The sequence below is a fragment of the Melanerpes formicivorus genome, unplaced genomic scaffold, assembly GCF_026170545.1.
Source record: "Melanerpes formicivorus ecotype bairdi unplaced genomic scaffold, bMelFor1.0.p_v2 SCAF_25, whole genome shotgun sequence".
NCBI classification, from domain to species: Eukaryota; Metazoa; Chordata; class Aves; order Piciformes; family Picidae; genus Melanerpes; species Melanerpes formicivorus.
In genome coordinates this window covers 12,955,883-13,025,088 of record NW_027142377.1, presented here as the reverse complement: position 1 = coordinate 13,025,088, position 69,206 = coordinate 12,955,883, and the positions used below count along the sequence as shown (strand labels likewise).

The window sequence follows — 69,206 nt, the reverse complement described above, 5'->3', positions numbered from 1 at the left end:
TATTTTATACAAAAAGGTTAATTTTTCTTATCAGGCTCAGCCAGCCTCTGTTCAGAGGGTTTTCCGTTCACATAAAAAACAATCGACAACAAAATCGATACGTTTTAAAAAGCCACTCTTTGCATATTATAGATACATACTGCACATTTATATATTTGAGAACCCCACGTACCCCATTTCAAAGCCTCCTTTCTTACAAATTAACACTGTAGTATAGATGTTTTACTTACTTTGAGCAGTGCTTTCTGGGCCAGATGTAAGCAGCTGAAGACATTTATTACATTATACGGCAAATTTATATAGTCTAATCAGAAGGCACATGTGGCACATCTCAATTGGGCATTTTCTGCTGGCATACGTGTAATTAAGGCATACAGTAGGTCGTAACAACAAAACTATTTTAACACGTCCAACCAAACTCTGCCCAGTTTCTCTCCTTCGGTTCCAACGTGTTTACATTACTCTCAGAGTCAAAGGCAAAACATAGCTTTCTCTGACTCGAGCAAAGGCAAATCTTCCCCATAGTCTTCCAAAGCTATCCCAAAACACCTTCCCACATCATACTATTCTTCTACATCCACTTAAACAGGAGAGCTTCTGGAATGTAAAAGCAAATTCTAGGGAGAGCAAAACAGGGTTTCAAAGCATAAATATAACATGTGTATCACATAAAAACAGTAGACCTTCCTTTTTGTCTGTCACGGGAGGGGGGGTTGCACTTCTTTGTTTCTTTGGGTTTTTTTTCTTTTTGTTTCTTAGTTTTCAATACAAATGGAAAAACCTTCAAAGAGGGCCGCACTCAGCTGCTCCCCACACACAGGGGCAAGAGAAGCCCCTAACTGGTCAGTGTTGCCACCCCTCTTAAGGGGATCGGTTGGCACCTAAGGTGCACCTGGGGGTATCAAAGGGGAATTTGGGGGCACATAGAGGGATCAGGCGGGCCTCTGGAGAGTCTCCCAAAGGATTAGTTGGATATTTAGGGTTATTTGGACCCCCGCCACAAAGGCCACTACTGCAAAGCTTTCCCCCCACCACCACAATTAACCCTAACCATCCGACTAAAATACCCACAGGAGACCTTCCATTGGTCCCCACATGCCTCTATATTCCCCTTGACTTCCCATTCAAATTAAGAAACTAAAAATAAAACCAGTGATGTTTCTTTTGTGTGTCTTGTGGGGTTTTTTAGTTTGCAAATAAGAGTCATTTCAAAGCCTTTTTGCATCCACATTACTACTGTTCTGCAATCTCTCGATTAAGAGCACAGCTTTTTCTCTGCTGGAATACCTCAGACTAACATTTTTTTCATGGGTTTTCATCCCCTCTGAGAGCATTCAGGCAGCTTTTTTGGGCAGCATCCCCCGCCCCTCACTCACCTGCTCCTCTCCTGCATCAGCACCCACCCCCATGTGGTATCATGGAAGGAAAGAGAGACAGCTGAGGGGCTGCCCCGCTTTTTATCACCCTAACCCACGGATGCCCTTCTCAGTGGGATTTGCACCTTCAGCACACAGCTGAGTTTTTGCTGCGCTTCTCTTCTCTGTGACAGCTGCTGCGCAGGTCTGCATCTCCAAGCATGTCACACCTTCTGGGATTTACTACCCCATAGTCACCTTGCAGTTAGTGCATTTCTTGCTGGCAATCAAGCAATCTCTTCCATCTGTTGCTCTCATTGTTTTGTTTCAGCTTTCTGAGCCTGTGTCGGTACAAGTCCTTCTCAGGGCACTGCAAACAGAGACAGACAAAGCTTCCTTTTCTCCAATAGTTCCAGGAAGATTTCTGGCACTTCTAGGCAAGCACCGACAGAGTGACGGCTGTGAGGGGACATCAGCCTGGCACTGGAGCTGGGCATTCTGAGCAGATGAGGAACCCTGGGCAACACCTACAGAGAAATCTTGGTTTCTCTGCAGAGAAGCACTGGCCATAGAGACAAAGCTGTCTTTGATCTGGGCACCAGCTGCAGCTCCCAGCGGTGCCTAGCTGCAGAGCAATGGCCTGCACCTTCATCCTGATCCAGGTGGAGAGAGAACTGCCAGGAGCACAACTTCTCTGCTACGGTTGCAGCATCCCCAAGGGCCGAGCGCAGCCTTGCTGTTAGTGAGGAACACAGCCCCTGTGAGAAGCTCCTGGGGTCAGGGGACAAACAAGAGGTTGTCCACACTGGAAACAAGGGAAGTCTCTTTGCCACTCCCATTATACCCATCAGAGGACTTCTGCTTGCTTACCTACCTGCTCGGTTGGAGTCTACACTGGAAGAAGTTTCAGCTCCTTGGTAAAAGCGTGGACTGAGCAGTTTCTTTTTCAGCCTTTCCTTCCTGACTGACAGATCAAACCCTACCTGGAGCCCACACAAGCCAAGCAGGAGATCCCCTGCTAGGCTGGCAGGGCGAGGCTGTACCGTCGCAGCAGCCGTAGCCCTTGTGCCAACCGTGTCGCTGCTGCACGTCTTGCTTGCTCGGTTAATGAAGTGGAAAGCAAAGAGTCAATCTGTAAAGAATAAAGCAAAAAGCAAAGAACAGATCTCAGTTACTCACATTGTAAAGCTGTGAGGAGGTTAGCATGCATTCAATAAAAATACCACAAAATCATTTGTTCTCCCTTCAGCGTTCATTTAACTCACAGAGCTGTGAACTGATGCTGTCCCAAAACACACAGTCAGCATCTGGTGGTACTTGGAGCACCAAGAAGAGAGTTTGGCATGCTGGGAGAACACTTCCCCACTGAGGGAAGATCTGGGGCCCCACTGGGAGACTTGGGAAGGCACTGGGAGCACTAGAAAAGGATTTTGGAGTTACTGGGAAGAAGAGGGAGAACACAGGGGCCATGCTGGGAGCAATCGGGAAAGCAGAATAGAATACAGACTTAACCAGGTTGGAAAAGACCTTCCAGAACACTGAGTCCAACCTATCACCCACCACCATCTAGTCAACCAAACCATGGTACTCAGTGCCTCATCCAGTCTTACTTTAAACACTTGCAGTGATGGTGACTCCATCACCTCCCAGGGCAGCTCATTCCTCATGAGTGCAACACAAAGCAGACTTACTTGTGGTCTTGTTCTCCAAAGCACAACGTATAGACTGCTCCTGATGTAGACATACACACACCCCCCACATGTGGAGAACAGCAAGAGTCCTGCAGACAAGACTCCTAACAGGAGTGGGGAAACACTGGGTGTACTAGAAAAGAAAAAGAGATAAAGGGCCAATTCTGTTATCACTTACAGCTCCACACTTCCGTCATTATTGCATGCACTAGAAGCACAGAGTTACAGGTATCTCTGGGTACAGTTGAGGCAGCAGCCGCCGCTCCCCCAAAGCCCCGCGCTGCCCCGCCGGCCGCCGCCACCGCAGCCAGCCCCCAAAGCCTCGTGCAGCCCCGCCGGCAGCCACCCCCCCAAGCCCCGCGCAGCTCCAGACCCTGACAGGCTGGACAGATGGGCAGAGTTTGGAAAGCATGCACGGACTCCCTGGTTGGTGAAGCAGGAATTGTTTAGTGGTACAGAACAAGCAGTGTATGTGGGAAAAATCAAGCAGGCTAAGCAATTCCTTGGCATTCTTGCACCACTGCTGCTAATTGAGTTTTCTCCTTTGATATGCAGCTCTCCATTATTATCTTCATCCCATAGCAGGTTGAGCTTCTCCAGCACGGAGGCGAGCGTCCTTCTGTCTCACACTTCAGGCTGTTTACTGCAGTCAGCTCTTCTTTATCATCAGACTGTTCTTCCGTCGTCAGCAGCCTGTTGTTCTTTCCTGTCCTGAAACCTTCCATACATACTTTCTGTTTTCCTTCAGGCAGAGTCCAAGGGCATGATATTGAACACATGCAAGTGCCAGGTTCTACACATTACCACAACAACCCCAGGCATTGCTACATGCTGGGGTCAGACTAGCTGGATAGGAACCAGGCTGGAAAGGGAGCGGTAAGGGAGTGGCAAAGGGCTGGGAGGGGCTCAGGACAGTACTGGGAGGTACTGGGAGGCTGTGGAAGGACTCTGGGGGGGAGGGTTACTGGGGGGGAGTGAGGAGGCACTGGGAAAATTCTAAGGGTTAACTGGGAGGTACAGGGAAGGGCTCTGAATGGCACTGGGAAGAACTCAGAGACTGTGGAAAGACTCTGGGGCAGTGTGGAGGGGCTGAGGGGGGCACTTGGGGTTATGAGGAGATACAGTGCTCCCACTGCTCTCCCAGTTGTCTCCCAGTTGCTCCCAGTTGGGTTCCTGCTGCTTCCAGTTGTCTCCCAGGGCTCCAGAACTGACTTCAGCTGCTGCAGGTATGGCTCCCAGTCCCTCCCAGTGCCTCTCAGCCCCTACCAGCTTCCTCCCAGACTGGGAAAGGACTGGGAAGCACTGGGAGGGGTTCAGGACAGTACTGGAAGGTACTGGGAGGCTGTGGAAGACCTCTGGTGGGGGGAAGGTTATGGGGGGGAGACTAAGGGGACACTGGGAAAATTCTAAGGGTTAACTGGGAGGTACTGGGAAGGGCTCTACATGGCACTGGGAAGAACTCAGAGACTGTGGAAAGACTTTGGGGCGGTCTGGAGGGGCTCAGGGGGGCACTGGGGGTCATGGGGAGATACTCCCAGTGCTCTCCCAGTTGTCTCCCAGTTCCTCCCAGGGACCCCTAGTGCTCCCAGTTGGGTTCCCGCTGCTTCCAGTTGTGTCCCAGGGCTCCAGCAATGCCTCCAGCTGGTCCAGGTATGTCTCCCAGTGCCTCCTGGTCCCTACTGGTCTCCTCCCATACTGGGATAGGACTAGAAGGGATTGGGAGGTACTGGGAGGGACAGGAATAAACAGGGAGGGACTGGGAGGGGACTGGGAAGGGAGTGGGACAGTGTGGGAGGGGACTTGGAGGGACAGGGAGGGGACATAGTGGGAATGGACTGGGAGGCTGTAAAGGGCTGTGGGAGGGAAATGGGGGGCTGAGGGGGGTACTGGGAATTCCTGGGTCATGCTCCCAGTGCTCCCAGTTGTCTCCCAGTGGGGATGCTACTGCTTCCAATTGTCCACCAGGGCTCTTGCCAGGTAGTGCAGGTATGACTGGGAGGGGACTGGAAAGGGATGGGGAAGGCACTGGTTGGGGACTGTGAAGGGACTGGGATGGACTGGGATGGACTAAGGGGGCACTGGGAAGAGACTGGGATGGGAGTGGGAAAGGACAGGGAGCAACTGGGTGTAGTGGAATGGGAATGGGAGGGAACTGGGAGAGACTGGGAAGGACTGGGAGTGCACTGCGACGGGACTGGGAGGGGAGTGGGGAGCCAGTGGGAGGGGATTGGGAGGGAACTAAGAAGGGAATGGGAAAGGAAAAGAGTTGGAAGGGACTGGGAAGGGACAGGGAGGGGATTGGTAAGGGACTGGGATAGAGTGGGATGGATCAGGGAGGGAATTGGAAAACGACTGGGAGGGTACTGGAAAGGGCTCAGGACAATAGTGGGAAGGACTGGGAGGCTGTTAACAGCTCTGGAGGGGAATTGGGGGGGCACTGGGAGGCTGTGGAAGGATCTGGGGTAGGGAGGGTTACGGGGGGAAGTGAGGGGGCACTGGGGAAGTCTAAGGGTTAACTGGGAGGTACTGGGAAGGGCTCTACATGGCACTGGGAAGAACTCAGAGACTGTGGAAAGACTTTGGGGCGGTCTGGAGGGGCTCAGGGGGGCACTGGGGGTCATGGGGAGATTCTCCCAGTTGTCTCCCAGTTCCTCCCAGGGACCCCTAGTGCTCCCAGTTGGGTTTCTGCTGCTTCCAGTTGTGTCCCAGGGCTCCAGCAATGCCTCCAGCTGGTCCAGGTATGTCTCCCAGTGCCTCCTGGTCCCTACTGGTCTCCTCCCATACTGGGATAGGACTAGAAGGGATTGGGAGGTACTGGGAGGGACAGGAATAAACAGGGAGGGACTGGGAGGGGACTGGGAAGGGAGTGGGACAGTGTGGGAGGGGACACAGTGGGAATGGACTGGGAGGCTGTAAAGGGCTGTGGAGGGAAATGGGGGGCTGAGGGGGGTACTGGGAATTCCTGGGTCATGCTCCCAGTGCTCCCAGTTGTTTCCCAGTTGTCTCCCAGTATTCCCAGTGGGGATGCTAGTGCTTCCAATTGTCCATCAGGGCTCTTGCCAGGTAGTGCATGTATGACTGGGAGGGAACTGGAAAGGGATGGGGAAGGGACTGGTTGGGGACTGTGAAGGGACTTGAAGAGGACTGGGAGGGGAGTGGGAGGGCCACTGGGCAGGACTGGGAGGGACTGGGGAGGAACTGGCAGGGACTGGCAAGGGACTGAGAAAGGATTGGGAGGAAATGGGTTGAATGGGAGGGGATTGGGAAGGACTGGGGAAAACTAGGAAGGGACTAGTAGGGGACATGGAAGGGACTGGGATGGAATGGGAGGAACTGGGATGGACTGGGAGGGGCTGGATTGGACTGGGAGGGGCACTGAGAAGAGACTAGGATGGGAGTGGGAAAGGACAGGGAGGAACTGGGTGTACTGGGATGGGACTGGGAGGGAACTGGGAGAGACTGGGAAGGACTGGGAATGCAGTGCGACGGGACTGGGAGGGGAGTGGCAAGTGACTGGGAGGGGAGTGGGGAGCCAGTGGGAGGGAAATGGGAGGGAACTAAAAAGGGAAAGGGAAGGGGAAAAAGTTGGAAGGGACTGGGAATGGAATGGGTAGGGAGTGTGAAGGGAGTGGGAAGGAACAGGGAGGGCACCGGGACAAACTGGGAGGGGACTGGCAATGGCACTGGGAGGACCTGAGTGAAATGGGAGGGGACTGAGAGGGAATGGGAGGAACTGGGAAGGATGGGGAGGGAACTATGAGGGGAATGGGAATGGACTGGGACAAACTGGGAGGGGACTGGTTGGGAACTGGATGAACTGTGAAGGGACTGGGAAGTGACAGTGAAGGGACAGGAAGGGACTGGGAAGGGACAGGAAGGGCACTGGGACAAACTGGGAAGGGACTGGGGGGGGGACTGGGAGGGGACTGCTTAGGCACTGGGATGGGAATGTAAAAGGGACAGGGAAAAGAGTTGGAAGGGACTGAGAAGGGACAGTGCGGGGAGTTTGAGGGACTGGGTGGACCAGGAGGGAATGGAAAGGACTGGGAGGGTACTGGGAAGGGTCTGGAAAAAGCCTGGGAGAAACTGGGAGGGGACTTGGAGGGAACTGGGAGTGGACTGGGAGGGAATGGGAGGGCACTGGGAAGGACTGGGCGGACTGGGAGGGGACCGGGAGGGAATGGGTGGAACTGGGATGGAGTGGGAGGGAACTGGGAGGGCCTGGGAAAGGACAAGGAAGGGGAGTGGGAAGAGATTGGCACAAACTGGGAGGGGACTGGGAGGGAACTGGGAAGGGAAAAGGAGGGCAGTGCAAAGGGACTGGGAAGGGACAGGAAGGGACTGGGACGGGACTGGGAAGGGCCTGGGACAAATTGGGAGGGGACTTGGAGGGAACTGGGAGGACCCAGGAAGGGACAGGGAGGGGAGTGGGAAGGGACAAGGATGGGAAAAGGAAGGGACAGGGAGGGGAGTGAGAGGGAGTGGGAGGGAACTGAGAAGGGAATGGGACGGGCCTGGAACTAAGTGGGAGGGGACTTGGAGGACCTGGGAGGGCACTTGGAAGGACTGGGAGGGCACCGGGAGGGAGTGGGAGGAAACTGGGAGTGCCTGGGAAGGGACTGGAAAGGGACTGGGACAAACTGGAGGGGACTGGGATGGAACTGGGAAGGGAAAAGGAAGGGACATGGAAGGGACAAGAAGGGTAGAAGGAGGGGACAAGGAGGGGACTGGGAGGGGAGTGGGAGGACAAGGAGGGTACTGAGAAGGGACAGGGACAAACTAGGAAGGGCCTGGAACGAAGTGGGAGGGGACTTGGAGGACCTGGGAGGGCACTTGGAAGGAATGGGAGGGGACCGGGAGGGAGTGGGAGGAAACTTGGAGGGCCTGGGAAGGGACTGGAAAGGGCCTGGGACAAACTGGGAGGGGACTGGGATGGAACTGGGAGGGGAAAAGGAAGGGACAAGGAGGGGACAAGGAGGGGACAAGGAGGGGACAAGGAGGGGACAAGGAGGGGACAAGGAGGGGACTGAGAAGGGGACTGAGAAGGGGACTGAGAAGGGGACTGAGAAGGGGACTGAGAAGGGGACTGAGAAGGGGACTGAGAAGGGACTGGGACAAACTGGGAAGGGCCTGGAACTAAGTGGGAGGGGACTTGGAGGACCTGGGAGGGCACTTGGAAGGACTGGGAGGGGACCAGGAGGGAGTGGGAGGAAACTTGGAGGGCCTGGGAAGGGACTGGAAAGGGACTGGGAGGAAATGGGTGAACTGGGAGGGGACTGGGACAAACTGGGAGGGGAGTGGGAAGGGAACTGGGAAGACCTGAGAGGGAATGGGAGGGAACGGGAGGGACTGGGAAGGGACGGGAAAGGGCCTGGGAGGAACTGGGTGGACTGGGAGGGGACTGGGAAAAACTGGGAGGGGACTGGAAGGGAACTGGGAAGTAACAAGGAATGGACAGGGATGAGAGTGGGAAGGGACTGGGAGGGGAGTGGGAAGGGACTGGGACACACTGGGAGCGGACTTGGAGGGAAGTGGGAGGACCCGAGTGAAATGGGAGGGCACTGGGAGGGCACTGGGAAAGACTGGGTGACCACTGGAAAGGGAATGGGAAGAGACTGGGAGGGGCCTGGGAGGAACTGGGTGGACTGGGAGGGGACCGGGAGGGAATGGGAGGGACTGGTAGGAAAATGGGAGGGCCAGGAAAGGGACTGGGACAAACTGGGAGGCGACTGGGAGGGCACTGGAAGGCTAATGGAAAGGGAGCGGGAGGGGAGTGAGAGGGTATTGGAAAGGGACTGGGAAGGGAGTGGGGGAGAATGGGAGGGAATGGGTGGACTGGGATGGACTGGGTCAAACTGGGAAGGGACTGGGAAGGGCCTGGAACTAAGGGGGAGGGGACTTGGAGGGAACTGGGAGGGAATGGGAGGGCCTGGGAAGGAACTGGAAAGGGCCTGGGAGGGACTGAGAAGGGACTGGGTAGGTCCTGGGACAAACTGGGAGGGAACTGGGAATGCACAAGGAAGGGCAGTGGGAAGGGACTGGGAGGGGATTGGGAGGGACCTGAGAAAGGACTGGGACAAACTGGGAAGGGACTGGGAAGGCCCTGGAACTAAGTGGGAGGGGACTTGGAGGGAACTGGGAGGGAATGGGAGGAGTCTGGGAGGGCCTGGGAATGGACTGGAGGAAGTGGGTGGGCTGGAGGGGAATGGGAGGGACTGGGATGGAGTGGGAGGACACTGGGAACGGCCTGGGAAGGGCCTGGAACTAAGGGGGAGGGGACTTGGAGGGAACTGGGAGGGAATGGGAGGGCCTGGGAAGGAACTGGAAAGGGCCTGGGAGGGACTGAGAAGGGACTGGGTAGGTCCTGGGACAAACTGGGAGGGAACTGGGAATGCACAAGGAAGGGCAGTGGGAAGGGACTGGGAGGGGATTGGGAGGGACCTGAGAAGGGACTGGGACAAACTGGGAAGGGACTGGGAAGGGCCTGGAACTAACTGGGAGGAGACTTGGAGGGAACTGGGAGGACCTGGGAGGGCACTGGGAAGGACCGGGAAGGAATGGGAGGGGGTGGGATGGAGTGGGAGGAAACTTGGAAGGCCTGGGAAGGGACTGGAAGAAACTGGGTGGACTGGGAGGGGACTGGAAGGGGACTGGGAAGGTCCTGGGACAAACTGGGAGGGGACTGGGATGGAACAAGGAAGGGACAAGGAAGCAACACGGAGGCGACAAGAAAGGGACAAGGAGGCGACAATAAAGGGACAAGGAGGCGACAATAAAGGGACAAGGAGTCGACAATAAAGGGACAAGGAGGCGACAATAAAGGGACAAGGAGGCGACAATAAAGGGACAAGGAGGCGACAATAAAGGGACAAGGAGGCGACAATAAAGGGACAAGGAGGCGACAATAAAGGGACAAGGAGGCGACAGGGAAGGGACAGGGAGGGGAGTGGGAAGGGACAGGGAGGGGAGTGGGAAGGGACAGGGAGGGGAGTGGGAAGGGACTGAGAAGGGACAGGGAAGGGCCTGGAACTAAGTGGGAGGGGACTTGGAGGACCTGGGAGGGCACTTGGAAGAACTGGGAGGGGACCGGGAGGGAGTGGGAGGAAACTGGGAGGGCCTGGGAAGGGACTGGAAAGGGCCTAGGACAAACTGAGAGGGGACTGGGATTTAACTGGGAAGGGAAAAGGAAGAGACATGGAAAGGACAAGGAGAGGAGAAGGAGGAGACAAGGAGAACAAGGAGAGTACAAGGAGGGGAGTGGGAAGGGACAGGGACAAACTGGGAAGGGCCTGGAACTAAGTGGGAGGGTACTTGGAGGACCTGGGAGGGCACTTGAAAGGACTGGGAGGGGACCGGGAGGGCCTGGGAAGGGACTGGAAAGGGACTGGGAGGAAATGGGTGGACTGGGAGGGGACTGGGAAGGGACAAGGAGGGGACAAGGAGGGAATTGGGGAGGGACGGAGGGGAGTGGGAAGGGACTGGGAAGGGACAGGGAGGGGATTGGGATGGGACTGGGACAAACTGGAAGGGGACTGGGAGGGAACTGGAAGGGTAATGCAAAGGGACTGGGAGGGGAGTGGGAGAGACTGGGTGGAGTGGGATGGACTGGGATGGAACTGAGAAGGCACTGGGATAAACTTTGAAGGGACTGGGAAGGGCCTGGAACTAACTAGGAGGGGACTTGGAGGGAACTGGGAAGACCTGGGAGGGAATGGGAGGGAACGGGAGGGACTGGGAAGGGACGGGAAAGGGCCTGGGAGGAACTGGGTGGACTGGAAGGGGACTGGGACAAACTGGGAGGGGACTGGAAGGGAACTGGGAAGTAACAAGGAATGGACAGGGAGGGGAGTGGGAAGGGACTGGGAGGGGATTGGGAAGGGACTGGGAGGGGATTGGGAAGGGACTGGGAGGGGATTGGGAAGGGACTGGGACACACTGGGAGCAGACTTGGAGGGAAGTGGGAGGACCCGAGTGAAATGGGAGGGCACTGGGAAAGACTGGGTGGCCACTGGAAAGGGAATGGGAAGAGACTGGGAGGGGCCTGGGAGGAACTGGGTGGACTGGGAGGGGACCAGGAGGAAATAGGAGGGACTGGTAGGAAACTGGGAGGGCCAGGAAAGGGACTGGGACAAACTGGGAGGCGACTGGGAGGGCACTGGAAGGCTAATGGAAAGGGAGCGGGAGGGGAGTGAGATGGTATTGGAAAGGGACTGGGAAGGGAGTGAGGGAGAGTGGGAGGGAATGGGTGGACTGGGATAGACTGGGTCAAACTGGGAAGGGACTGGGAAGGCCCTGGAACTAAGTGGGAGGGGACTTGGAGGGAACTGGGAGGGAATGGGAGGGCCTGGGAAGGAACTGGAAAGGGCCTGGGAGGGACTGAGAAGGTCCTGGGACAAACTGGGAGGGAACTGGGAATGCACAAGGAAGGGCAGTGGGAAGGGACTGGGAGGGGATTGGGATGGGACTGGGAGGGACCTGAGAAGGGACTGGGACAAACTGGGAAGGGACTGGGAAGGGCCTGGAATTCACTGGGAGGGGACTTGGAGGGCACTGTGAATGACCAGGAAGGAAGGGGAGGAGCTGGGATGGAGTGGGAGCAAACTTGGAGGGCCTGGAAGGGGACTGGAAAGGGCCTGGGAGGAACTGGGTGGACTGGGAGGGGACTGGGACAAACTGGGAGGGGACTGGAAGGGAACTGGGAAGTAACAAGGAATGGACAGGGAGGGGAGTGGGAAGGGACTGGGAGGGGATTGGGAAGGGACTGGGACACACTGGGAGCAGACTTGGAGGGAAGTGGGAGGACCCGAGTGAAATGGGAGGGCACTGGGAGGGCACTGGGAAAGACTGGGTGACCACTGGAAAGGGAATGGGAGGGGCCTGGGAGGAACTGGGTGGACTGGGAGGAGACCGGGAGGGAATGGGAGGGACTGGTAGGAAACTGGGAGGACCAGGAAAGGGACTGGGACAAACTGGGAGGCGACTGGGAGGGCACTGGAAGGCTAATGGGAAGGGAGTGGGAGGGGAGTGGGAGGGTAATGGAAAGGGACTGGAAAGGGAGTGGGGGGGAGTAGGGGGGAATGGGTGGACTGGGTCAAACTGGGAAGGGACTGGGAAGGGCCTGGAACTAAGTGGGAGGGGACTTGGAGGGAACTGGGAGGGAATGGGAGGAATCTGGGAGGGCCTGGGAAGGGACTGGAGGAAGTGGGTGGACTGGAGGGGAATGGGAGGGAATGGGATGGAGTGGGAGGACACTGGGAACGGCCTGGGAAGGCCCTGGAACTAAGGGGGAGGGGACTTGGAGGGAACTGGGAGGGAATGGGAGGGCCTGGGAAGGAACTGGAAAGGGCCTGGGAGGGACTGAGAAGGGACTGGGTAGGTCCTGGGACAAACTGGGAGGGAACTGGGAATGCACAAGGAAGGGCAGTGGGAAGGGACTGGGAGGGGATTGGGATGGGACTGGAGGGACCTGAGAAGGGACTGGGACAAACTGGGAAGGGACTGGGAAGGGCCTGGAACTAACTGGGAGGGGACTTGGAGGGAACTGGGAGGACCTAGGAGGGCACTGGGAAGGACCGGGAAGGAATGGGAGGGGCTGGGATGGAGTGGGAGGAAACTTGGAAGGCCTGGGAAGGGACTGGAAAGGGACTGGGAGAAACTGGGTGGACTGGGAGGGGACTGGAAGGGGACTGGGAAGGTCCTGGGACAAACTGGGAGGGGACTGGGATGGAACAAGGAAGGGACAAGGAAGCAACACGGAGGCAACAAGGAGGCGACAAGAAAGGGAAAAGGAAGCGACACGGAGGCAACAAGGAAGGGACAAGGAGGGGAGTGGGAAGGGACAGGGAGGGGAGTGGGAAGGGACAGGGAGGGGAGTGGGAAGGGACAGGGAGGGGAGTGGGAAGGGACAGGGAGGGGAGTGGGAAGGGACAGGGAGGGGAGTGGGAAGGGCCTGGAACTAAGTGGGAGGGGACTGGGATGGAACTGGGAAGGGAAAAGGAAGGGACATGGAAAGGACAAGGAGAGAAGAAGGAGGGAACAAGGAGAGGACAAGGAGGGGAGTGAGAAGGGACAGGGACAAACTGGGAAGAGCCAAGAACTAAGTGGGAGGGGACTTGGAGGACCTGGGAGGGCACTTGGAAGGACTGGGAGGGGACTGGGAGGGAGTGGGAGGAAACTTGGAGGGCCTGGGAAGGGACTGGGAGGAAATGGGTGGACTGGGAAGGGAACGGGAAGGGAACGGGAAGGGAGTGGGAGGGGACTGGGACAAACTGGAAGGGGACTGGGTGGGAAGTGGGAGGGAACTGGAAGGGTAATGCAAAGGGACTGAGAGGGGAGTGGGAGAGACTGGGTGGAGTGGGATGGACTGGGATGGAACTGAGTAGGCACTGGGATAAACTTTGAAGGGATTGGGAAGGGCCTGTGACAATCTGGGAGGGGACTTGGAGGGCACTGGCAGGGGACTGGGGGGGGACTGGAATGAGACAGAGAGAAACTGGGAGGTGACTGGGAGGGAACTCTGAAGGGACTGGGAACGGACAGTGAGGGCACTGGGACAAACTGGTAGGGGACCGGGAAGGCACTGGGAGGGGACTGGGATGGAACTAAGAAGGGACTGGGAAAGGCCTGGGACAGAGTGGGAGGAGACTGGGAGGGGATTGCGATGGGACTGGGAAGGAACTGGGAGGGGATGGCGTACTCTGCAAAGGGTATGGGAAGAGAGTGGGAGGGCCTGAGTAAAATGGGAGGGGATTGGGAAGGGACTGGGATGGATAGCGAGGGGCTTGTGGGGACTGGGAAGGACTGGGAAAGCACTGGGTGGGGAATGCAAAGGGACTGGCAGGGGACTGGGAAGGGCCTTGGAGGGCACTGGGAAGGGAATGGGAACAGACCAGGAGGGGACTGGGATGGACAGGGATGGGCTGGGATGGACAGGGAGGGGCTTGGAGGGACTGGAAGAGAATGGGAGGGGTCTGGAAGAGAATGGGAGGGGTCTGGAAGAGAATGGGAGGGGTCTGGGAGTGCACTGGGAAGGGACTGGGAGTGCACTGGGAAGGGACTGGGAGTGCACTGGGAAGGGACTGGGAGTGCACTGGGAAGGGACTGGGAAGGGACAGGGAGGAAAGTGAGAATGGACTGGTAAGGGCCTGGGACAAACTGGGAGGGAACTGGGAGGGGAGTGGGAGGGACTGGGTGGACTGGGAGGGAATTGGGAGGGACAGGGCAGGACTGGGAGCTTGCTGGGAGGGACTGGAAAGGGCCTGGGCGAAACTGGGAGGGAACTGTGAAGAGACTGGGAAGGTATGGGGAGGGCACTGGGACGGACTGGGAGGGAACTGAGAAGGGACAGTGAGGGGAGTGGGAGGGACTGGGTGGAACAGGAGGGAATGGGAGGGACTGGGATGGAGTGGGAGGGACTGGGAAGGGGCTGGGAAGGGACAGGGAGGGAAGTGGGACAAAGTGGGAGGGGACTGGGAGTGCACTGCGAGGACCAGAGTGAAATGGGAGGGGACGGGGAGGGAATGGGAGGGCACTGGGAATGGACCAGGAGGGGACTGAGAGGGAATGGGAGGAACTGGGAATGACTGGGAGGGCACTGGGCGGACTGGGAGGGGACGGGGAGGGAATGGGAGGGGCTGGGATGGACAGGAATGGGGGGGGAGAGACTGGGAAGGACTGGGACGGAATGGGAGGGAACTGGGAAGGGAATGGGAAGGGACTGGGAGGGCCCGGGATGGAGTGGGATGGACTGGGATAGGACAGAGAAGGGACTGGGTGGGAATGGGATGGACTGGAAAGGACCTGGAGGGGACTGGCAAGGGACTAAGAAGAATTGGGAGGTAGTGGGAGAAATTGGGAGGGACTGGAAGGGAACTGGGAAGGGACTTGGCTGGGAATGGGAGAGTACTGCGAAGGGACTGGGATGCAGTGGGAAAGGACTGGGAATGAAACTGGGAATGGACTGGGAAGGGACTGGGACAGTGAGGGAAGGGACTTGGTAGGGATAGCAAAGCGATTGTTACAGACTGGGACAAGCTGGGAGGGACAGGGACAAACAGGGAAGGGACTGGGAGAACACATTGCAGTACTGGGAGCCCTTGAGGGAGATCTTGGAGTTCCTGGGAGCACTGTTGTTGCTGCGAGGTCACCGAGAATGGGATCGGAGAGGTTTTACTAGCAGCACCGCGTGGGACAGGAGGTCACTCACTGCGTTCCTGGGAGGACTGGAGAGGGATTTTGCAGTTCCCGGGAGCACTGGCAGAGACTGGGAGGCGCTGGGTTCACCCTGGGATCGCTGGGCGAGTCTGGGGGCATTGGGGTCAGCCTGCAAGAGCTGGGAGAGACAGGAGAACAGCTCGTGAACTGGGAGCAGACTGCTCCCGACCGCGGCAAATCGACACCCACCCCCACCCCCCCCTCGCTGCTGCCCACCCCCTGACCCGTGGCAGAGTCCTGCAGCAGGGACAAAACAACTCCAGAGAGCAGCAGAGTCTACACTGAGATGATGCGGAGCGGAGAAAGCACAGGGGACGAGGGTTACGCTGGCTAGGTCAGAGCCGAGGGGGCGAGGGCGGCGCCATCTTGGGAAGGGCAGGCGCCATCTTGGGAAGGGCAGGCGCCGTCACGGGGAGGGCGGCGCCATCTTGGGAACGGCAGGCGCCGTCAAGGGGAGGGCGGCGCCATCTTGGGAAGGGCAGGCGCCGAAGGGAGCCGAGCCGAGCCGAGGAGCCGAAGGGAGCCGAGCCGAGGAGCCGAAGGGAGCCGAGCCGAGGAGCCGAAGGGAGCCGAGCCGAGGAGCCGAAGGGAGCCGAGCCGAGGAGCCGAAGGGAGCCGAGCCGAGGAGCCGAAGGGAGCCGAGCCGAGGAGCCGAAGGGAGCCGAGCCGAGGAGCCGAAGGGAGCCGAGCCGAGGAGCCGAAGGGAGCCGAGCCGAGGAGCCGAAGGGAGCCGAGCCGAGCCGAGGAGCCGAAGGGAGCCGAGCCGAGCCGAGGAGCCGAAGGGAGCCGAGCCGAGCCGAGGAGCCGAAGGGAGCCGAGCCGAGCCGAGGAGCCGAAGGGAGCCGAGCCGAGCCGAGGAGCCGAAGGGAGCCGAGCCGAGCCGAGGAGCCGAAGGGAGCCGAGCCGAGCCGAGGAGCCGAAGGGAGCCGAGCCGAGCCGAGGAGCCGAAGGGAGCCGAGCCGAGCCGAGGAGCCGAAGGGAGCCGAGCCGAGCCGAGGAGCCGAAGGGAGCCGAGCCGAGGAGCCGAAGGGAGCCGAGCCGAGCCGAGGAGCCGAAGGGAGCCGAGCCCAGCCGAGGAGCCGAAGGGAGCCGAGCCCAGCCGAGGAGCCGAAGGGAGCCGAGCCCAGCCGAGGAGCCGAAGGGAGCCGAGCCCAGCCGAGGAGCCGAAGGGAGCCGAGCCCAGCCGAGGAGCCGAAGGGAGCCGAGCCCAGCCGAGCCGCCGAAGGGAGCCGAGCCCAGCCGAGCCGCCGAAGGGAGCCGAGCCCAGCCGAGCCGCCGAAGGGAGCCGAGCCCAGCCGAGCCGCCGAAGGGAGCCGAGCCCAGCCGAGCCGCCGAAGGGAGCCGAGCCCAGCCGAGCCGCCGAAGGGAGCCGAGCCCAGCCGAGCCGCCGAAGGGAGCCGAGCCCAGCCGAGCCGCCGAAGGGAGCCGAGCCCAGCCGAGCCGCCGAAGGGAGCCGAGCCCAGCCGAGCCGCCGAAGGGAGCCGAGCCCAGCCGAGCCGCCGAAGGTTATATAAAAGGTTAATCTTTTCCCATGTTAATTCTTATTTTATACAGAACGGTTAATTTTTCCTATCAGGCTCAGCCAGCCTCTGTTCAGAGGGTTTTCCATTCACATAAAAAACAACCAATCGACAACAAAATCGATACGTTTTAAAAAGCCACTCTTTGCATATGATAGATACACACTGCACATACCCCATTTCAAAGCCTCCCTTCTTACCAATTAACACTGTAGTATAGAGGTTTTACTTCGAGCAGTGCTTTCTGGGCCAGATGTAAGCAGCTGAAGACATTTATTACATTATACAGCAAAGTCATATAGTCTAATCAGAAGGCACACGTGGCACATCTCAAATGGGCATTTTCTGCTGGCATACGTGTAATTAAGGCATACAATAGGTTGCAATAAAACTATTTTAACACATCCAACCTGTTATAAAATATGCATTTTTTTTTTTTTAATATATATAATGCTTCTCTTAAAACGATTTTGAATACAAAGAAACAAAAATCTCATTCTATAATATCCCTATATCAAACTCTTATCCTAACACCTTAGTACCTTAGTACAATCACTAATTACTTAATACTTATAAATACTAAATACTTACTATTCATTATGCTTACAGGTAAAACAACTATTAAAAACAAAAATAAATCTCTAAAACACATCACAATCAGAAATAATGAAATAATCATTGTTGCTTTAAATCAGAACACAACTTTCATAGACTAGAGAGGTTATCAGAACGGGGGGGAGAAAGGGGGGGGGGGGGGAGGCGGCCGGCTAGCAAAGGCACCATAAGGACAAAGAGGGGGGGGGCAAAAGGGGGGTGGGGAGGAAGCCACCGAATTCACACCAGCTGCCCTTCCAGGCAGCCTCCAGGTCAAATGTAGGATTCCCTGAAGGCATGGAGACTTCCATAGGAGGTAATAGCAGCAATTTTGAGCTACATTGATGTTTTTGAGCCTAAAACTCGAGGTGCTTGTAGCAGATGCCACTGTCTCTTCTCACTCCATATTGCTGGATGTCAGTGCATACAACTTACAGCAGCAGTTCCTAAAGTACACAAAAGTATCTGGCAATCAGTGTTTCTTACAGGCTTCTAGGACAGTCATCTTCTCCCAAGTCATGCTTTTTGCCTAAAGTGTCCCTTCTGTCCACAATTAAAACACATGGAAAAAACTTTTAAGAGTTAGTGGGGGGGGTGTCCAGCAGCAGGGGGGGAGTGGGCTGCTGTTGCTATTGGCCAGGTGCCAGTGACTGCAGCTTCAGGGGTGCAGGTGAGCTTAGTGGCCATGGTGGGGGAGAGGGGCTGGGGGGCGTAGATGTCAAAGAAGAGCTTTGTTCTGGTGAAATGGCATTACTATTGTAACAGCTTTATAATGCTCTGCTAATTGATCTAAAGAATCTTTAATTAGTCCCTGTGTTGTAAGGGAAGATGTAACAATTTTGTTTACTTTTGTTGCCGCCATCCCTCCCTGCTCCCATGTCTTTTCATTCTACTTTTTTTTTCCCTCCAAGATGTAAGTAAATGACTCTGAGTATCAAGTTATCTTCTTTTGTTCTTTGATTACCCATACGTGCTCATCAACAGGAGGCACCGACCCTCAGTTTCCCCAGTCACTTACCTCTGTCCGGGGTGACCATTTGTTGTAGTATTGATGTTTTAATTACTTCAAGCAGTGCTTTCTGGACCAGATGTAAGCAGCTGAAGACATTTATTACATTATACAGCAAAGTTATATAGTCTAATCAGAAGGCACACGTGGCACATCTCAGTTGTGCATTTTCTACTGGCATACGTGTAATTAAGGCATACAGTAGGTCGTAACAACAAAACTATTTTAACACGTCCAACCAAACTCTGCCCAGTTTCTCTCCTTCGGTTCCAAAGTGTTTACATTACTCTCAGAGTCAAAGGCAAAACATAGCTTTCTCTGACTCGAGCAAAGGCAAATCTTCCCCATAGTCTTCCAAAGCTATCCCAAAACACCTTCCCACATCATACTATTCTTCTACATCCACTTAAACAGGAGAGCTTCTGGAATGTAAAAGCAAATTCTAGGGAGAGCAAAACAGGGTTTCAAAGCATAAATACAACATGTATCACATAAAAACAGTAGACCTTCCTTTTTGTCTGTCACGGGAGGGGGGGTTGCACTTCTTTGTTTCTTTGGGTTTTTTTTCTTTTTGTTTCTTAGTTTTCAATACAAATGGAAAAACCTTCAAAGAGGGCCGCACTCAGCTGCTCCCCACACACAGGGGCAAGAGAAGCCCCTAACTGGTCAGTGTTGCCACCCCTCTTAAGGGGATCGGTTGGCACCTAAGGTGCACCTGGGGGTATCAAAGGGGAATTTGGGGGCACATAGAGGGATCAGGAGGGCCTCTGGAGAGTCTCCCAAATGATTAGTTGGATATTTAGGGTTATTTGGACCCCCGCCACAAAGGCCACTACTGCAAAGCTTTCCCCCCACCACCACAACTAACCCTAACCATCCGACTAAAATACCCACAGGAGACCTTCCATTGGTCCCCACATGCCTCTATATTCCCCTTGACTTCCCATTCAAATTAAGAAACTAAAAATAAAACCAGTGATGTTTCTTTTGTGTGTCTTGTGGGGTTTTTTAGTTTGCAAATAAGAGTAATTTCAAAGCCTTTTTGCATCCACATTACTACTGTTCTGCAATCTCTCGATTAAGAGCACAGCTTTTTCTCTGCTGGAATACCTCACACTAACACATTTTTTTCATGGTTTTCATCCCCTCTGAGAGCATTCAGGCAGCTTTTTTGGGCAGCATCCCCCGCCCCTCACTCACCTGCTCCTCTCCTGCATCAGCACCCACCCCCATGTGGTATCATGGAAGGAAAGAGAGACAGCTGAGGGGCTGCCCTGCTTTTTATCGCGCTGGGGGAGGCGGCGCCGCGCTGGGGGAGGCGGCGCCGCGCTGGGGGAGGCGGCGCCGCGCTGGGGGAGGCGGCGCCGCGCTGGGGGAGGCGGCGCCGCGCTGGGGGAGGCGGCGCCGCGCTGGGGGAGGCGGCGCCGCGCTGGGGGAGGCGGCGCCGCGCTGGGGGAGGCGGCGCCGCGCTGGGGGAGGCGGCGCCGCGCTGGGGGAGGCGGCGCCGCGCTGGGGGAGGCGGCGCCGCGCTGGGGGAGGCGGCGCCGCGCTGGGGGAGGCGGCGCCGCGCTGGGGGAGGCGGCGCCGCGCTGGGGGAGGCGGCGCCGCGCTGGGGGAGGCGGCGCCGCGCTGGGGGAGGCGGCGCCGCGCTGGGGGAGGCGGCGCCGCGCTGGGGGAGGCGGCGCCGCGCTGGGGGAGGCGGCGCCGCGCTGGGGGAGGCGGCGCCGCGCTGGGGGAGGCGGCGCCGCGCTGGGGGAGGCGGCGCCGCGCTGGGGGAGGCGGCGCCGCGCTGGGGGAGGCGGCGCCGCGCTGGGGGAGGCGGCGCCGCGCTGGGGGAGGCGGCGCCGCGCTGGGGGAGGCGGCGCCGCGCTGGGGGAGGCGGCGCCGCGCTGGGGGAGGCGGCGCCGCGCTGGGGGAGGCGGCGCCGCGCTGGGGGAGGCGGCGCCGCGCTGGGGGAGGCGGCGCCGCGCTGGGGGAGGCGGCGCCGCGCTGGGGGAGGCGGCGCCGCGCTGGGGGAGGCGGCGCCGCGCTGGGGGAGGCGGCGCCGCGCTGGGGGAGGCGGCGCCGCGCTGGGGGAGGCGGCGCCGCGCTGGGGGAGGCGGCGCCGCGCTGGGGGAGGCGGCGCCTGCTTTGTCACCTCACGCTCAGCTTTCCATGGGTTTTATTCCCCTCCAAGACAACACGTTGAGTTCTGAGCACCTGAGGAGCCCTGGGGAACACCTCTACAGAAATGTTCCTCCAAGAGCTGTCAGAAAAACGTTCGTTCCGCCAGCAGGCAGCTCTGGCTTCAGAGCAAAAGCCTTCTGTGATCATTCTGTTTAGCTCAGCACCAGCTGCAGCCGTCAGTATTACCAAACTACACAGTAATGGCCTCCTCCCGGTGCCCTCCCGGTCCCAACAGTTTCCTCCCACCAAAGGACTGGCAGAGAACTGGAAGCGACTGGGAAGAAACTGGGAGGGACTGGGAGGGCACGAGGTGGAATCTGGGAGGGAAGGAGGAGGAAACTGTCAGAGACTGAAAGAAAACTGGGAGGAAACTGGTAGAGACTAAGAGGTAGTGGAGGCTCAAGTGGGAGGCACTGGGGAGAACTGTGAGAGAGCTCCGAAGGAACTGGAAGGGACTGGGAACAACTGGGAAAAAAAGTCCCAAAGAGGACCCTAAATGGGCCCAAATGGCCCCAAAGTAAACAGAGCCCAAACTGGGGTGATCTGGACCAATGGAGCCAGTGGAAGCACTTCCCACCTAAACTGTACTGACCAAAGAGAGCGCGGCTCTGCTTTCCCACTCCGGGAAATCTGCCACGCTGCAAGATGAGAAGGAGACTGGGAGGGATTGAGAGGAACTGGGAAAGGACTAGGAGAGACTGGGAGGGGACTGGGAGGAGACTGGGAGAGGATTGGGAGGGATGGGGATGGGGACAGGACTGAGAAGGGACTGGGAGAGACTGGGAAGGGACTGGAAGGAGATTGGGAAGGACCGGGAGAGGAATGGGAGGGACTGTGAGGAATTCCAAAGGGAATGGGAGGGAATGGGAAGGAAACGGGAGGAACTGGGATGGAAGTTGGAAGGACTAGGGGTGACTGAGAAGGACTGGGAAAGAACTGGGAGGGACTGGGATACCACTGGGACCCTCACAAGTCTATGGCACCAGATGGGATCCATCCCAGGGCAGAGAGCTCTGGCAGATGAGCTCCAAGCCACTGTCCAACATTTGCCACCAGTCCTGCATGACCACAGAGGTCCCAGGTGGCTGGAAGCTGCCAGTGTGATGCCATTCACGAGAAGGGCTGGAGGGAAGAACCTGGGAACTCCAGGCCTGTAAGCCTGACCTCAGTGCCTGGCAAGACTATGGAGCAGATCGTCCTGGGGGCAATCACAGCAAACCTGCAGGATGGGCAAGGGCTCAGGCCCAGCCAGCAAAGATTTGGTGGGAGGGGCAGGTCCTGCCTCACCAACCTGATCTCCTTCTATGCCCAGGTGACTGCCTGGTAGGTGTTGGGAAGGCTGTGGATGTAGTCTGCCCGGACTTCAGCAAGGCCTTTGACACTGTCTGCCACAACAACCACCTGGCTGAGCTGACAGCCCACATCCTGGACAGGAGCACTCTGTGCTGGGTTAGGAACTGGCTGGAGTCCTGGGCCCAGAGAGTGGTGGTGAATGGTGCCACATGCAGCTGGCAGCCGGGCACTAGTGGTGTCCCCCAGGGATCAGTGCTGGGTCCCATCCTGTTCAATATCTTTATTGATGATCTGGATGAGGGGATCGAGTCCATCATCAATAACTTTGCAGATGACACCAAGCTGGGGGCAGGAGTTGATCTGCTGGAAGGTAGGAGAGCTCAGCAGAGGGACCCTGACAGGCTGGACAGATGGGCAGAGTTTGGAAAGCATGCATGGACTCCCTGGTTGGTGAAGCAGGAATTGTTTAGTGGTACAGAACAAGCAGTGTATGTAGGAAAAATCAAGCAGGCTAAGCAATTCCCTGGCATTCTTGCACCACTGCTGCTAATTGAGTTTTCTCCTTTGATATGCAGCTCTCCATTATTATCTTCATCCCATATCAGGTTGAGCTTCTCCAGCACGGAGGCGAGCGTCCTTCTGTCTCGCGCTTCAGGCTGTTTACTGCAGTCAGCTCTTCTTTATCATCAGACCATTCTTCCGTCGTCAGCAGCCTGTTGTTCTTTCCTGTCCTGAAACCTTCCATACATACTTTCTGCTTTCCTCCAGGCAGAGTCCAAGGGCATGATATTGAACACATCCAAGTGCCAGGTTCTACACATTACCACAACAACCCCAGGCATTGCTACAGGCTGGGGTCAGACTAGCTGGAGAGGAACCAGGCAGAAAGGGACCTGAGGGTGCTGGTTGACACCAGCTGAACATGAGCCAGCAGTGTGCCCAGGTGGCCAAGAAGGCCAAATACATCCTGGCCTGCATCAGGAACAGTGTGGCCAGCAGGAGCAGGGAGGTCATTCTGCCCTGTGCTCAGCACTGGTCAGGCCACACCTTGAGTTCTGGGTCCAGTTCCTGGGCCCCTCAGTTTAGGAAAGATGTTGAGATGCTGGAAGGTGTCCAGAGAAGGGCAACAAAGCTGGGGAGGGGTCTGGAGCATAGCCCTGTGAGGCAAGGCTGAGGGAGCTGGGGTTGCTTAGCCTGGAGAAGAGGAGGCTCAGGGGAGACCTTCTTGCTCTCTACAACTACCTGAGGGCAGATTGTAGCCAGGTAGGGTTTGGTCTGTTCACCCAGGCACCCAGTACCAGAACAAGAGGACACAGTCTCAGGCTGTGCCAGGGAAGGTTTAAGCTAGAGGTGAGGACAAAGTTCATCCCAGAAAGAGGAACTGGCCATTGGAATGTGCTGCCCAGGGAGGTGGTGGAGTCCCCATCCCTGGAGGTGTTCCAAAAAAGAACTGGATGTGGCACCTGGAGCCATGGTTTAATTGTGAGGAGGGGATAGGGATGCAGACATAGGAGGGAATTGATGAGATCTGAGGTCTCTTCAAACCTGGTTGATTATGTGAGACTGGGAGGTACTAGGAGGAACTGGGGGTTACTGGGAAGTACTAGAAGGTACTGGGAGGCTGTGGAAGGACTCTGGGGGTGGAGAGTTACTGGGGGGGAGTGAGGGGGCACTGGAGAACTATAAGGATTAACTGGGAGGTACTGGGAAGGGCTCTGAATGGCACTGGGAAAAACTCAGAGACTGTGGAGAGACTTTGGGGCAGTCTGCAGGGGGTGAAGGGGTCACTGGGGGTTATGGGGAGATACTCACAGTGCTCCCAGTGCTCTCCCAGTTGTCTCCCAGTTCCTCCCAGTGCTCCCAGTTAGGTTCCTGATCCTTCCAGTTGTATCCCAGGGCTCCAGAACTGACTCCAGGTGCTGCAGGTACGGCTCCCAGTCCCTCCCAGTCCCTCCCAGTGCCTCTCAGCCCCTGCCAGCCTCCTCCCAGACTGGGAAAGGACTGGGAGGCACTGGGAGGGGCTCAGGACAGTAGTGGGAAGGACTGGGAGACTGTGGAAGGACTCTGGGGGGGAATTGGGGATGCTCAGTGGGGTACAGAGGGTCACTGGGAGGCTGTGGAAGGACTTCCTCGGTGGAACTGGGAGGGCTCAGGGGGGCACTGGGGGTTACTGGAAGGTACTGGGAGGTAGTGGGGAGTACTGGGAGGCTGTGAAAGGACTCTGGGAGGGGAGGGTTACTGTGGGGGGAGTGAGGGGGCACTGGGGAAGTCTAAGGGTTAACTGGGAGGTACTGGGAAGGGCTCTGAATGGCACTGGGAAGAACTCAGACTGTGGAAAGACTTTGGGGCGGTCTGGAGGGGCTCAGGGGGGCACTGGAGGTCATGGGGAGATACTCCCAGTGCTCTCCCAGTTGTCTCCCAGTTCCTCCCAGGGACCCCTAGTGCTCCCAGTTGGGTTCCCGCTGCTTCCAGTTGTGTCCCAGGGCTCCAGCAATGCCTCCAGCTGGTCCAGGTATGTCTCCCAGTGCCTCCTGGTCCCTACTGGTCTCCTCCCATACTGGGATAGGACTAGAAGGGATTGGGAGGTACTGGGAGGGACAGGAATAAACAGGGAGGGACTGGAAGGGAGTGGGACAGTGTGGGAGGGGACGTGGAGGGACAGGGAGGGGACATAGTGGGAATGGACTGGGAGGGACTGGCAGGGACTGGGAGGGGACTTTCACAGCTGTCTCCCACTTTTGTCCCAGTTGGGTTCCTGCTGCTTCCAGTTGTCTCCCAGGGCTCCAGGTCTGACTCCAGGTGCTGCAGGTATGGCTCCCAGACTCTCCCAGAAACTTCCAGCCCCTACCAGTCTCCTCCCAGACTGGGAAAGGTGTAGGAGAAAATGGGATGGACTGGGAGGCTGTAAAGGGCTGTGGGAGGGAAATGGGGGGCTGAGGGGGGTACTGGGAATTCCTGGGTCATGCTCCCAGTGCTCCCAGTTGTCTCCCAGTGGGGATGCTACTGCTTCCAATTGTCCACCAGGGCTCTTGCCAGGTAGTGCAGGTAGAACTGGGAGGGGACTGGAAAGGGATGGGGAAGGGACTGGTTGGGGACTGTGAAGGGACTGTGATGGAATGGGAGGAACTGGAAGGGGCTGGGATGGACTAGGGGGGCACTGGGAAGAGACTGGGATGGGAGTGGGGAAGGACAGGGAGGAACTGGGTGTACTGGGATGGGAATGGGAGGGAACTGGGAGAGACTGGGAAGGACTGGGAGTGCACTGTGACAGGACTGGGAGGGGAGTGGGGAGCCAGTGGGAGGGGATTGGGAGGGAACTAAGAAGGGAATGGGAAGGGAAAAGAGTTGGAAGGGACTGGGATAGAGTGGGATGGATCAGGGAGGGAATTGAAAAGGGCTCAGGACAGTACTGTGAAGGACAGGGAGGCTGTTAAGGGCTCTGGGGGGGCACTGGGAGGTACTGGGAGGCTGTGAAAAGATCTGGGGGGGGAGGGTTACTGGGGGGAGTGAGGGGGCGCTGGAGAACTATAAGGGTTAACTGGGAGGTACTGGGAAGGGCTCTGAATGGCACTGGGAAGAACTCAGAGACTGTGGAATGACTCTGGAGGGGGTCTGGAGGAGCTCGGGGGCACTGGGGGTCATGAGGAGATACTCACAGTGCTCCCAGTGCTCTCCCAGTTCCTCCCAGTGCTCCCAGTTGAGTTCCTGCTGCTTCCAGTTGTCTCCCAGGGCTCCAGAACTGACTCCAGGTGCTGCAGGTATGGCTCCCAGTCCTTCCCAGTGCCTCTCAGCCCCTGCCAGCTTCCTCCCAGACTGGGAAAGGACTGGGAGGCACTGGGAGGGTCTCAGGACAGTACTGGGAAGGACTGGGAGGCTGTGGAAGGTCTCTGGAAGGGAGTTGGCGGGGCACTGGGAGGCTGTGGAAGGATCTGGGGCAGGGAGGGTTACTGGGGGAGAGTGAGGGGGCACTGGGAAAATTCTAAGGGTCAACTGGGAGATACTGGGAAGGGCTCTGAATGGCACTGGGAAGAACTCAGAGACTCTGGAAAGACTTTGGGGAGGTCTGGAGGGGCTGAGGGGGGCACTGGGGGTTATGTGGAGATACTCACAGTGCTCACAGTGCTCTCCCAGTTGTTCCCAGTGCTCCCAGTTGAGTTCCTGCTGCTTCCAGTTGTCTCCCAGGGCTCCAGCAATGCCTCCAGCTGGTCCAGGTATGTCTCCCAGTGTCTCCTGGTCCCTACTGGTCTCCTCCCATACTGGGATAGGATTAGAAGGGATTGGGAGGTACTGGGAGGGACAGGAATAAACAGGGAGGGACTGGGAGGGGACTGGGAAGGGAGTGGGACAGTATGGTAGGGGACTTGGAGGGACAGGGAGGGGACATAGTGGGAATGGACTGGGAGGGACTGGCAGGGACTGGGATGGAGTGGGATGGGAGAGTAAGGGGATTGGGAAGGGACAGGGAAGGGACAGGGAGGGGATTGGGATGGGACTGAGTGAACTGGGAAGGGAATGAAAGGGACTGGGATGGACTGTTAGGGGCTTGGGTGGACTGGGATTGACAGGGAGGGCAGTGGTAGGGAATGGGAGGGATGGGAGGGGACTGGGAAGGAACTGGGAAGGGCCTGGGTCAAACTGGAAGGGGACTTGGAGGGAACTGGGAGGACCTGAGTGAAATTGGAGGGGGCTGGGAGGGAGTGGGAGGAAACTGGGAGGGAATTGGTAGGGAACAGTGAAGGGACTAGGAGGGCACTGGAAGGGTAATGGAAAGGGAGTGGGAAAGGACAGGGAGGAACTGGGTGTAGTGGAATGGGAATGGGAGGGAACTGGGAGAGAATGGGAAGGACTGGGAGTGCACTGCGATGGGACTGGCTGGCCACGCCCCCTCCCAAATAAGGGAGGGAGAGTGAAACGGAGGAGGGCGGCTGGCCACACCCACAAAGGGAGGGCAGTGAAGAAGCGAGGTGGGGGGCTGGCCACGCCCCCCCCCAAATAAGGGAGGGAGGGAGTGAAGTGGAGGCGGGTGGCTGGCCATGCCCCCTCCCCCCACCAAGCTAAAAGGGGGAGGGAGCTTCTGGCGCGGTGCGGCCAATAGGAGGGAGGGGAAAGCGCAAAGGCGGGAAAGGGGTTAGGGGTGGGCGGCAAAAGGGGAGGGGAGGGCGGGAAAGGAATAAGGAAGGGGAAGGGAGGGGAGAGGAAGAGAGGGGGGACCAGTATGTACCAGTATGGAGCCAGGGCTAGACCAGTCTGGACCGGTTTGGACCAGTCTGGACTGGTTTGGACCAGTTTGGACCAGTCTGGACCAGTTTGGACCAGTCTGCACCAGTCTGGACCGTTTTGGACCAGTTTGGAACAGTATGGATCAGTTTGGACCAGTGTAGACTGGTTTGGACCGGTTTGGACCAGTCTGGAGTGTTTTGGACCGGTTTGGACCAGTCTGGACCAGTTTCAAGCGGTTTTGACCGGTCCGGACCAGTTTGGACCGGTTTGGACCGGTCCGGACCGGCTTGGACCGGTTTGGACCGGTCCGGACCGGCTTGGACCGGTTTGGACCGGTCTGGACCGGCTTGGACCGGTCTGGACCGGTCTGGACCGGCTTGGACCGGTCTGGACCAGTCTGGACCGGTTTTGACCGGTCCGGACCGGTTTGGACCGGCTTGGACCGGCTTGGACCGGTTTGGACCGGCTTGGACCGGTCTGGACCGGTTTGGACCGGCTTGGACCGGTCTGGACCGGCTTGGACCGGCTTGGACCGGTCTGGACCGGCTTGGACCGGTTTGGACCGGTCTGGACCGGTTTGGACCGGTTTGGACCGGTCTGGACCAGTCTGGACCGGTTTGGACCGGTCTGGACCGGCTTGGACCGGTTTGGACCGGTTTGGACCGGTCTGGACCGGCTTGAACCGGCTTGGACCGGTTTGGACCGGTCTGGACCGGTTTGGACCGGTTTGGACCGGTTTGGACCGGTCTGGACCGGTCTGGACCGGTTTGGACTGGTCCGGACCGGTCTGGACCGGCTTGGACCGGCTTGGACCGGTCTGGACCGGCTTGGACCGCTTTGGACCGGTTTGGACCGGCTTGGACCGGCTTGGACCGGTTTGGACCGGTCTGGACCGGTCTGGACCGGTCTGGACCGGCTTGGACCGGTTTGGACCGGTCTGGACCGGTTTGGACCAGTCTGGACGAGTCTGGACCAGTATCGAGCTTGGGTGGCCACTAATGAGCTACGGTGGCCACTAATGACCCCCCCCAGCCTCTCCCTCCCTCCCCTCCTCCTCCTCTCCCCTCCCGTTATCCCTTTCCCGCGCTCCCCGTGGCCCACGTGGCGCAGCCGGCCCCACTCCACTCTCTGACATCACCGCGCGGGGCAGCCCTGGTGCCCTCCTCCCCCCTCCCACCTGGGCGCTCCGCCCCCTTGCTCTGACGTAATCAGCAGCCATCGCCTCTCTGCCCCAGCTGCTCAGGCCACGCCCCCCGTGACATAGTCTGCGCTATTCCCCGCCCCCCCATAGCCATCCTGCTGCCCTCCTCCAGCCCCGCCCCCTCCTATAGCCATCCAATTGTCGCCCTCCAGCCCCGCCTCCAGTCCTCCAGTCCCACCTCCTGCAACCTCCCTCAGCCCTTTCCCCGCCCCCTCCATAGCCATCCTATTTCACTCAAACCCCGCCCCCTTGTGACGCAGATGCCCTCTCGTTCCCGCCCCCTCCCTTAGCCATTCTATTGCCGCCCTCTAGCCCCGCCTCCAGTCCTCCAGCCCCGCCCCCCATAGCCATCCTATTGCCTTCCTCAAGCCCCGCCTCCAGTGACGTAACCTGCGCGGTCTTCCCCGCTCCCCCCTCCCCTCTAGCTCCCTTCCCACCCTTTCCCTTTCCTATCCCTCACAGCGCCGCCGCCACTTTCTCTGCTCCCCGCCCCTCCTTTGCGTGGCCCCTAATCACGTGACGATCGCTGGGCGAATCTGGGTGCTGCGGGGTTCACCCTGGGATCGCTGGGCGAGTCTGGGGGCATTGGGGTCAGCCTGCAAGAGCTGGGAGAGACAGGAGAACAGCTCGTGAACTGGGAGCAGACTGCTCCCGACCGCGGCAAATCGACACCCACCCCCCCTCGCTGCTGGTGTTTCTTGCCCCCCCCCTCGCTGCTGCCCACCCCCAGACCCGTGGCAGAGTCCTGCAGCAGGGACAAAACAACTCCAGAGAGCAGCAGAGTCTACACTGAGCTGATGCGGAGCAGAGAAAGCAGAGGGGACGATAGTTACGCTGGCTAGGTCGGAGCCGAGAAGGCGAGGGCGGCGCCATCTTGGGAAGGGCAGGCGCTGTCACGGAGAGGGCGACGCCATCTTGGGAAGGGCAGGCGCTGTCACGGGGAGAGCGGTGCCGTCTTGGGAAGGGCAGGCGCTGTCACGGGGAGAGCGGTGCCGTCTTGATGCCCTCACTTCCGTCTACATGCCCCCAGACCTCCTTTCTCACCCTCTAAGGCCCTTGAGGTGCTCGCAGCTCGCCTTGAGATGCCGGGGGAGATGTGGCTGGGGGGTCCTGGGACTGCAGGACACCCAATACCGGAGTGAGACCACCCCAATCTTGCGGGACCCCAAACCCTGGAACCCCCCAGAGACCTCTAACACAACACCACCACTCCCCGCCCCCTCAGCTGCTTCAGGACCCTCCAGAGACCCCCCCGGAGACCCTCCAGAGGCCGCCAGACACCTCTTGATGCCCACAAAGCCCCTCTAGACGCCCCAGAATACCTCTCTGCGCCTCCCTTCAGAGGCCACTCACACCCTTGGCAGCAGGCGACAGCAAGCAGTACCTGGCCGTGCCCACAAGGTGGGAGCAGTGAGCAGAAGAGTCAGGGGCGCTAGGGACACCGAGACTCCAGCAATGCCACACAGCAACCCACACGCTGTGGGGACCTGACACAGAGACCCCGAAACCACACTGAGGCACAGACCCCCCCACTCCTCCGTGACCCTCCAGACATGACCCAGGAGCCCCTCCAGAGGTCCCCAGACACCTCTAGATGCTCCCAGAACCCTTCACATGCCCCCAAATTCCCCTTTCATACCCCCAAGCCCACTTCAGATGACAGCAGACCCTCCTTAACAGGCCCCCAACGCTCAGCAGGTCCGGTGCTGCTGTGCCTCGGGAGCAGATCAGCTGGTCTCCCTGCAGAGCTTTTTCCATTCAATGAAAAAACAGCACACCACACACACACATGAAAGACAATCCACTGTTTTAATTGAGAGACAGTTGCTATTTCTGTTTCAAACCACACCCCACACCCCCCTGTGGCTCTGCTCAGGATGTGCTTTTCTCCTCTAGAAGCCTTTCTACAGAACAGAGGGGGGTCACGTCAAGGCCTTTCTGCACACAAATCACTGCCCTTCTGCAATCTCTCAATAAGCAGCACCGCTGTTCCTCGGCTGGAACACCTCACACTCACTCTTACACTTTCCCGGGGCTTTCCCTCCCCTCCAAGAACGTCCTGGCATTTCAAACATTTGGCATTTCAGGTCTGCAAGCAGCCTTTGTGGGAGGCTGCCCTCACCCCTCCCTCACTGCTCCTCTGCTGTATCCTCGCCCACCCCCCTGTGGCATCACAGAAGGAAAGACAGCCGAGCGGCTACGCTCCTGTTCTTTTTATCACCCCGAGCCGGGGACAGCCTTCTGGGCAAGGTTTGCAGCTTCAGCACACAGCTGAGCTTTGCTCTCACCCATTAAACCCTTTGGTGGTTTCAGCTTCCCGAGGATGTGTCGGCACAAGTCCTTGTCGGGGCACTGCAAACAGGGAGAGACAAAGCTCCGAGATCCAGGAAGAGGATGGCTGAGCAGACACTTCTAAAGAGAGAAACTTCATCAGCTGAACCTCACACTTCTCCCAGCTTTGCAACAGCAAAGAACTTTGTGAACAACACAGTGGTGCTCCTAAGGAGGTCACCAGCTTGCAAGTTACAGGAGAAATAAAAACCTTTTTATTACAGAAGCACTGGCAAAAATTTACGGACAGGAACAGCAGACGAGGAAATTCTGCAATTGAGCTAATGATAGACATCAGGCCTAGGATCTGGCTACCCTGACAAAGGATGCCAACAGGACAGAGTGAGGCCTCAGCAGCACTCCCAAAAAGCCCCACAGAGAGCCACAGGCTCTGGCCCGTGCCCCACCTACGGGCCGGCCCTCCTGGCAGCAGCGCAACACCACCTCTTCAGGAGCCCAGGGACTGACCTCAGCCCCCTAAGGGCCAGGCAAGGTTGGTTCCTGTTAGCTGCCTAAAGCAGCCTCCCCAGCCCTGCTTACAGGGACCTTGGGCTGCTGCTGGGGACAGAAGGGGGATGGAGGGCTCCACAACTCGTCACACAGACCCCGAGTACAGGGCTGTTAAGCTGACAGGGTGCCAAGGGAACAGGCTGCCATGAAGGCAGAAACCCAGGCCCTGAACTACAGGGTGGGTCACCTTGCCGCAGCAACACGACCCAGCGGCTTCGCTGTGTCCGACGAATAAAAGGAGGAAGTTCCACAGGAACAGAAGGGAAAACCTTTTCACTGTGTGTGCCAGAGCCCTGGAGCAGGCTGCCCAGAGAGTTAGTGGAGTCTCTGGAGACATTCAAAACCTGCCCCAGGTGATCCTGCACTGGCACAGGGGTTGGACCGGATGCTATTTTGGGGTCCCTTCCAACCCCTAACACTCAGTGATTCTGTGATTAGCTATGCTGGTGACAGAGTCTCACTGAGTGCTCTTTAAAATGTTTTTCTTTTCTTTCAGCCTAGGAGTTTCATATTTAAATAGACCTTCTGCTCTGTCTTCCCCCTTCCTTCTTCCATCTTGCGTCTAAAAACTAGGAGAGCTTGATGAGCTGTATCCTGGGCGTCCCAACGTAACACATCTCAATTGCATACATGGATTTTGTAATCTTTTGCCCCATTGCTTGCACAGGGTGGATTAAGTTCATTACTTAGAGCTTGTCAGGACAGCTGTTGAAGTGTCCTGTGCAATGCAGGAGGAGTTGAATCCCATAGGAAACCACATTACTGTGCTTTGTCAGCCTGGTTATGGTCAGAAACCTCCTTCATTTTTTTTTCTCTTAAACAGATATATCACATGAGTCCCCAGAATTAATTTGCCTCTTCTCATAATTATTTCTTTAAAACTGTCTTAGAAGTGTCTCTGTCCTTCCCTCTCCCTCTCTCTAGATACTGGCCTCCTGAGCCCATGGCAGACTTGCACAGAGCTACTGCGAGCACCACTCTGCACGGCCTCTGGGGGGCTTTTCAAGCACAGGCACCCCAGGAGAATCCAAACCTAACCTTGCAGCTGGCCTTAGAGCTCCTCTTTGGAAAACTGTCGCTGCCAGGGCCCTCAAACCCAACATCCTCTGTCAGCAACCTGGATGTAAGAGCTGAAAAGTGTCAACGGAAATTGTACTTGGACACCTCAGGAAGATCCTTCAATGAAAGAGCTGGCTCCTCCTGAAGGGCAAGTATGAATGGAGCTCTCAAAGTACCACACTTCAGAGCCTCCTGCTTGCTAGCACTAAGACAATTGTTCATGTAGAACGACTGGACAGTCACTTCAACAAACCCCACAGAACTGGCTCCTATCAACTCTCCAGAAGACACTGCTGCACTAGCTTGGCTGCCTGACCGGCTCAGTTCAGGTGGCTTAGGATCTCACAGAGGGTACCACAAGAACTGAGGGGACTGCAATCTTTGCAGCTTCAACTTTCCTTCTCTGCTACTTCTTTTTTCAGATGGATTTTTTTTCAAAGGGACTGCTGGACAGCAGAACAGGATGGATGGCCGGGCCCCAAGAGCGGTGGGGAACAGAGTTAAACCCAGCCGGTGGCCGGCCGGGCACAAGTGGTGTTCCCCAGGACACCCCTTGTGAGAGAGTGAGTCCAGAGAAGGGCCACAAAGCTGGTGAGGGGTCTGGATAACAAGCCTTAGGAGGAGTGGCTGAAGGAACTGGGACTGTTTAATCTGCAGAAGAGGAAGCTGAGGGAATTATGGTGTGGTCTGGCTTCAGCTCTCAACTAGTTCCACGTTGAGCAAGGACAGCTTGTACTCACAGAAGGCACTGGCTGCTTGGGTTCAAGGTTCCTGCAGAGCTCAGGCTATCTCTCTTCATTAGTGAGGTCGTCCTGTCACCTAGGCAGAGAGAAGAAAATGCAGCTATGAAATTAGACCACTGGAATCGTGAGACTCGTTCTGTGTTCGACTCCAGGAGAATCCAAACCTAACCTTGGAGCTGCCCTGAAGAGCTCCTCTTTGGAAAACTCTCGCTGCCGGGCCCCACAAACCCCATACCCTCTGTCAGCAAACCGGATGTACGAGCTGAAGAGTGTCGACAGAAACTGTACGTGGACAGCTCAGGAAGATCCTGCCAGTCCCAGCACACCAGACCTGGAATGATCAAAGAAAGTCCCTTAACAACTGTCTGTGTGTCTGCTCATAGCTTGAGGAGAACCCCCCAACTCCTTCAGGACCCCCCCAGATTCCCCAACTTAGATGCCCACAAAACCCCTTTGGAGGCACCCAAAGCCCCCATCTCATACGCCCAGCTCCATTTTAGGTACCCCCAGACGCTTCTAATGTCCCCAGACCCGCTGGTAGACCAGCCCAGAACCCCCTGACACTATCCCAGACCCTTTCAGGGGGCTCCACACCCCTTCTAGATGCCCACAAAACCCCTTCACACGCCAAAAGAAACCTTTACCTGCCTCCAAACCCCATTTGGGGGCCACTCAGACCCCTTAGCAGCGGGTGGCAGCAACCAAGTCTGTTGCTCTCACCAATTAAACCTGGATGTTAGGAAGAAGGTCTTCATAGAATAGAATAGAGCAGGTTGAAAGAGAGATTGGCCTTTGGAATGTGCTGCCCAGGGAGGTGGTGGAGTCGCCATCACTGGAAGTGTTTAGAAAGAGACTGGATGAGGCACTCAGTGCCATGGTTTAGTTGATTGGAATGGGATGGAATGGACCGGACCAGGTTGGAAGAGACCTTCAAGATCATCGTGTCCAACCTATCATCCAACACCACCTAATCAACTAAACCATGCAACCAAGCACCCTATCCAGTCTCCTCCTGAACACCTCCAAAGATGGTGACTCCACCACCTCCCTGGGCAGCCCATTCCAATGGGCAATCACTCTCTCTGTGCAGAACCTCTTCCTAACCTCTAGCCTAAACCTCCCCTGGCATAGCTTGAGACTGTGTCCTCTTGTTCTGGTGCTGCTTGCCTGGAAGAAGAGACCAACCCCCACCTGGCTACAACCTCCCTTCAGGGAGTCGTAGAAAGCAAGAAGGTCTCCCCTGAGCCTCCTCTTCTCCAGGCTAAGCAACCCCAGCTCCCTCAGCCTCTCCTCACAGGCCTGTGCTCCAAACCCCTCCCCAGCTTTGTTGCCCTTCTCCGGACACCTTCCAGCAACTCAACGTCTTGCTTAAACGGAGGGGCCCAGAACTGGACACGGGACTCAAGGTGTGCCCTAACCAGTGCCAAGTGCAGGGGCAGAATGACCTCCCTGCTCCTGCTGGCCACACTGTTCCTGATACTGGCCAGGTTGCCAGTGGCCTTCTTGGCCACCCGTGCACGCTGCTGGTCATGACCAGAAGACAGGGATCAGAAGAGTCTTTGGCCAAGCTGTAAGCCACTTCCTAACATTCAGCCTAAACCTCCCCTGGCACAGCTTGAGACTGTGTCCTCTTGTTCTGGTGCTGCTTGCCTGGGAGAAGAGACCAACCCCCACCCGGCTACAACCAGAACTGAGGGGAGGGACTGCAGTCTTTGCAGCTTCAGCTTTCCTTCTCTGCTACTTCTTTTTTCAGATGGATTTTTTTTCAAAGGGACTGCTGGACAGCAGAACAGGATGGATGGCCGGGCCCCAAGAGCGGTGGGGAACAGAGTTAAACCCAGCCGGTGGCCGGCCGGGCACAAGTGGTGTTCCCCAGGACACCCCTTGTGAGAGAGTGAGTCCAGAGAAGGGCCACAAAGCTGGTGAGGGGTCTGGATAACAAGCCTTAGGAGGAGTGGCTGAAGGAACTGGGACTGTTTAATCTGCAGAAGAGGAAGCTGAGGGAATTATGGTGTGGTCTGGCTTCAGCTCTCAACTAGTTCCACGTTGAGCAAGGACAGCTTGTACTCACAGAAGGCACTGGCTGCTTGGGTTCAAGGTTCCTGCAGAGCTCAGGCTATCTCTCTTCATTAGTGAGGTCGTCCTGTCACCTAGGCAGAGAGAAGAAAATGCAGCTATGAAATTAGACCACTGGAATCGTGAGACTCGTTCTGTGTGCGACTCCAGGAGAATCCAAACCTAACCTTGGAGCTGCCCTGAAGAGCTCCTCATAGCTTGAGGAGTAACAGAGCAGGAACAATTCCCAAAAGGTTTTCACTGCATTCCTAGGGCACTTGAAGGATTGCCCTGGCTGTAGTTAATACCTAGAAATTCCTCTCAAAATCTTTGCAGCACAGCAAGGAAATTGAGGGATGGGAAGGCAATATGTACTTACACGTTAGGCAAGAATTGGCTTTGCAAACTAATCTCTCTAACTGTTGGATATGCACTGAACTTCCTCGAGGCCAAATGAGGACCCCTTTATTTGGGGAAGCCTCATTGAATTGGACTTGGGGGCCATCTGACTGGGTGACTACATCTGAGAGTAACTTCCACAAGTGTCAGCATGGGAAAGATAGCTCAGAAAGCCTGGGTCCAAAGTTTGACTTAAGAAGATATAGTATAGGAATATACTGTCGGCTGTGAGAAAGGGGGGAATTGACGAACAGAAAAGTCTCATTAACAGAACCACAGAGTTGATAAGAATTTTCCGCTTGTTAGCTGAAATGCTGGAACGCAGGGAGGGGGAGAGGGGTTGGCAGACAGCCTTTGGATAGAGAAGGAATAACAGGATTTGTCAGTGATTCACTTCTGTTAGTCTTGGACAAGATGCTCTTTTGTATACGATAAAGGACACCTGCATGATATGTGTACTTCTGCTCTTTTAGATAGATAAACTTTGTATAGATAGGAAGCATCTGGACCTCTGTCATTATAGACAGATAACTTTTTGTATAAAAGTTTGCCCAAACCTCTCTGAAGACACACAGCTCTTTTGAAATGATCCTACCTGTGTCAGGCGCCAGAATAGAAGCACGATACAAGAGACTTACTGAGTCTCTTGTGTGTCTTTCTCTAAGTCATTATCAACGCTGTTTGCAGCACAAACCCAAACCCAAACCCACCCCGAGACACCCCCAGCTCCCACGGGAGCCTGCAGAGACCTCCCAAAGGGTCCGACGGAGGTGCCCAGCTGCCTCTCCACGACCCTTGACCCTTTCAGATGGCCCCACTAAACTTTACATATCCCCAGACCATTTTAGGTGTCCCCAGACCTCCTCCGTCACCCCCAAAAGCCCTGCCGATGGCCCCAGACCACCTTCAGACGCCGGAAGGAACACACCTGGGAGTCCCGGGCCGGCAGCGACACCGGAAACCGCACTGCGAGCTCCCCGAATGCGCCAGGACCCCTTGCCCCGCCAAAGGACGGCGGTTCGCAGGCACCCTGGGGCACAGAACGGCATCAGGCGCCGAATCAGGGCTCTCCGCGACCGCTCCGGCTCCAAAGCTGCTCAGCGCGGCGCCTGCCCCCCCGGCCAGAAAAGCGGTGGGCAGCCCGCGAGGAGGGCGCGTGCGCGGGACCGGACCCGCTGCGGCGCAGGCGCCGTATCATTAGCGACCACCGGGACGCTGCCCCTCTGGCGCCAGCAGAGCCGGGCTAGGGCGCAGGCGCCGGATCCATAGCGACCACCGGGACGCTGCCCCCCTGGCGCGAGCAGAGCCGGGCTAGGGCGCAGGCGCCGGATCCATAGCGACCACCGGGACGCTGCCCCCCTGGCGCGAGCAGAGCCGGGCTAGGGCGCAGGCGCCGGATCCATAGCGACACTCGAGTCAAGCTCTCCGCTCTCCGCTCTTCCCTTAAGAATTTTCGAGCATTCGGCGCAGTTAGGCTGCAGAAATTAGCTCCCACGGGGCGGCACACGCCGCGGCACGGCTGCACTGCGGCCATTACACACAGGGTTGAGCACTGAGCTCCCACGGGGCGCTATACGCCGCGGTACGGCTGCACTGCCGGCCATTACACACCGGGTGGCAGCATTGAGCTCCCCCGGGGCGGCACACGCCGCGGCACGGCTGCACTGCCGGCCATTACACACAGGGTGGCAGCATTGAGCTCCCACGGGGCCTCTGGGTACGGTTGAGGCAGCAGCCGCCACCCCCGCAGAGCCCCACCGGTCAAGCCCGGACACGCCCCCCCCCCCCCCCCCCCCAAAAGCCCCGCGCTGCCCCGCCGGTGGCCACCCCCCCAAGCCCCGCGCACCTCCAGCGGCTGCTATAGAGAAACCCCACAAAGCAGCAGAGACTGGCACTGACCTGGGACACAGCAGAAGAGCTGCAACCTCTACCAGCCACAACCCTGAAAGCATCTGGCGCCATGCTGTTGAGGGCGGTGCCATGCTGGGGGGTGGGGTTCAGGCTGGGGGGCGGTGACACGCTGGAGGGGGGTGGTGACACGCTGGGCGGGGGCGGTGCCACGCTGGGGGGGCGGTGCCACGCTGGGGGGCGGTGCCACGCTGGGGGGGGCGGTGACACGCTGGAGGGGGGCGGTGACACGCTGGAGGGGGGCGGTGACACGCTGGAGGGGGGGCGGTGACACGCTGGGGGGGGCGGTGACACGCTGGGAGGGGCGGTGACACGCTGGGGGGGCGGTGCCACGCTGGGGGAGGCGGTGACACGCTGGAGGGGGGCGGTGACACGCTGGAGGGGGGCGGTGACACGCTGGAGGGGGGCGGTGACACGCTGGAGGGGGGCGGTGACACGCTGGGGGGGCGGTGACACGCTGGAGGGGGCGGTGACACGCTGGAGGGGGGCGGTGCCACGCTGGGGGGGCGGTGCCACGCTGGGGGAGGCGGTGCCACGCTCGAGGGGGCGGTGCCACGCTGAGGGGGCGGTGCCACGCTGGGGGGGCGGTGACACGCCGGGGGGGGCGGTGCCTGCGTTGTCACCTCACGCTCAGCTTTCCATTGGGTTTTATTCCCCTCCAAGACAACACGTTGAGTTCTGAGCAGCTGAGGAGCCCTGGGGAACACCTGTACAGAAATGTTCCTCCAAGAGCTGTCAGAAAAACGTTCGTTCTGCCAGCAGGCAGCTCTGGCTTCAGAGCAAAAGCCTTCTGTGATCATTCTGTTTAGCTCAGCACCAGCTGCAGCCGTCGGTATTACCAAACTACACAGTAATGGCCTCCTCCCGGTGCCCTCCCGGTCCCAACAGTTTCCCCCCACCAAAGGACTGGCAGAGAACTGGAAGCGACTGGGAAGCAGATCCGGGCTAGGGCGCAGGCGCCGGATCCATAGCGACGCTCGAGTCAAGCTCTCCGCTCTCCCCCTAAGAATTTTCGAGCATTCAGCGCAGTTAGGCTGCAGAAATTAGCTCCCCCGGGGCGGCACACGCCGCGGCACGGCTGCACTGCCGGCCAGTACACACCGGGTGGCAGCATTGAGCTCCCCCGGGGCGACACACGCCACGGCACGGCTGCACTGCCGGCCGTTACACACCGGGTGGCAGCACTGAGCACCTCCCTGGGCGTGGGCAGCAGCCGGGCCCCCACGTGGGTTTTATTTTCCAATGCTAAAAGCCTTTTAGAAGCAGAGAGGGCAGACAGGGGTCGTTTCCAAAGCTTTCTTACGCACCAGTCACTCCAAGCCCTCCCTCTCCAGCTGCAAACCAGAGGTTTGCCTCCGCCTCGCCTCACCCCAGTACTTACACTTTCAAAGATAGTGTGGTGCCCTCGGAGAATTTTCAGCACTTTAGGGGGGGGCCCCCAGCCCTCGCTCACCTGCTCCTCTGCTGCAGCAGCCCCCTGCCCCACGTGGCAGAACCAGCCCACCCACAATCCCCCCACTCCCTTTGATTCGCCCCCAGAAAGGCACAAAATAAAGCAAACTGCCCAGCCAGCACCTCCTGCCTTTCACAGCAAGGACTGAACATTGCAGCTTTGGCCAAGACTATCAGCCCAAAGGAAGGCCTGGCCCCTGAGGAGCTAAATGCAAGTGAACTGTCTGACACCACCACAGTCCTGTGAATGTTGCAAAGCAGTAGTGCATGCAGTATAATAATTCGAAAGTTAAGGGCTGCTCAAGCTTTACACAAAGTATCCTATTCAGTTTTGGGTTCCACTTAACACAAAGTAAAAGTATAAAAGGTCAGAGGGAAAGCCAACTCTACCTCTGAACTACAGCAAGAAATACTGGAATCAAGGGGCCCTTTCTTCTGCTACTAATAGATGAAGAGAACATGAAAACTGATGGGCTAAACCAACAGGGCAAGATTAGAATAACTCGTAGAGAGAACGGAAGATACAAAGCTTCAACTACATCTGTTTAGCAACGACTCCTACCAGATAACTTCCATGCCATAACTTTACTGAATTCAAACAAGCCAGCTGGCGAAGCGTCTCGCTTACAGGCGGCCGACGAGGACACGCGCAGAAGGAAGAGGCGAGAGAACAAGTCCTGAGCTTTGCTGCAGGCTGTCCTGCGGCTTCCCCTACCGACTCTTTCCCGTACACCACCGCAGAAGGAGTTGGGTGAATTTTGTCTCAAACCCATTAAACCCTTTGGTGGTTTCAGCTTCCCGAGGATGTGTCGGCACAAGTCCTTGTCGGGGCACCGCAAACAGGGAGAGACAAAGCTCCGAGATCCAGGAAGAGGACGGCTGAGCAGACACTTCTAAAAGAGAGAAACTTCATCAGCTGAACCTCACACTTCTCCCAGCTTTGCAACAGCAAAGAACTTTGTGAACAACACAGTGGTGCTCCTAAGGAGGTCACCAGCTTGCAAGTTACAGGAGAAATAAAAACCTTTTTATTACAGAAGCACTGGCAAAAATTTACGGACAGGAACAGCAGACGAGGAAATTCTGCAATTGAGCTAACGATAGACATCAGGCCTAGGATCTGGCTACCCTGACAAAGGATGCCAACAGGACAGAGTGAGGCCTCAGCAGCACTCCCAAAAAGCCCCACAGAGAGCCACAGGCTCTGGCCCGTGCCCCACCTACGGGCCGGCCCTCCTGGCAGCAGCGCAACACCACCTCTTCAGGAGCCCAGGGACTGACCTCAGCCCCCTAAGGGCCAGGCAAGGTTGGTTCCTGTTAGCTGCCTAAAGCAGCCTCCCCAGCCCTGCTTACAGGGACCTTGGGCTGCTGCTGGGGACAGAAGGGGGAATGGAGGGCTCCACAACTCGTCACACAGACCCCAAGTACAGGGCTGTTAAGCTGACAGGGTGCCAAGGGAACAGGCTGCCATGAAGGCAGAGACCCAGGCCCTGAACTACAGGGTGGGTCACCTTGCCGCAGCAACACGACCGAGCGGCTTCGCTGTGTCCGACGAATAAAAGGAGGAAGTTCCACAGGAACAGAAGGGAAAACCTTTTCACTGTGTGTGCCAGAGCCCTGGAGCAGGCTGCCCAGAGAGTTAGTGGAGTCTCTGGAGACATTCAAAACCTGCCCCAGGTGATCCTGCACCGGCACAGGGGTTGGACCGGATGCTATTTTGGGGTCCCTTCCAACCCCTAACACTCAGTGATTCTGTGATTAGCTATGCTGGTGACAGAGTCTCACTGAGTGCTCTTTAAAATGTTTTTCTTTTCTTTCAGCCTAGGAGTTTCATATTTAAATAGACCTTCTGCTCTGTCTTCCCCCTTCCTTCTTCCATCTTGCGTCTAAAAACTAGGAGAGCTTGATGAGGTGTATCCTGGGCGTCCAAATGTAACACATCTCAATTGCATACATGGATTTTGTAATCTTTTGCCCCATTGCTTGCACAGGGTGGATTAAGTTCATTACTTAGAGCTTGTCAGGACAGCTGTTGAAGTGTCCTGTGCAATGCAGGAGGAGTTGAATCCCATAGGAAACCACATTACTGTGCTTTGTCAGCCTGGTTATGGTCAGAAACCTCCTTCATTTTTTTTTCTCTTAAACAGATATATCACATGAGTCCCCAGAATTAATTTGCCTCTTCTCATAATTATTTCTTTAAAACTGTCTTAGAAGTGTCACTGTCCTTCCCTCTCCCTCTCTCTAGATACTGGCCTCCTGAGCCCATGGCAGACTTGCACAGAGCTACTGCGAGCACCACTCTGCACGGCCTCTGGGGGGCTTTCAAGCACAGGCACCCCTGGAGAATCCAAACCTAACCTTGCAGCTGGCCTTAGAGCTCCTCTTTGGAAAACTGTCGCTGCCAGGGCCCACAAACCCAACATCCTCTGTCAGCAACCTGGATGTAAGAGCTGAAAAGTGTCAACAGAAATTGTACTTGGACAGCTCAGGAAGATCCTTCAATGAAAGAGCTGGCTCCTCCTGAAGGGCAAGTATGAATGGAGCTCTCAAAGTACCACACTTCAGAGCCTCCTGCTTGCTAGCACTAAGACAATTGTTCATGTAGAACGACTGGCCACTCACTTCAACAAACCCCACAGAACTGGCTCCTATCAACTCTCCAGAAGACACTGCTGCACTAGCTTGGCTGCCTGACCGGCTCAGTTCAGGTGGCTTAGGATCTCACAGAGGGTACCACAAGAACTGAGGGGACTGCAGTCTTTGCAGCTTCAGCTTTCCTTCTCTGCTACTTCTTTTTTCAGATGGATTTTTTTTCAAAGGGACTGCTGGACAGCAGAACAGGATGGATGGCCAGGCCCCAAGAGCGGTGGGGAACAGAGTTAAACCCAGCCGGTGGCCGGCCGGGCACAAGTGGTGTTCCCCAGGACACCCTTGTGAGAGAGTGAGTCCAGAGAAGGGCCACAAAGCTGGTGAGGGGTCTGGATAACAAGTCTTATGAGGAGTGGCTGAAGGAACTGGGACTGTTTAATCTGCAGAAGAGGAAGCTAAGGGAATTATGGTGTGGTCTGGCTTCAGCTCTCAACTAGTTCCACGTTGAACAAGGACAGCTTGTACTCACAGAAGGCACTGGCTGCTTGGGTTCAAGGTTCCTGTAGAGCTCAGGTCTCTGAGACTTCTGAACAGCTGTGCTTAGCCCAAAATCAGACAGTTTCACATCACCCTGGGAAAAAAAAAATCCAAGAAAAGAATTCAGAAAGATTGTGCTTGAGCAAAAGAAAAGGTTTAACCGCTGCACAGCCTCCTGAGCCCATGGCAGGCTTGCAGAGCTACTGTGAGCACCACTCTGCGCGGCCTCTGGGGGGTTTCAAGCACAGGCACTCCAGGAGACTGCAGGCACTCCATAGAGACTCCAAAACCTCACTGAGAACCCCCCAACTCCTTCAGGACCCCCACAGATTCCCCAACTTAGATGCCCACAAAACCCCTTTGGAGGCACCCAAACCCCCCATCTGATACGCCCAGCTCCGTTTTAGGTACCCCCAGACGCTTCTAATGTCCCCAGACCCGCTGGTGGACCAGCCCAGAACCCCCTGACACTATCCCAGACCCTTTCAGGGGGCTCCACACCCCTTCTAGATGCCCACAAAACCCCTTCACACGCCAAAAGAAACCTTTACCTGCCTCCAAACCCCATTTGGGGCCCACTCAGACCCCTTAGCAGCGGGTGGCAGCAACCAAGTCTGTTGCTCTCACCAATTAAACCCTTTGGTGCTCTCAGCTCTCTGACCCTGTGTCAGTGCAAGTCCTTGTCAGCCGGTACCTTTGTCCTGATCCAGGCGGAGAGAGAACTGCCAGGAACACAGCTTCGCCGCTCCGCTTGCGGCACGCCTGCTGCCGAGGGCAGCCTCGTCCGCAGCCTGCCCGAGAGGAACACGGCCCCCGGGGCCGGGGGACAAACAAAAGCCTTCCACAAAGGAAACAAGGGAAGTCTCTTGGCCACTCTTCACGTGCCGAGTGCGATTGTCATGTGGAACACACCGCGGCATCTGGAACGAGTTTAAGTCCAGGTCTATGGCAGCACAGAGGTTCCTGGAATATCCCGGTACATCGATCCACAGGAGGTTGTCTTTCGGTCCCCAGTCTGATGCTTTGCAGCACAGCCATCACATCATTTCTCTCGAGTGCTTTGAACTGACAATTCATACAGGAGAATAAACCTAAACAGGAGTAAGCAGGTTGGAAAAGAACTTTGATCATCACCGGGCCCAGCAAGAGGACACAGTCTCAGGCTGCACCAGGGGAGGTTTAGGCTAGAGGTTAGGAAGAGGTTCTGCACAGAGAGAGTGATGGCCCATTGGAATGGGCTGCCCAGGGAGGTGGTGGAGTCACCATCTTTGGAGGTGTTCAGGAGGAGACTGGATAGGGTGCTTGGTTGCATGGTTTAGTTGATTAGGTGGTGTTGGATGATAGGTTGGACACGATGATCTTGAAGGTCTCTTCCAACTCGGTCTGGTCTATTCTTTTCTATTCCGTTCCATTCCATACCATTCCATTCCAACACCATCTAATCAACTAAACCATGGCACTGAGTGCCTCATCCAGTCTCTTTCTAAACACTTCCAGTGATGGTGACTCCCTGGGCACCACCTCACTGAGCAGCACATTCCAAAGGCCAATCTCTCTTTCAACCTGCTCTATTCTATTCTATGAAGACCTTCTTCCTAACATCCAGCCTAAACCTCCCCTGGCACAGCTTGAGACTGTGTCCTCTTGCTCTGGTGCTGCTTTCCTGGGAGAAGAGACCAACCCCCACCTGGCTACAACCAGAACTGAGGGGACTGCAGTCTTTGCAGCTTCAGCTTTCCTTCTCTGCTACTTCTTTTTTCAGATGGATTTTTTTTCAAAGGGACTGCTGGACAGCAGAACAGGATGGATGGCCAGGCCCCAAGAGCGGTGGGGAACAGAGTTAAACCCAGCCGGTGGCCGGCCGGGCACAAGTGGTGTTCCCCAGGACACCCCTTGTGAGAGAGTGAGTCCAGAGAAGGGCCACAAAGCTGGTGAGGGGTCTGGATAACAAGTCTTATGAGGAGTGGCTGAGGGAACTGGGACTGTTTAATCTGCAGAAGAGGAAGCTGAGGGAATTATGGTGTGGTCTGGCTTCAGCTCTCAACTACTTCCACGTTGAGCAAGGACAGCTTGTACTCACAGAAGGCACTGGCTGCTTGGGTTCAAGGTTCCTGCAGAGCTCAGGCTATCTCTCTTCATTAGTGAGGTCGTCCTGTCACCTAGGCAGAGAGATGAAAATGCAGCTATGAAATTAGACCACTGGAATCGTGAGAGTCGTTCTGTGTGCGACTCCAGGAGAATCCAAACCTAACCTTGGAGCTGCCCTGAAGAGCTCCTCTTTGGAAAGCTCTCGCTGCCGGGCCCCACAAACCCCACACCCTCTGTCAGCAAACCGGATGTACGAGCTGAAGAGTGTCGACAGAAACTGTACATGGACAGCTCAGGAAGATCCTGCCAGTCCCAGCACACCAGACCTGGAATGATCAAAGAAAGTTCGTTAACATCTCTCTGTGTGTCTGCTCATAGCTTGACGAGAACCCCCCAACTCCTTCAGGACCCCCCCAGATTCCCCAACTTAGATGCCCACAAAACCCCTTTGGAGGCACCCAAACCCCCCATCTCATACGCCCAGCTCCATTTTAGGTACCCCCAGACGCTTCTAATGTCCCCAGACCCGCTGGTAGACCAGCCCAGAACCCCCTGACACTATCCCAGACCCTTTCAGGGGGCTCCACACCCCTTCTAGATGCCCACAAAACCCCTTCACACGCCAAAAGAAACCTTTACCTGCCTCCAAACCCCATTTGGGGGCCACTCAGACCCCTTAGCAGCGGGTGGCAGCAACCAAGTCTGTTGCTCTCACCAATGAAACCAGGATGTTAGGAAGAAGGTCTTCATAGAATAGAATAGAGCAGGTTGAAAGAGAGATTGGCCTTTGGAATGTGCTGCCCAGGGAGGTGGTGGAGTCACCATCACTGGGAGTGTTTAGAAAGAGACTGGATGAGGCACTCAGTGCCATGGTTTAGTTGATTGGAATGGGATGGAATGGACCAGGTTGGAAGAGACCTTCAAGATCATCGTGTCCAAGCTATCATCCAACACCACCTAATCAACTAAACCATGCAACCAAGCACCCTATCCAGTCTCCTCCTGAACACCTCCAAAGATGGTGACTCCACCACCTCCCTGGGCAGCCCATTCCAATGGGCAATCACTCTCTCTGTGCAGAACCTCTTCCTAACCTCTAGCCTAAACCTCCCCTGGCACAGCTTGAGACTGTGTCCTCTTGTTCTGGTGCTGCTTGCCTGGAAGAAGAGACCAACCGCCACCTGGCTACAACCTCCCTTCAGGGAGTCGTAGAAAGCAAGAAGGTCTCCCCTGAGCCTCCTCTTCTCCAGGCTAAGCAACCCCAGCTCCCTCAGCCTCTCCTCACAGGCCTGTGCTCCAAACCCCTCCCCAGCTTTGTTGCCCTTCTCCGGACACCTTCCAGCAACTCAACGTCTTGCTTAAACGGAGGGGCCCAGAACTGGACACGGGACTCAAGGTGTGCCCTAACCAGTGCCAAGTGCAGGGGCAGAATGACCTCCCTGCTCCTGCTGGCCACTCTGATCCTGATATTGGCCAGGTTGCCAGTGGCCTTCTTGGCCACCCGTGCACGCTGCTGGTCACGACCAGAAGACAGGGATCGGAAGAGTCTTTGGCCAAGCTGTAAGCCTCTTCCTAACATCCAGCCTAAACCTCCCCTGGCACAGCTTGAGACTGTGTCCTCTTGTTCTGGTGCTGCTTGCCTGGGAGAAGAGACCAACCCCCACCCGGCTACAACCAGAACTGAGGGGACTGCAATCTTTGCAGCTTCAGCTTTCCTTCTCTGCTACTTCTTTTTTCAGATGGATTTTTTTTCCATAGCGACCACCGGGACGCTGCCCCCCTGGCGCGAGCAGAGCCGGGCTAGGGCGCAGGCGCCGGATCCATAGCGACCACCGGGACGCCGCCCCTCTGGCGCCAGCAGAGCCGGGCTAGGGCGCAGGCGCCGGATCCATAGCGACCACCGGGACGCTGCCCCCCTGGCGCGAGCAGAGCCGGGCTAGGGCGCAGGCGCCGGATCCATAGCGACACTCGAGTCAAGCTCTCCGCTCTCCGCTCTTCCCTTAAGAATTTTCGAGCATTCGGCGCAGTTAGGCTGCAGAAATTAGCTCCCACGGGGCGGCACACGCCGCGGCACGGCTGCACTGCGGCCATTACACACAGGGTTGAGCACTGAGCTCCCACGGGGCGCTATACGCCGCGGTACGGCTGCACTGCCGGCCATTACACACCGGGTGGCAGCATTGAGCTCCCCCGGGGCGGCACACGCCGCGGCACGGCTGCACTGCCGGCCATTACACACAGGGTGGCAGCATTGAGCTCCCACGGGGCCTCTGGGTACGGTTGAGGCAGCAGCCGCCACCCCCGCAGAGCCCCACCGGTCAAGCCCGGACACGCCCCCCCCCCCCCCCCCCCCAAAAGCCCCGCGCTGCCCCGCCGGTGGCCACCCCCCCAAGCCCCGCGCACCTCCAGCGGCTGCTATAGAGAAACCCCACAAAGCAGCAGAGACTGGCACTGACCTGGGACACAGCAGAAGAGCTGCAACCTCTACCAGCCACAACCCTGAAAGCATCTGGCGCCATGCTGTTGAGGGCGGTGCCATGCTGGGGGGTGGGGTTCAGGCTGGGGGGCGGTGACACGCTGGAGGGGGGTGGTGACACGCTGGGCGGGGGCGGTGCCACGCTGGGGGGGCGGTGCCACGCTGGGGGGCGGTGACACGCTGGGGGGGGCGGTGACACGCTGGAGGGGGGCGGTGACACGCTGGAGGGGGGCGGTGACACGCTGGAGGGGGGCGGTGACACGCTGGAGGGGGGCGGTGACACGCTGGAGGGGGGCGGTGACACGCTGGAGGGGGGCGGTGACACGCTGGGGGGGCGGTGACACGCTGGGGGGGCGGTGACACGCTGGAGGGGGGCGGTGCCACGCTGGGGGGGCGGTGCCACGCTGGGGGAGGCGGTGCCACGCTCGAGGGGGCGGTGCCACGCTGAGGGGGCGGTGCCACGCTGGGGGGGCGGTGACACGCCGGGGGGGGCGGTGCCTGCGTTGTCACCTCACGCTCAGCTTTCCATTGGGTTTTATTCCCCTGCAAGACAACACGTTGAGTTCTGAGCAGCTGAGGAGCCCTGGGGAACACCTGTACAGAAATGTTCCTCCAAGAGCTGTCAGAAAAACGTTCGTTCTGCCAGCAGGCAGCTCTGGCTTCAGAGCAAAAGCCTTCTGTGATCATTCTGTTTAGCTCAGCACCAGCTGCAGCCGTCGGTATTACCAAACTACACAGTAATGGCCTCCTCCCGGTGCCCTCCCGGTCCCAACAGTTTCCCCCCACCAAAGGACTGGCAGAGAACTGGAAGCGACTGGGAAGCAGATCCGGGCTAGGGCGCAGGCGCCGGATCCATAGCGACGCTCGAGTCAAGCTCTCCGCTCTCCCCCTAAGAATTTTCGAGCATTCAGCGCAGTTAGGCTGCAGAAATTAGCTCCCCCGGGGCGGCACACGCCGCGGCACGGCTGCACTGCCGGCCAGTACACACCGGGTGGCAGCATTGAGCTCCCCCGGGGCGACACACGCCACGGCACGGCTGCACTGCCGGCCGTTACACACCGGGTGGCAGCACTGAGCACCTCCCTGGGCGTGGGCAGCAGCCGGGCCCCCACGTGGGTTTTATTTTCCAATGCTAAAAGCCTTTTAGAAGCAGAGAGGGCAGACAGGGGTCGTTTCCAAAGCTTTCTTACGCACCAGTCACTCCAAGCCCTCCCTCTCCAGCTGCAAACCAGAGGTTTGCCTCCGCCTCGCCTCACCCCAGTACTTACACTTTCAAAGATAGTGTGGTGCCCTCGGAGAATTTTCAGCACTTTAGGGGGGGGCCCCCAGCCCTCGCTCACCTGCTCCTCTGCTGCAGCAGCCCCCTGCCCCACGTGGCAGAACCAGCCCACCCACAATCCCCCCACTCCCTTTGATTCGCCCCCAGAAAGGCACAAAATAAAGCAAACTGCCCAGCCAGCACCTCCTGCCTTTCACAGCAAGGACTGAACATTGCAGCTTTGGCCAAGACTATCAGCCCAAAGGAAGGCCTGGCCCCTGAGGAGCTAAATGCAAGTGAACTGTCTGACACCACCACAGTCCTGTGAATGTTGCAAAGCAGTAGTGCATGCAGTATAATAATTCGAAAGTTAAGGGCTGCTCAAGCTTTACACAAAGTATCCTATTCAGTTTTGGGTTCCACTTAACACAAAGTAAAAGTATAAAAGGTCAGAGGGAAAGCCAACTCTACCTCTGAACTACAGCAAGAAATACTGGAATCAAGGGGCCCTTTCTTCTGCTACTAATAGATGAAGAGAACATGAAAACTGATGGGCTAAACCAACAGGGCAAGATTAGAATAACTCGTAGAGAGAACGGAAGATACAAAGCTTCAACTACATCTGTTTAGCAACGACTCCTACCAGATAACTTCCATGCCATAACTTTACTGAATTCAAACAAGCCAGCTGGCGAAGCGTCTCGCTTACAGGCGGCCGACGAGGACACGCGCAGAAGGAAGAGGCGAGGGAACAAGTCCTGAGCTTTGCTGCAGGCTGTCCTGCGGCTTCCCCTACCGACTCTTTCCCGTACACCACCGCAGAAGGAGTTGGGTGAATTTTGTCTCAAACCCATTAAACCCTTTGGTGGTTTCAGCTTCCCGAGGATGTGTCGGCACAAGTCCTTGTCGGGGCACCGCAAACAGGGAGAGACAAAGCTCCGAGATCCAGGAAGAGGACGGCTGAGCAGACACTTCTAAAAGAGAGAAACTTCATCAGCTGAACCTCACACTTCTCCCAGCTTTGCAACAGCAAAGAACTTTGTGAACAACACAGTGGTGCTCCTAAGGAGGTCACCAGCTTGCAAGTTACAGGAGAAATAAAAACCTTTTTATTACAGAAGCACTGGCAAAAATTTACGGACAGGAACAGCAGACGAGGAAATTCTGCAATTGAGCTAACGATAGACATCAGGCCTAGGATCTGGCTACCCTGACAAAGGATGCCAACAGGACAGAGTGAGGCCTCAGCAGCACTCCCAAAAAGCCCCACAGAGAGCCACAGGCTCTGGCCCGTGCCCCACCTACGGGCCGGCCCTCCTGGCAGCAGCGCAACACCACCTCTTCAGGAGCCCAGGGACTGACCTCAGCCCCCTAAGGGCCAGGCAAGGTTGGTTCCTGTTAGCTGCCTAAAGCAGCCTCCCCAGCCCTGCTTACAGGGACCTTGGGCTGCTGCTGGGGACAGAAGGGGGAATGGAGGGCTCCACAACTCGTCACACAGACCCCAAGTACAGGGCTGTTAAGCTGACAGGGTGCCAAGGGAACAGGCTGCCATGAAGGCACAGACCCAGGCCCTGAACTACAGGGTGGGTCACCTTGCCGCAGCAACACGACCGAGCGGCTTCGCTGTGTCCGACGAATAAAAGGAGGAAGTTCCACAGGAACAGAAGGGAAAACCTTTTCACTGTGTGTGCCAGAGCCCTGGAGCAGGCTGCCCAGAGAGTTAGTGGAGTCTCTGGAGACATTCAAAACCTGCCCCAGGTGATCCTGCACTGGCACAGGGGTTGGACCGGATGCTATTTTGGGGTCCCTTCCAACCCCTAACACTCAGTGATTCTGTGATTAGCTATGCTGGTGACAGAGTCTCACTGAGTGCTCTTTAAAATGTTTTTCTTTTCTTTCAGCCTAGGAGTTTCATATTTAAATAGACCTTCTGCTCTGTCTTCCCCCTTCCTTCTTCCATCTTGCGTCTAAAAACTAGGAGAGCTTGATGAGGTGTATCCTGGGCGTCCCAATGTAACACATCTCAATTGCATACATGGATTTTGTAATCTTTTGCCCCATTGCTTGCACAGGGTGGATTAAGTTCATTACTTAGAGCTTGTCAGGACAGCTGTTGAAGTGTCCTGTGCAATGCAGGAGGAGTTGAATCCCATAGGAAACCACATTACTGTGCTTTGTCAGCCTGGTTATGGTCAGAAACCTCCTTCATTTTTTTTTCTCTTAAACAGATATATCACATGAGTCCCCAGAATTAATTTGCCTCTTCTCATAATTATTTCTTTAAAACTGTCTTAGAAGTGTCACTGTCCTTCCCTCTCCCTCTCTCTAGATACTGGCCTCCTGAGCCCATGGCAGACTTGCACAGAGCTACTGCGAGCACCACTCTGCACGGCCTCTGGGGGGCTTTCAAGCACAGGCACCCCTGGAGAATCCAAACCTAACCTTGCAGCTGGCCTTAGAGCTCCTCTTTGGAAAACTGTCGCTGCCAGGGCCCACAAACCCAACATCCTCTGTCAGCAACCTGGATGTAAGAGCTGAAAAGTGTCAACACAAATTGTACTTGGACAGCTCAGGAAGATCCTTCAATGAAAGAGCTGGCTCCTCCTGAAGGGCAAGTATGAATGGAGCTCTCAAAGTACCACACTTCAGAGCCTCCTGCTTGCTAGCACTAAGACAATTGTTCATGTAGAACGACTGGCCACTCACTTCAACAAACCCCACAGAACTGGCTCCTATCAACTCTCCAGAAGACACTGCTGCACTAGCTTGGCTGCCTGACCGGCTCAGTTCAGGTGGCTTAGGATCTCACAGAGGGTACCACAAGAACTGAGGGGACTGCAGTCTTTGCAGCTTCAGCTTTCCTTCTCTGCTACTTCTTTTTTCAGATGGATTTTTTTTCAAAGGGACTGCTGGACAGCAGAACAGGATGGATGGCCAGGCCCCAAGAGCGGTGGGGAACAGAGTTAAACCCAGCCGGTGGCCGGCCGGGCACAAGTGGTGTTCCCCAGGACACCCCTTGTGAGAGAGTGAGTCCAGAGAAGGGCCACAAAGCTGGTGAGGGGTCTGGATAACAAGTCTTATGAGGAGTGGCTGAAGGAACTGGGACTGTTTAATCTGCAGAAGAGGAAGCTAAGGGAATTATGGTGTGGTCTGGCTTCAGCTCTCAACTAGTTCCACGTTGAACAAGGACAGCTTGTACTCACAGAAGGCACTGGCTGCTTGGGTTCAAGGTTCCTGTAGAGCTCAGGTCTCTGAGACTTCTGAACAGCTGTGCTTAGCCCAAAATCAGACAGTTTCACATCACCCTGGGAAAAAAAAAATCCAAGAAAAGAATTCAGAAAGATTGTGCTTGAGCAAAAGAAAAGGTTTAACCGCTGCACAGCCTCCTGAGCCCATGGCAGGCTTGCAGAGCTACTGTGAGCACCACTCTGCGCGGCCTCTGGGGGGTTTCAAGCACAGGCACTCCAGGAGACTGCAGGCACTCCATAGAGACTCCAAAACCTCACTGAGAACCCCCCAACTCCTTCAGGACCCCCACAGATTCCCCAACTTAGATGCCCACAAAACCCCTTTGGAGGCACCCAAACCCCCCATCTGATACGCCCAGCTCCGTTTTAGGTACCCCCAGACGCTTCTAATGTCCCCAGACCCGCTGGTGGACCAGCCCAGAACCCCCTGACACTATCCCAGACCCTTTCAGGGGGCTCCACACCCCTTCTAGATGCCCACAAAACCCCTTCACACGCCAAAAGAAACCTTTACCTGCCTCCAAACCCCATTTGGGGCCCACTCAGACCCCTTAGCAGCGGGTGGCAGCAACCAAGTCTGTTGCTCTCACCAATTAAACCCTTTGGTGCTCTCAGCTCTCTGACCCTGTGTCAGTGCAAGTCCTTGTCAGCCGGTACCTTTGTCCTGATCCAGGCGGAGAGAGAACTGCCAGGAACACAGCTTCGCCGCTCCGCTTGCGGCACGCCTGCTGCCGAGGGCAGCCTCGTCCGCAGCCTGCCCGAGAGGAACACGGCCCCCGGGGCCGGGGGACAAACAAAAGCCTTCCACAAAGGAAACAAGGGAAGTCTCTTGGCCACTCTTCACGTGCCGAGTGCGATTGTCATGTGGAACACACCGCGGCATCTGGAACGAGTTTAAGTCCAGGTCTATGGCAGCACAGAGGTTCCTGGAATATCCCGGTACATCGATCCACAGGAGGTTGTCTTTCGGTCCCCAGTCTGATGCTTTGCAGCACAGCCATCACATCATTTCTCTCGAGTGCTTTGAACTGACAATTCATACAGGAGAATAAACCCAAACAGGAGTAAGCAGGTTGGAAAAGAACTTTGATCATCACCGGGCCCAGCAAGAGGACACAGTCTCAGGCTGCACCAGGGGAGGTTTAGGCTAGAGGTTAGGAAGAGGTTCTGCACAGAGAGAGTGATGGCCCATTGGAATGGGCTGCCCAGGGAGGTGGTGGAGTCACCATCTTTGGAGGTGTTCAGGAGGAGACTGGATAGGGTGCTTGGTTGCATGGTTTAGTTGATTAGGTGGTGTTGGATGATAGGTTGGACACGATGATCTTGAAGGTCTCTTCCAACTCGGTCTGGTCTATTCTTTTCTATTCCGTTCCATTCCATACCATTCCATTCCAACACCATCTAATCAACTAAACCATGGCACTGAGTGCCTCATCCAGTCTCTTTCTAAACACTTCCAGTGATGGTGACTCCCTGGGCACCACCTCACTGAGCAGCACATTCCAAAGGCCAATCTCTCTTTCAACCTGCTCTATTCTATTCTATGAAGACCTTCTTCCTAACATCCAGCCTAAACCTCCCCTGGCACAGCTTGAGACTGTGTCCTCTTGCTCTGGTGCTGCTTTCCTGGGAGAAGAGACCAACCCCCACCTGGCTACAACCAGAACTGAGGGGACTGCAGTCTTTGCAGCTTCAGCTTTCCTTCTCTGCTACTTCTTTTTTCAGATGGATTTTTTTTCAAAGGGACTGCTGGACAGCAGAACAGGATGGATGGCCAGGCCCCAAGAGCGGTGGGGAACAGAGTTAAACCCAGCCGGTGGCCGGCCGGGCACAAGTGGTGTTCCCCAGGACACCCCTTGTGAGAGAGTGAGTCCAGAGAAGGGCCACAAAGCTGGTGAGGGGTCTGGATAACAAGTCTTATGAGGAGTGGCTGAGGGAACTGGGACTGTTTAATCTGCAGAAGAGGAAGCTGAGGGAATTATGGTGTGGTCTGGCTTCAGCTCTCAACTACTTCCACGTTGATCAAGGACAGCTTGTACTCACAGAAGGCACTGGCTGCTTGGGTTCAAGGTTCCTGCAGAGCTCAGGCTATCTCTCTTCATTAGTGAGGTCGTCCTGTCACCTAGGCAGAGAGATGAAAATGCAGCTATGAAATTAGACCACTGGAATCGTGAGAGTCGTTCTGTGTGCGACTCCAGGAGAATCCAAACCTAACCTTGGAGCTGCCCTGAAGAGCTCCTCTTTGGAAAGCTCTCGCTGCCGGGCCCCACAAACCCCACACCCTCTGTCAGCAAACCGGATGTACGAGCTGAAGAGTGTCGACAGAAACTGTACATGGACAGCTCAGGAAGATCCTGCCAGTCCCAGCACACCAGACCTGGAATGATCAAAGAAAGTCCGTTAACATCTCTCTGTGTGTCTGCTCATAGCTTGACGAGAACCCCCCAACTCCTTCAGGACCCCCCCAGATTCCCCAACTTAGATGCCCACAAAACCCCTTTGGAGGCACCCAAACCCCCCATCTCATACGCCCAGCTCCATTTTAGGTACCCCCAGACGCTTCTAATGTCCCCAGACCCGCTGGTAGACCAGCCCAGAACCCCCTGACACTATCCCAGACCCTTTCAGGGGGCTCCACACCCCTTCTAGATGCCCACAAAACCCCTTCACACGCCAAAAGAAACCTTTACCTGCCTCCAAACCCCATTTGGGGGCCACTCAGACCCCTTAGCAGCGGGTGGCAGCAACCAAGTCTGTTGCTCTCACCAATGAAACCAGGATGTTAGGAAGAAGGTCTTCATAGAATAGAATAGAGCAGGTTGAAAGAGAGATTGGCCTTTGGAATGTGCTGCCCAGGGAGGTGGTGGAGTCACTATCACTGGGAGTGTTTAGAAAGAGACTGGATGAGGCACTCAGTGCCATGGTTTAGTTGATTGGAATGGGATGGAATGGACCAGGTTGGAAGAGACCTTCAAGATCATCGTGTCCAAGCTATCATCCAACACCACCTAATCAACTAAACCATGCAACCAAGCACCCTATCCAGTCTCCTCCTGAACACCTCCAAAGATGGTGACTCCACCACCTCCCTGGGCAGCCCATTCCAATGGGCAATCACTCTCTCTGTGCAGAACCTCTTCCTAACCTCTAGCCTAAACCTCCCCTGGCACAGCTTGAGACTGTGTCCTCTTGTTCTGGTGCTGCTTGCCTGGAAGAAGAGACCAACCGCCACCTGGCTACAACCTCCCTTCAGGGAGTCGTAGAAAGCAAGAAGGTCTCCCCTGAGCCTCCTCTTCTCCAGGCTAAGCAACCCCAGCTCCCTCAGCCTCTCCTCACAGGCCTGTGCTCCAAACCCCTCCCCAGCTTTGTTGCCCTTCTCCGGACACCTTCCAGCAACTCAACGTCTTGCTTAAACGGAGGGGCCCAGAACTGGACACGGGACTCAAGGTGTGCCCTAACCAGTGCCAAGTGCAGGGGCAGAATGACCTCCCTGCTCCTGCTGGCCACTCTGATCCTGATATTGGCCAGGTTGCCAGTGGCCTTCTTGGCCACCCGTGCACGCTGCTGGTCACGACCAGAAGACAGGGATCGGAAGAGTCTTTGGCCAAGCTGTAAGCCTCTTCCTAACATCCAGCCTAAACCTCCCCTGGCACAGCTTGAGACTGTGTCCTCTTGTTCTGGTGCTGCTTGCCTGGGAGAAGAGACCAACCCCCACCCGGCTACAACCAGAACTGAGGGGACTGCAATCTTTGCAGCTTCAGCTTTCCTTCTCTGCTACTTCTTTTTTCAGATGGATTTTTTTTCCATAGCGACCACCGGGACGCTGCCCCCCTGGCGCGAGCAGAGCCGGGCTATGGCGCAGGCGCCGGATCCATAGCGACCACCGGGACGCTGCCCCCCTGGCGCGAGCAGAGCCGGGCTAGGGCGCAGGCGCCGGATCCATAGCGACACTCGAGTCAAGCTCTCCGCTCTCCGCTCTTCCCTTAAGAATTTTCGAGCATTCGGCGCAGTTAGGCTGCAGAAATTAGCTCCCACGGGGCGGCACACGCCGCGGCACGGCTGCACTGCGGCCATTACACACAGGGTTGAGCACTGAGCTCCCACGGGGCGCTATACGCCGCGGTACGGCTGCACTGCCGGCCATTACACACCGGGTGGCAGCATTGAGCTCCCCCGGGGCGGCACACGCCGCGGCACGGCTGCACTGCCGGCCATTACACACAGGGTGGCAGCATTGAGCTCCCACGGGGCCTCTGGGTACGGTTGAGGCAGCAGCCGCCACCCCCGCAGAGCCCCACCGGTCAAGCCCGGACACGCCCCCCCCCCCCCCCCCAAAAGCCCCGCGCTGCCCCGCCGGTGGCCACCCCCCCAAGCCCCGCGCACCTCCAGCGGCTGCTATAGAGAAACCCCACAAAGCAGCAGAGACTGGCACTGACCTGGGACACAGCAGAAGAGCTGCAACCTCTACCAGCCACAACCCTGAAAGCATCTGGCGCCATGTTGTTGAGGGCGGTGCCATGCTGGGGGGTGGGGTTCAGGCTGGGGGGCGGTGACACGCTGGAGGGGGGTGGTGACACGCTGGGCGGGGGCGGTGCCACGCTGGGGGGGCGGTGCCACGCTGGGGGGGCGGTGCCACGCTGGAGGGGGGCGGTGCCACGCTGGAGGGGGGCGGTGACACGCTGGAGGGGGGCGGTGACACGCTGGAGGGGGGCGGTGACACGCTGGAGGGGGGCGGTGACACGCTGGAGGGGGGCGGTGACACGCTGGAGGGGGGCGGTGACACGCTGGAGGGGGGCGGTGACACGCTGGAGGGGGGCGGTGCCACGCTGGAGGGGGGCGGTGCCACGCTGGAGGGGGGCGGTGACACGCTGGAGGGGGGGCGGTGACACGCTGGGGGGGCGGTGCCACGCTGGGGGGGCGGTGCCACGCTGGGGGAGGCGGTGACACGCTGGAGGGGGGCGGTGCCACGCTGGAGGGGGGCGGTGACACGCTGGAGGGGGGCGGTGACACGCTGGGGGGGGCGGTGACACGCTGGGGGGGGCGGTGACACGCTGGAGGGGGGCGGTGACACGCTGGGGGGGCGGTGCCACGCTGGGGGAGGCGGTGCCACGCTCGAGGGGGCGGTGCCACGCTGAGGGGGCGGTGCCACGCTGGGGGGGGCGGTGACACGCCGGGGGGGGCGGTGCCTGCGTTGTCACCTCACGCTCTGCTTTCCATTGGGTTTTATTCCCCTCCAAGACAACACGTTGAGTTCTGAGCAGCTGAGGAGCCCTGGGGAACACCTGTACAGAAATGTTCCTCCAAGAGCTGTCAGAAAAACGTTCGTTCTGCCAGCAGGCAGCTCTGGCTTCAGAGCAAAAGCCTTCTGTGATCATTCTGTTTAGCTCAGCACCAGCTGCAGCCGTCGGTATTACCAAACTACACAGTAATGGCCTCCTCCCGGTGCCCTCCCGGTCCCAACAGTTTCCCCCCACCAAAGGACTGGCAGAGAACTGGAAGCGACTGGGAAGCAGATCCGGGCTAGGGCGCAGGCGCCGGATCCATAGCGACGCTCGAGTCAAGCTCTCCGCTCTCCCCCTAAGAATTTTCGAGCATTCAGCGCAGTTAGGCTGCAGAAATTAGCTCCCCCGGGGCGGCACACGCCGCGGCACGGCTGCACTGCCGGCCAGTACACACCGGGTGGCAGCATTGAGCTCCCCCGGGGCGACACACGCCACGGCACGGCTGCACTGCCGGCCGTTACACACCGGGTGGCAGCACTGAGCACCTCCCTGGGCGTGGGCAGCAGCCGGGCCCCCACGTGGGTTTTATTTTCCAATGCTAAAAGCCTTTTAGAAGCAGAGAGGGCAGACAGGGGTCGTTTCCAAAGCTTTCTTACGCACCAGTCACTCCAAGCCCTCCCTCTCCAGCTGCAAACCAGAGGTTTGCCTCCGCCTCGCCTCACCCCAGTACTTACACTTTCAAAGATAGTGTGGTGCCCTCGGAGAATTTTCAGCACTTTAGGGGGGGGCCCCCAGCCCTCGCTCACCTGCTCCTCTGCTGCAGCAGCCCCCTGCCCCACGTGGCAGAACCAGCCCACCCACAATCCCCCCACTCCCTTTGATTCGCCCCCAGAAAGGCACAAAATAAAGCAAACTGCCCAGCCAGCACCTCCTGCCTTTCACAGCAAGGACTGAACATTGCAGCTTTGGCCAAGACTATCAGCCCAAAGGAAGGCCTGGCCCCTGAGGAGCTAAATGCAAGTGAACTGTCTGACACCACCACAGTCCTGTGAATGTTGCAAAGCAGTAGTGCATGCAGTATAATAATTCGAAAGTTAAGGGCTGCTCAAGCTTTACACAAAGTATCCTATTCAGTTTTGGGTTCCACTTAACACAAAGTAAAAGTATAAAAGGTCAGAGGGAAAGCCAACTCTACCTCTGAACTACAGCAAGAAATACTGGAATCAAGGGGCCCTTTCTTCTGCTACTAATAGATGAAGAGAACATGAAAACTGATGGGCTAAACCAACAGGGCAAGATTAGAATAACTCGTAGAGAGAACGGAAGATACAAAGCTTCAACTACATCTGTTTAGCAACGACTCCTACCAGATAACTTCCATGCCATAACTTTACTGAATTCAAACAAGCCAGCTGGCGAAGCGTCTCGCTTACAGGCGGCCGACGAGGACACGCACAGAAGGAAGAGGCGAGGGAACAAGTCCTGAGCTTTGCTGCAGGCTGTCCTGCGGCTTCCCCTACCGACTCTTTCCCGTACACCACCGCAGAAGGAGTTGGGTGAATTTTGTCTCAAACCCATTAAACCCTTTGGTGGTTTCAGCTTCCCGAGGATGTGTCGGCACAAGTCCTTGTCGGGGCACCGCAAACAGGGAGAGACAAAGCTCCGAGATCCAGGAAGAGGACGGCTGAGCAGACACTTCTAAAAGAGAGAAACTTCATCAGCTGAACCTCACACTTCTCCCAGCTTTGCAACAGCAAAGAACTTTGTGAACAACACAGTGGTGCTCCTAAGGAGGTCACCAGCTTGCAAGTTACAGGAGAAATAAAAACCTTTTTATTACAGAAGCACTGGCAAAAATTTACGGACAGGAACAGCAGACGAGGAAATTCTGCAATTGAGCTAACGATAGACATCAGGCCTAGGATCTGGCTACCCTGACAAAGGATGCCAACAGGACAGAGTGAGGCCTCAGCAGCACTCCCAAAAAGCCCCACAGAGAGCCACAGGCTCTGGCCCGTGCCCCACCTACGGGCCGGCCCTCCTGGCAGCAGCGCAACACCACCTCTTCAGGAGCCCAGGGACTGACCTCAGCCCCCTAAGGGCCAGGCAAGGTTGGTTCCTGTTAGCTGCCTAAAGCAGCCTCCCCAGCCCTGCTTACAGGGACCTTGGGCTGCTGCTGGGGACAGAAGGGGGAATGGAGGGCTCCACAACTCGTCACACAGACCCCGAGTACAGGGCTGTTAAGCTGACAGGGTGCCAAGGGAACAGGCTGCCATGAAGGCACAGACCCAGGCCCTGAACTACAGGGTGGGTCACCTTGCCGCAGCAACACGACCGAGCGGCTTCGCTGTGTCCGACGAATAAAAGGAGGAAGTTCCACAGGAACAGAAGGGAAAACCTTTTCACTGTGTGTGCCAGAGCCCTGGAGCAGGCTGCCCAGAGAGTTAGTGGAGTCTCTGGAGACATTCAAAACCTGCCCCAGGTGATCCTGCACCGGCACAGGGGTTGGACCGGATGCTATTTTGGGGTCCCTTCCAACCCCTAACACTCAGTGATTCTGTGATTAGCTATGCTGGTGACAGAGTCTCACTGAGTGCTCTTTAAAATGTTTTTCTTTTCTTTCAGCCTAGGAGTTTCATGTTTAAATAGACCTTCTGCTCTGTCTTCCCCCTTCCTTCTTCCATCTTGCGTCTAAAAACTAGGAGAGCTTGATGAGGTGTATCCTGGGCGTCCCAATGTAACACATCTCAATTGCATACATGGATTTTGTAATCTTTTGCCCCATTGCTTGCACAGGGTGGATTAAGTTCATTACTTAGAGCTTGTCAGGACAGCTGTTGAAGTGTCCTGTGCAATGCAGGAGGAGTTGAATCCCATAGGAAACCACATTACTGTGCTTTGTCAGCCTGGTTATGGTCAGAAACCTCCTTCATTTTTTTTTCTCTTAAACAGATATATCACATGAGTCCCCAGAATTAATTTGCCTCTTCTCATAATTATTTCTTTAAAACTGTCTTAGAAGTGTCACTGTCCTTCCCTCTCCCTCTCTCTAGATACTGGCCTCCTGAGCCCATGGCAGACTTGCACAGAGCTACTGCGAGCACCACTCTGCACGGCCTCTGGGGGGCTTTCAAGCACAGGCACCCCTGGAGAATCCAAACCTAACCTTGCAGCTGGCCTTAGAGCTCCTCTTTGGAAAACTGTCGCTGCCAGGGCCCACAAACCCAACATCCTCTGTCAGCAACCTGGATGTAAGAGCTGAAAAGTGTCAACACAAATTGTACTTGGACAGCTCAGGAAGATCCTTCAATGAAAGAGCTGGCTCCTCCTGAAGGGCAAGTATGAATGGAGCTCTCAAAGTACCACACTTCAGAGCCTCCTGCTTGCTAGCACCAAGACAATTGTTCATGTAGAACGACTGGCCACTCACTTCAACAAACCCCACAGAACTGGCTCCTATCAACTCTCCAGAAGACACTGCTGCACTAGCTTGGCTGCCTGACCGGCTCAGTTCAGGTGGCTTAGGATCTCACAGAGGGTACCACAAGAACTGAGGGGACTGCAGTCTTTGCAGCTTCAGCTTTCCTTCTCTGCTACTTCTTTTTTCAGATGGATTTTTTTTCAAAGGGACTGCTGGACAGCAGAACAGGATGGATGGCCAGGCCCCAAGAGCGGTGGGGAACAGAGTTAAACCCAGCCGGTGGCCAGCCGGGCACAAGTGGTGTTCCCCAGGACACCCCTTGTGAGAGAGTGAGTCCAGAGAAGGGCCACAAAGCTGGTGAGGGGTCTGGATAACAAGTCTTATGAGGAGTGGCTGAAGGAACTGGGACTGTTTAATCTGCAGAAGAGGAAGCTAAGGGAATTATGGTGTGGTCTGGCTTCAGCTCTCAACTAGTTCCACGTTGAACAAGGACAGCTTGTACTCACAGAAGGCACTGGCTGCTTGGGTTCAAGGTTCCTGTAGAGCTCAGGTCTCTGAGACTTCTGAACAGCTGTGCTTAGCCCAAAATCAGACAGTTTCACATCACCCTGGGAAAAAAAAAATCCAAGAAAAGAATTCAGAAAGATTGTGCTTGAGCAAAAGAAAAGGTTTAACCGCTGCACAGCCTCCTGAGCCCATGGCAGGCTTGCAGAGCTACTGTGAGCACCACTCTGCGCGGCCTCTGGGGGGTTTCAAGCACAGGCACTCCAGGAGACTGCAGGCACTCCATAGAGACTCCAAAACCTCACTGAGAACCCCCCAACTCCTTCAGGACCCCCACAGATTCCCCAACTTAGATGCCCACAAAACCCCTTTGGAGGCACCCAAACCCCCCATCTGATACGCCCAGCTCCGTTTTAGGTACCCCCAGACGCTTCTAATGTCCCCAGACCCGCTGGTGGACCAGCCCAGAACCCCCTGACACTATCCCAGACCCTTTCAGGGGGCTCCACACCCCTTCTAGATGCCCACAAAACCCCTTCACACGCCAAAAGAAACCTTTACCTGCCTCCAAACCCCATTTGGGGCCCACTCAGACCCCTTAGCAGCGGGTGGCAGCAACCAAGTCTGTTGCTCTCACCAATTAAACCCTTTGGTGCTCTCAGCTCTCTGACCCTGTGTCAGTGCAAGTCCTTGTCAGCCGGTACCTTTGTCCTGATCCAGGCGGAGAGAGAACTGCCAGGAACACAGCTTCGCCGCTCCGCTTGCGGCACGCCTGCTGCCGAGGGCAGCCTCGTCCGCAGCCTGCCCGAGAGGAACACGGCCCCCGGGGCCGGGGGACAAACAAAAGCCTTCCACAAAGGAAACAAGGGAAGTCTCTTGGCCACTCTTCACGTGCCGAGTGCGATTGTCATGTGGAACACACCGCGGCATCTGGAACGAGTTTAAGTCCAGGTCTATGGCAGCACAGAGGTTCCTGGAATATCCCGGTACATCGATCCACAGGAGGTTGTCTTTCGGTCCCCAGTCTGATGCTTTGCAGCACAGCCATCACATCATTTCTCTCGAGTGCTTTGAACTGACAATTCATACAGGAGAATAAACCCAAACAGGAGTAAGCAGGTTGGAAAAGAACTTTGATCATCACCGGGCCCAGCAAGAGGACACAGTCTCAGGCTGCACCAGGGGAGGTTTAGGCTAGAGGTTAGGAAGAGGTTCTGCACAGAGAGAGTGATGGCCCATTGGAATGGGCTGCCCAGGGAGGTGGTGGAGTCACCATCTTTGGAGGTGTTCAGGAGGAGACTGGATAGGGTGCTTGGTTGCATGGTTTAGTTGATTAGGTGGTGTTGGATGATAGGTTGGACACGATGATCTTGAAGGTCTCTTCCAACTCGGTCTGGTCTATTCTTTTCTATTCCGTTCCATTCCATACCATTCCATTCCAACACCATCTAATCAACTAAACCATGGCACTGAGTGCCTCATCCAGTCTCTTTCTAAACACTTCCAGTGATGGTGACTCCCTGGGCACCACCTCACTGAGCAGCACATTCCAAAGGCCAATCTCTCTTTCAACCTGCTCTATTCTATTCTATGAAGACCTTCTTCCTAACATCCAGCCTAAACCTCCCCTGGCACAGCTTGAGACTGTGTCCTCTTGCTCTGGTGCTGCTTTCCTGGGAGAAGAGACCAACCCCCACCTGGCTACAACCAGAACTGAGGGGACTGCAGTCTTTGCAGCTTCAGCTTTCCTTCTCTGCTACTTCTTTTTTCAGATGGATTTTTTTTCAAAGGGACTGCTGGACAGCAGAACAGGATGGATGGCCAGGCCCCAAGAGCGGTGGGGAACAGAGTTAAACCCAGCCGGTGGCCGGCCGGGCACAAGTGGTGTTCCCCAGGACACCCCTTGTGAGAGAGTGAGTCCAGAGAAGGGCCACAAAGCTGGTGAGGGGTCTGGATAACAAGTCTTATGAGGAGTGGCTGAGGGAACTGGGACTGTTTAATCTGCAGAAGAGGAAGCTGAGGGAATTATGGTGTGGTCTGGCTTCAGCTCTCAACTACTTCCACGTTGAGCAAGGACAGCTTGTACTCACAGAAGGCACTGGCTGCTTGGGTTCAAGGTTCCTGCAGAGCTCAGGCTATCTCTCTTCATTAGTGAGGTCGTCCTGTCACCTAGGCAGAGAGATGAAAATGCAGCTATGAAATTAGACCACTGGAATCGTGAGAGTCGTTCTGTGTGCGACTCCAGGAGAATCCAAACCTAACCTTGGAGCTGCCCTGAAGAGCTCCTCTTTGGAAAGCTCTCGCTGCCGGGCCCCACAAACCCCACACCCTCTGTCAGCAAACCGGATGTACGAGCTGAAGAGTGTCGACAGAAACTGTACATGGACAGCTCAGGAAGATCCTGCCAGTCCCAGCACACCAGACCTGGAATGATCAAAGAAAGTCCGTTAACATCTCTCTGTGTGTCTGCTCATAGCTTGACGAGAACCCCCCAACTCCTTCAGGACCCCCCCAGATTCCCCAACTTAGATGCCCACAAAACCCCTTTGGAGGCACCCAAACCCCCCATCTCATACGCCCAGCTCCATTTTAGGTACCCCCAGACGCTTCTAATGTCCCCAGACCCGCTGGTAGACCAGCCCAGAACCCCCTGACACTATCCCAGACCCTTTCAGGGGGCTCCACACCCCTTCTAGATGCCCACAAAACCCCTTCACACGCCAAAAGAAACCTTTACCTGCCTCCAAACCCCATTTGGGGGCCACTCAGACCCCTTAGCAGCGGGTGGCAGCAACCAAGTCTGTTGCTCTCACCAATGAAACCAGGATGTTAGGAAGAAGGTCTTCATAGAATAGAATAGAGCAGGTTGAAAGAGAGATTGGCCTTTGGAATGTGCTGCCCAGGGAGGTGGTGGAGTCACCATCACTGGGAGTGTTTAGAAAGAGACTGGATGAGGCACTCAGTGCCATGGTTTAGTTGATTGGAATGGGATGGAATGGACCAGGTTGGAAGAGACCTTCAAGATCATCGTGTCCAAGCTATCATCCAACACCACCTAATCAACTAAACCATGCAACCAAGCACCCTATCCAGTCTCCTCCTGAACACCTCCAAAGATGGTGACTCCACCACCTCCCTGGGCAGCCCATTCCAATGGGCAATCACTCTCTCTGTGCAGAACCTCTTCCTAACCTCTAGCCTAAACCTCCCCTGGCACAGCTTGAGACTGTGTCCTCTTGTTCTGGTGCTGCTTGCCTGGAAGAAGAGACCAACCGCCACCTGGCTACAACCTCCCTTCAGGGAGTCGTAGAAAGCAAGAAGGTCTCCCCTGAGCCTCCTCTTCTCCAGGCTAAGCAACCCCAGCTCCCTCAGCCTCTCCTCACAGGCCTGTGCTCCAAACCCCTCCCCAGCTTTGTTGCCCTTCTCCGGACACCTTCCAGCAACTCAACGTCTTGCTTAAACGGAGGGGCCCAGAACTGGACACGGGACTCAAGGTGTGCCCTAACCAGTGCCAAGTGCAGGGGCAGAATGACCTCCCTGCTCCTGCTGGCCACTCTGATCCTGATATTGGCCAGGTTGCCAGTGGCCTTCTTGGCCACCCGTGCACGCTGCTGGTCACGACCAGAAGACAGGGATCGGAAGAGTCTTTGGCCAAGCTGTAAGCCTCTTCCTAACATCCAGCCTAAACCTCCCCTGGCACAGCTTGAGACTGTGTCCTCTTGTTCTGGTGCTGCTTGCCTGGGAGAAGAGACCAACCCCCACCCGGCTACAACCAGAACTGAGGGGACTGCAATCTTTGCAGCTTCAGCTTTCCTTCTCTGCTACTTCTTTTTTCAGATGGATTTTTTTTCCATAGCGACCACCGGGACGCTGCCCCCCTGGCGCGAGCAGAGCCGGGCTAGGGCGCAGGCGCCGGATCCATAGCGACCACCGGGACGCTGCCCCCCTGGCGCGAGCAGAGCCGGGCTAGGGCGCAGGCGCCGGATCCATAGCGACACTCGAGTCAAGCTCTCCGCTCTCCGCTCTTCCCTTAAGAATTTTCGAGCATTCGGCGCAGTTAGGCTGCAGAAATTAGCTCCCACGGGGCGGCACACGCCGCGGCACGGCTGCACTGCGGCCATTACACACAGGGTTGAGCACTGAGCTCCCACGGGGCGCTATACGCCGCGGTACGGCTGCACTGCCGGCCATTACACACCGGGTGGCAGCATTGAGCTCCCCCGGGGCGGCACACGCCGCGGCACGGCTGCACTGCCGGCCATTACACACAGGGTGGCAGCATTGAGCTCCCCCGGGGCGGCACACGCCGCGGCACGGCTGCACTGCCGGCCATTACACACAGGGTGGCAGCATTGAGCTCCCACGGGGCCTCTGGGTACGGTTGAGGCAGCAGCCGCCACCCCCGCAGAGCCCCACCGGTCAAGCCCGGACACGCCCCCCCCCCCCCCCCCCCCCAAAAGCCCCGCGCTGCCCCGCCGGTGGCCACCCCCCCAAGCCCCGCGCACCTCCAGCGGCTGCTATAGAGAAACCCCACAAAGCAGCAGAGACTGGCACTGACCTGGGACACAGCAGAAGAGCTGCAACCTCTACCAGCCACAACCCTGAAAGCATCTGGCGCCATGTTGTTGAGGGCGGTGCCATGCTGGGGGGTGGGGTTCAGGCTGGGGGGCGGTGACACGCTGGAGGGGGGTGGTGACACGCTGGGCGGGGGCGGTGCCACGCTGGGGGGGCGGTGCCACGCTGGGGGGGCGGTGACACGCTGGAGGGGGGCGGTGCCACGCTGGAGGGGGGCGGTGACACGCTGGAGGGGGGCGGTGACACGCTGGAGGGGGGCGGTGCCACGCTGGGGGGGCGGTGACACGCTGGGGGGGCGGTGCCACGCTGGGGGAGGCGGTGACACGCTGGAGGGGGGCGGTGCCACGCTGGAGGGGGGCGGTGACACGCTGGAGGGGGGCGGTGACACGCTGGGGGGGCGGTGACACGCTGGGGGGGGCGGTGACACGCTGGAGGGGGGCGGTGACACGCTGGGGGGGCGGTGCCACGCTGGGGGAGGCGGTGCCACGCTCGAGGGGGCGGTGCCACGCTGAGGGGGCGGTGCCACGCTGGGGGGGCGGTGACACGCCGGGGGGGGCGGTGCCTGCGTTGTCACCTCACGCTCTGCTTTCCATTGGGTTTTATTCCCCTCCAAGACAACACGTTGAGTTCTGAGCAGCTGAGGAGCCCTGGGGAACACCTGTACAGAAATGTTCCTCCAAGAGCTGTCAGAAAAACGTTCGTTCTGCCAGCAGGCAGCTCTGGCTTCAGAGCAAAAGCCTTCTGTGATCATTCTGTTTAGCTCAGCACCAGCTGCAGCCGTCGGTATTACCAAACTACACAGTAATGGCCTCCTCCCGGTGCCCTCCCGGTCCCAACAGTTTCCCCCCACCAAAGGACTGGCAGAGAACTGGAAGCGACTGGGAAGCAGATCCGGGCTAGGGCGCAGGCGCCGGATCCATAGCGACGCTCGAGTCAAGCTCTCCGCTCTCCCCCTAAGAATTTTCGAGCATTCAGCGCAGTTAGGCTGCAGAAATTAGCTCCCCCGGGGCGGCACACGCCGCGGCACGGCTGCACTGCCGGCCAGTACACACCGGGTGGCAGCATTGAGCTCCCCCGGGGCGACACACGCCACGGCACGGCTGCACTGCCGGCCGTTACACACCGGGTGGCAGCACTGAGCACCTCCCTGGGCGTGGGCAGCAGCCGGGCCCCCACGTGGGTTTTATTTTCCAATGCTAAAAGCCTTTTAGAAGCAGAGAGGGCAGACAGGGGTCGTTTCCAAAGCTTTCTTACGCACCAGTCACTCCAAGCCCTCCCTCTCCAGCTGCAAACCAGAGGTTTGCCTCCGCCTCGCCTCACCCCAGTACTTACACTTTCAAAGATAGTGTGGTGCCCTCGGAGAATTTTCAGCACTTTAGGGGGGGGCCCCCAGCCCTCGCTCACCTGCTCCTCTGCTGCAGCAGCCCCCTGCCCCACGTGGCAGAACCAGCCCACCCACAATCCCCCCACTCCCTTTGATTCGCCCCCAGAAAGGCACAAAATAAAGCAAACTGCCCAGCCAGCACCTCCTGCCTTTCACAGCAAGGACTGAACATTGCAGCTTTGGCCAAGACTATCAGCCCAAAGGAAGGCCTGGCCCCTGAGGAGCTAAATGCAAGTGAACTGTCTGACACCACCACAGTCCTGTGAATGTTGCAAAGCAGTAGTGCATGCAGTATAATAATTCGAAAGTTAAGGGCTGCTCAAGCTTTACACAAAGTATCCTATTCAGTTTTGGGTTCCACTTAACACAAAGTAAAAGTATAAAAGGTCAGAGGGAAAGCCAACTCTACCTCTGAACTACAGCAAGAAATACTGGAATCAAGGGGCCCTTTCTTCTGCTACTAATAGATGAAGAGAACATGAAAACTGATGGGCTAAACCAACAGGGCAAGATTAGAATAACTCGTAGAGAGAACGGAAGATACAAAGCTTCAACTACATCTGTTTAGCAACGACTCCTACCAGATAACTTCCATGCCATAACTTTACTGAATTCAAACAAGCCAGCTGGCGAAGCGTCTCGCTTACAGGCGGCCGACGAGGACACGCGCAGAAGGAAGAGGCGAGGGAACAAGTCCTGAGCTTTGCTGCAGGCTGTCCTGCGGCTTCCCCTACCGACTCTTTCCCGTACACCACCGCAGAAGGAGTTGGGTGAATTTTGTCTCAAACCCATTAAACCCTTTGGTGGTTTCAGCTTCCCGAGGATGTGTCGGCACAAGTCCTTGTCGGGGCACCGCAAACAGGGAGAGACAAAGCTCCGAGATCCAGGAAGAGGACGGCTGAGCAGACACTTCTAAAAGAGAGAAACTTCATCAGCTGAACCTCACACTTCTCCCAGCTTTGCAACAGCAAAGAACTTTGTGAACAACACAGTGGTGCTCCTAAGGAGGTCACCAGCTTGCAAGTTACAGGAGAAATAAAAACCTTTTTATTACAGAAGCACTGGCAAAAATTTACGGACAGGAACAGCAGACGAGGAAATTCTGCAATTGAGCTAACGATAGACATCAGGCCTAGGATCTGGCTACCCTGACAAAGGATGCCAACAGGACAGAGTGAGGCCTCAGCAGCACTCCCAAAAAGCCCCACAGAGAGCCACAGGCTCTGGCCCGTGCCCCACCTACGGGCCGGCCCTCCTGGCAGCAGCGCAACACCACCTCTTCAGGAGCCCAGGGACTGACCTCAGCCCCCTAAGGGCCAGGCAAGGTTGGTTCCTGTTAGCTGCCTAAAGCAGCCTCCCCAGCCCTGCTTACAGGGACCTTGGGCTGCTGCTGGGGACAGAAGGGGGAATGGAGGGCTCCACAACTCGTCACACAGACCCCGAGTACAGGGCTGTTAAGCTGACAGGGTGCCAAGGGAACAGGCTGCCATGAAGGCACAGACCCAGGCCCTGAACTACAGGGTGGGTCACCTTGCCGCAGCAACACGACCGAGCGGCTTCGCTGTGTCCGACGAATAAAAGGAGGAAGTTCCACAGGAACAGAAGGGAAAACCTTTTCACTGTGTGTGCCAGAGCCCTGGAGCAGGCTGCCCAGAGAGTTAGTGGAGTCTCTGGAGACATTCAAAACCTGCCCCAGGTGATCCTGCACCGGCACAGGGGTTGGACCGGATGCTATTTTGGGGTCCCTTCCAACCCCTAACACTCAGTGATTCTGTGATTAGCTATGCTGGTGACAGAGTCTCACTGAGTGCTCTTTAAAATGTTTTTCTTTTCTTTCAGCCTAGGAGTTTCATGTTTAAATAGACCTTCTGCTCTGTCTTCCCCCTTCCTTCTTCCATCTTGCGTCTAAAAACTAGGAGAGCTTGATGAGGTGTATCCTGGGCGTCCCAATGTAACACATCTCAATTGCATACATGGATTTTGTAATCTTTTGCCCCATTGCTTGCACAGGGTGGATTAAGTTCATTACTTAGAGCTTGTCAGGACAGCTGTTGAAGTGTCCTGTGCAATGCAGGAGGAGTTGAATCCCATAGGAAACCACATTACTGTGCTTTGTCAGCCTGGTTATGGTCAGAAACCTCCTTCATTTTTTTTTCTCTTAAACAGATATATCACATGAGTCCCCAGAATTAATTTGCCTCTTCTCATAATTATTTCTTTAAAACTGTCTTAGAAGTGTCACTGTCCTTCCCTCTCCCTCTCTCTAGATACTGGCCTCCTGAGCCCATGGCAGACTTGCACAGAGCTACTGCGAGCACCACTCTGCACGGCCTCTGGGGGGCTTTCAAGCACAGGCACCCCTGGAGAATCCAAACCTAACCTTGCAGCTGGCCTTAGAGCTCCTCTTTGGAAAACTGTCGCTGCCAGGGCCCACAAACCCAACATCCTCTGTCAGCAACCTGGATGTAAGAGCTGAAAAGTGTCAACACAAATTGTACTTGGACAGCTCAGGAAGATCCTTCAATGAAAGAGCTGGCTCCTCCTGAAGGGCAAGTATGAATGGAGCTCTCAAAGTACCACACTTCAGAGCCTCCTGCTTGCTAGCACCAAGACAATTGTTCATGTAGAACGACTGGCCACTCACTTCAACAAACCCCACAGAACTGGCTCCTATCAACTCTCCAGAAGACACTGCTGCACTAGCTTGGCTGCCTGACCGGCTCAGTTCAGGTGGCTTAGGATCTCACAGAGGGTACCACAAGAACTGAGGGGACTGCAGTCTTTGCAGCTTCAGCTTTCCTTCTCTGCTACTTCTTTTTTCAGATGGATTTTTTTTCAAAGGGACTGCTGGACAGCAGAACAGGATGGATGGCCAGGCCCCAAGAGCGGTGGGGAACAGAGTTAAACCCAGCCGGTGGCCAGCCGGGCACAAGTGGTGTTCCCCAGGACACCCCTTGTGAGAGAGTGAGTCCAGAGAAGGGCCACAAAGCTGGTGAGGGGTCTGGATAACAAGTCTTATGAGGAGTGGCTGAAGGAACTGGGACTGTTTAATCTGCAGAAGAGGAAGCTAAGGGAATTATGGTGTGGTCTGGCTTCAGCTCTCAACTAGTTCCACGTTGAACAAGGACAGCTTGTACTCACAGAAGGCACTGGCTGCTTGGGTTCAAGGTTCCTGTAGAGCT

At 56.7% G+C, this 69,206-nt stretch overlaps 6 long non-coding RNA genes across 9 annotated transcripts in view; all 6 read right to left on the bottom strand.

Annotated features, from left to right (window-relative positions):
* LOC137448639 (uncharacterized) overlaps positions 1 to 3,175 on the bottom strand; it is a 3,470-nt gene extending 295 nt beyond the window's left edge. Inside the window, exons 1-4 of one of the 2 annotated variants that reach the window (XR_010989167.1) lie at positions 3,047 to 3,175; positions 2,230 to 2,487; positions 2,002 to 2,126; positions 1 to 1,725 (exon numbers count right to left, since the gene is read on the bottom strand). The exon at positions 1 to 1,725 is cut by the window's left edge and continues 295 nt beyond it. This is a non-coding gene — a long non-coding RNA (uncharacterized lncRNA). The remainder of the gene's footprint in view (positions 1,726 to 2,001; positions 2,127 to 2,229; positions 2,488 to 3,046) is intronic. The other variant, XR_010989166.1, reaches the window with a different exon arrangement.
* A 298-nt stretch (positions 3,176 to 3,473) lies between these two features.
* On the bottom strand, positions 3,474 to 4,655 carry LOC137448638 (uncharacterized). Of its 2 annotated transcripts, none has more exons than XR_010989164.1 (2): positions 4,169 to 4,655; positions 3,474 to 3,788 (listed from the first exon to the last, which is right to left on the bottom strand). It is a non-coding gene; the product is annotated as an uncharacterized lncRNA (long non-coding RNA). The 2 variants fall into 2 exon arrangements; XR_010989165.1 differs by having other exon boundaries at positions 3,474 to 3,764.
* A 24,074-nt stretch (positions 4,656 to 28,729) lies between these two features.
* Positions 28,730 to 37,339, bottom strand: LOC137448663 (uncharacterized). 2 transcript variants are annotated; one of them, XR_010989188.1, is made up of 7 exons: positions 37,259 to 37,339; positions 34,977 to 35,055; positions 33,075 to 33,236; positions 32,903 to 32,981; positions 29,902 to 30,674; positions 29,096 to 29,378; positions 28,730 to 28,867 (listed from the first exon to the last, which is right to left on the bottom strand). It is a non-coding gene; the product is annotated as an uncharacterized lncRNA (long non-coding RNA). The 2 variants fall into 2 exon arrangements; XR_010989189.1 differs by lacking the exons at positions 32,903 to 32,981; positions 33,075 to 33,236; positions 34,977 to 35,055; positions 37,259 to 37,339 and having other exon boundaries at positions 29,902 to 31,641.
* A 5,139-nt stretch (positions 37,340 to 42,478) lies between these two features.
* Positions 42,479 to 44,260, bottom strand: LOC137448662 (uncharacterized). The gene is made up of 3 exons (XR_010989187.1): positions 44,101 to 44,260; positions 43,929 to 44,007; positions 42,479 to 42,913 (listed from the first exon to the last, which is right to left on the bottom strand). It is a non-coding gene; the product is annotated as an uncharacterized lncRNA (long non-coding RNA).
* Positions 44,261 to 51,511: 7,251 nt separating this feature from the next.
* Positions 51,512 to 53,334, bottom strand: LOC137448661 (uncharacterized). The gene is made up of 3 exons (XR_010989186.1): positions 53,134 to 53,334; positions 52,962 to 53,040; positions 51,512 to 51,946 (listed from the first exon to the last, which is right to left on the bottom strand). It is a non-coding gene; the product is annotated as an uncharacterized lncRNA (long non-coding RNA).
* Positions 53,335 to 60,705: 7,371 nt separating this feature from the next.
* On the bottom strand, positions 60,706 to 62,528 carry LOC137448660 (uncharacterized). Its single transcript, XR_010989185.1, has 3 exons — positions 62,328 to 62,528; positions 62,156 to 62,234; positions 60,706 to 61,140 (listed from the first exon to the last, which is right to left on the bottom strand). It is a non-coding gene; the product is annotated as an uncharacterized lncRNA (long non-coding RNA).
* Positions 62,529 to 69,206: the final 6,678 nt, after the last annotated feature.